At 40.8% G+C, this 72,089-nt stretch overlaps 2 protein-coding genes across 3 annotated transcripts; both read right to left on the reverse strand.

Moving 5' to 3' along the window:
* Window positions 1–18,963: 18,963 nt before the first annotated feature.
* LOC124117153 (soluble guanylate cyclase gcy-33-like) lies at window positions 18,964–49,313 on the reverse strand. Of its 2 annotated transcripts, none has more exons than XM_046478899.2 (7): window positions 49,215–49,313; window positions 48,036–48,213; window positions 45,315–46,643; window positions 40,164–40,301; window positions 39,165–39,263; window positions 22,255–22,346; window positions 18,964–21,482 (listed from the first exon to the last, which is right to left on the reverse strand). In XM_046478899.2, exons 2-7 carry the CDS (start codon window positions 48,202–48,204, stop codon window positions 21,330–21,332), a joined length of 1,980 nt encoding a protein of 659 aa, XP_046334855.2. In that variant the 5' UTR covers window positions 48,205–48,213; window positions 49,215–49,313; the 3' UTR covers window positions 18,964–21,329. The 2 variants fall into 2 exon arrangements, with proteins under 2 accessions (XP_046334855.2, XP_046334854.2); XM_046478898.2 differs by having other exon boundaries at window positions 48,036–48,251; window positions 49,215–49,312.
* A 1,031-nt stretch (window positions 49,314–50,344) lies between these two features.
* LOC124117156 (myogenesis-regulating glycosidase-like) lies at window positions 50,345–54,037 on the reverse strand. Its single transcript, XM_046478901.2, has 2 exons — window positions 53,982–54,037; window positions 50,345–52,368 (listed from the first exon to the last, which is right to left on the reverse strand). Exon 2 carries the CDS (start codon window positions 52,358–52,360, stop codon window positions 50,402–50,404), a length of 1,959 nt encoding a protein of 652 aa, XP_046334857.2. The 5' UTR covers window positions 52,361–52,368; window positions 53,982–54,037; the 3' UTR covers window positions 50,345–50,401.
* Between the last annotated feature and the right edge of the window lie 18,052 nt (window positions 54,038–72,089).

Below are 72,089 nucleotides of genomic sequence, written 5' to 3' on the forward strand. Positions count from 1 at the left end.
AATTCCTGCCTAGTTCGGCAAGGGCGGAAACTGGACTTTTACAGTCAGTTAACTCTTTTACCTTGCATTGAAAAGGAATGGGCAGCATACAATGTATGTACTTGTTCCACTGATGATATGCGCGGTCTCGCCTCGTTTGTCGGATATCCCATTCGAAAGAAAACTTCAACGCATTCAGAATACGGCAGCCCGTAAAGTCAGTTGCAGTCCTATGAGCTGCTACATCACACCTCTGCGCTGGTTGCCCGTTCCAGCACGGATAGAGTTAAAGGTTCTTGTCATTACCTACCAGTGTATCCCCGGCACAGCACCAAGATACCTATGTGACCTCATTCAAGTGTGCCAGCCTACCAGATCACGGCGATCACAATCCCAGCTTTTGTGTAGTGTTCCAAGATGGAGATTTAAGGGACATGGCTTCAGATCATTCTCCTGTCATGAACATATGCTGTGGAATACCCTCCCAGAAACCCTAAAAACTGCAGAGATCCTATCTGTCTTTAAGGCTAGACTAAAATTATTTTTAAGATACCCTAAAATCACAAATGCCACGGTTGAGTAATGGCTAAATGGATTAGTCCCGAACATACTCAATTTGTCAGACGCTTCATAAGATGACAAATAATAATTGACACTGACTAAACATGCTATTCTCTTGTTTTTATGGAAAGAATTTCCACTATCAATAACGTATATTAAACCATAAAAATGTATTTATTTCATATGAGTTATTCTTTTCATTTTAGGTGTTATTAGTTCAAAGTTCATTTTGCTTTAAACAAATTTAAAAAAATATTTTATACAAACAAAACACTTAAAAAAATCTGTACATTGTGAAAATTGTTACGTATTCACCTTTGCGTGCCCTTTATTTTGGTATGGAGTATATGATTAAGCTTTATTTTAGCAAAACTTTAAATAACCAGACCAGAACTAGTTTTGAGATTTATTCTAACTAATGAAGATTTATGCGGTAATGACATTTGATGTTGATTTCTTGTGTTCTTCCCTTTTGATGTGAATTAATATCGTGCAAACTTTGCTGCTGAATATTTTCTTTATAAACCTTAATTAACATTGGTAACCCAATGTGTGATGAAAGCATGTGTCAATATTGCCACTTTTTGCCACTCAATCTCGTTCATCCTGTAGAGGTGATGTTGGAAGTATACCTGGGGCAAACCGTTCTCCGATGTAGTGAGTGAGTGAGTGAGTATGGTTTTAGCAAACTTCCAACAATATCACGGCTGGGGACACCAGAAATGGGCTTCACACATTGTACCCATGTCGGGAATAGAACCCGGGTCTTCGGCGTGACGAGCGAACGCTTAAACCACAAGGCTACCCGACCGCCCCTCTCCGATGTAACCAATTCAACATTCTGCAAACCCGCCATGTTTGTGACAAATTCAGATATCTCTGACAATATATTCACAATGAGTAAAAATATGTAAATTGAGAAACTCTAGAATTCTCGTAAGAAGCTGAGGTGAGAACTTACACTTTAAAGTTGTTTCATGATCAAAATGTTTAATTAGTTAAACTATTCGTGTAGAAAATATAACAATATATAATTCATTCGTATCTGAGTAGATCCATTATTTTACCCATTAACTTCAAACTTCTTTATTAATTTGATCTTAATTATGCAGAGCAGTTAGTCTATAAAGACTAGTTCATTACCACAACAGGGAAATCTCATATGCTTTGACAATCTCTACTTAACTATCTGACAACTGGGATATCTGACAAATGGGGTATCTGACAAATGGGGTGTCTGACAAATAGGGTATGACCATACGCGCAGTACCATATCTGTGTAAAGGGCGCACATGCGTTGCGTTCTTAATTGCGAATATAATTAAACTTGGGTACCGCTGTTTTGCCGCTGTTTCCGATCAGCGGATAATCGAGACGTTTCCACTGATGGTACTCGCAGCACGCTCAGCGTTTTTAGCCAGGCTGCGGCCAAAACATGTGGTTCAAATCTTCACCACAGCGCAAAGCGACGTATCTTTATCGCGAACTTCACAAACAAACTTCGCGTAATTTGTTTTGATTCTATACCGAGGACCAATGACTGTTATGATAAGTGTCGTCCCATCGCATCCAATGACAAATCGCCCAACGCCTACTCGTTAAGGTAGACAGGAACCCGGTCATTTCCTCCTATCAAAATAGAGCAGATGGTATAGGGATATACATCATTGTGTTGTGTAACACTCATTATGGGTGGACGTGTGTTGGGTGATTCTTCATGGTATGTCATTGTGTAACAAGCTAAGAGTCCCCTGCACCTGACGGTTTGGATAAAAATGTATTTGATTCATGTAGTTGTGACATCGTCTAGACATCTATGTATTGTCCTGAAGGCTCTGCGCTGGTTGCCCGTTCCAGCAGAGTTTAAGGTTCTTGTCATTACCTACCAGTGTATCCACGGCACAGCACCGAGATACCTATGTGACCTCATTCAAGTGTGCCAGCCTACCAGATCACGGTGATCACAATCATCTGTTGATGCAGACTGCAAATATATATATCATTCAAACAAATAGGTTCAGCATTCTACATTCTTACTTGATTATAATTGTAACATTGGCATTTCTTAAAGGAGACATTTCAAATTTGAATTAATAATACGATTCATTTACAAAGATAATTATGTAAATAAACGAGTTACCACATACATGTGACTTACTTACACGAATTCACACATGGTAATAGTTGTAAGATCAGTATAAAATTTATTTATTGAAATCCTACGAAACTTAATTAGAAAATAACGGAATTTCGCCAAAACGCCCTTTGCGTTGACGCTTTATATTTATCAGAATTATATCTAGCCATGTAACGGTTGGGATAACGACAACATGGTTATGTTACAATTGTCATAGGGGTACGACTGGCAGATTTTTATGTGGCATTAGTTAAAGGGCTACGACTGCCACACGTTTATGTTGCAATAAAGTCTTATTTAGAGGTGTAAGGGATTTCCGGTGATGTGATTTGTTTATTTGCTGCTCACATGTCCCTTTCGTTTTTTAACAAAACTCAACAAGAGACGTTTACAAAGTATAAACTTCACCTTTTGACGTCAACACGATTTATGATGGTAACTACTTTTCATAGGGAATCCCCGAGTTGAACATTTCTCTGTTGCCTGCCCTGCTTACCACGATCTTGAGGATCGCCAATAGAGGACAATAAATTAACATTTCTTTTTCACACAAGATTTCATAAAAACACTTATTTACATTTTCGCATCAACCCTCTGGCTGCCACAGGGACATATATGTCCCTCCTCTTTAACCCTCCCTTTTAAGTCCAATATAATTCAAAATACATCACGCACACAATACACTTCAGGGTTTCCAATTCTATGGGAAATTCCCTGTTCTGTGATATCATCCTCTATCATTTTAGGCAACATCGTATATCTCTTTTGAAACATTACTAAATCACCATCCACGGTGACATACGTTTATGTTACAATAGTTATAGAGCTACGACTGGTACCCGTCTGTCTTACAAAAGTCATCGCGCTACGACTGATACACGTTTATCTTACAATAGTCATCGCGCTACGACTAGTACACGTTTGTCTTACAAAAGTCATCGCGCTACGACTAGTACACGTTTGTCTTACAATAGTCATCGCGCTACGACTGATACACGTTTGTCTTACAATAGTCATCGCGCTTCGATTAGTAAACGTTTGCCTTACAATAGTCATCGCGCTACGACTAGTACACGTTTGTCTTACAATAGTCATCGTGCTACGACTAGTACACGTTTGTCTTATAATAGTCATCGCGCTACGACTAGTACACGTTTGTCTTACAATAGTCATCGCGCTACGACAAGTACACGTTTGTCTAACAATAGTCATCGCCCTACGACTGGTACACGTTTGTCTTACAATAGTCATCGCGCTACGACTAGTACACGTTTGTCTTACAATAGTCATCGCGCTACGACTAGTACACGTTTGTCTTACAATAGTCATCACGCTGCGACTAGTACACGTTTGTCTTACAATAGTCATCGCGCTACGACTAGTACACGTTTGTCTTACAATAGTCATCGCGCTACGACTAGTACACGTTTGTCTTACAATAGGCATCACGCTACGACTAGTACACGTTTGTCTTATAATAGTCATCGCGCTACGACTGATACACGTTTGTCTTACAATAGTCATCGCGCTACGACTGGTACACGTTTGTCTTACAATAGTCATCACGCTACGACTAGTACACGTTTGTCTTACAATAGTCATCACGCTACGACTAGTACACGTTTGTCTTATAATAGTCATCGCGCTACGACTAGTACACGTTTGTCTTACAATAGTCATCGTGCTACGACTAGTACACGTTTGTCTTACAATAGTCATTACGCTACGACTAGTACACGTTTGTCTTACAATAGTCATCGCGCTACGACTAGTACACGTTTGTCTTACAATAGTCATCACGCTACGACTAGTACACGTTTGTCTTACAATAGTCATCACGCTACGACTAGTACACGTTTGTCTTACAATAGTCATCACGCTACGACTAGTACACGTTTGTCTTATAATAGTCATCGCGCTACGACTAGTACACGTTTGTCTTACAATAGTCATCGCGCTACGACTAGTACACGTTTGTCTTACAATAGTCATCGCGCTACGACTAGTACACGTTTGTCTTACAATAGTCATCGCGCTACGACTAGTACACGTTTGTCTTACAATAGTCATCACGCTACGACTAGTACACGTTTGTCTTACAATAGTCATCGCGCTACGACTAGTACACGTTTGTCTTACAATAGTCATCACGCTACGACTAGTACACGTTTGTCTTATAATAGTCATCGCGCTACGACTGATACACGTTTGTCTTATAAAAGTCATCGCGCTACGACTGATACACGTTTGTCTTACAATAGTCATCGCGCTACGACTGATACACGTTTGTCTTACAATAGTCATCACGCTACGACTAGTAAACGTTTGTCTTACAATAGTCATCACGCTACGACTAGTACACGTTTGTCTTACAATAGTCATCGCGCTACGACTAGTACACGTTTGTCTTACAATAGTCATCGCGCTACGACTAGTACACGTTTGTCTTACAATAGGCATCACGCTACGACTAGTACACGTTTGTCTTATAATAGTCATCGCGCTACGACTGATACACGTTTGTCTTACAATAGTCATCGCGCTACGACTGATACACGTTTGTCTTACAATAGTCATCACGCTACGACTAGTACACGTTTGTCTTACAATAGTCATCACGCTACGACTAGTACACGTTTGTCTTACAATAGTCATCGCGCTACGACTAGTACACGTTTGTCTTATAATAGTCATCGCGCTACGACTAGTACACGTTTGTCTTACAATAGTCATCGTGCTACGACTAGTACACGTTTGTCTTACAATAGTCATTACGCTACGACTAGTACACGTTTGTCTTACAATAGTCATCGCGCTACGACTAGTACACGTTTGTCTTACAATAGTCATCACGCTACGACTAGTACACGTTTGTCTTACAATAGTCATCACGCTACGACTAGTACACGTTTGTCTTACAATAGTCATCACGCTACGACTAGTACACGTTTGTCTTATAATAGTCATCGCGCTACGACTAGTACACGTTTGTCTTACAATAGTCATCGCGCTACGACTAGTACACGTTTGTCTTACAATAGTCATCGCGCTACGACTAGTACACGTTTGTCTTACAATAGTCATCGCGCTACGACTAGTACACGTTTGTCTTACAATAGTCATCACGCTACGACTAGTACACGTTTGTCTTACAATAGTCATCGCGCTACGACTAGTACACGTTTGTCTTATAATAGTCATCGCGCTACGACTAGTACACGTTTGTCTTACAATAGTCATCGCGCTACGACTGATACACGTTTGTCTTATAAAAGTCATCGCGCTACGACTGATACACGTTTGTCTTACAATAGTCATCGCGCTACGACTGATACACGTTTGTCTTACAATAGTCATCACGCTACGACTAGTAAACGTTTGTCTTACAATAGTCATCACGCTACGACTAGTACACGTTTGTCTTACAATAGTCTTCACGCTACGACTAGTACACGTTTGTCTTATAATAGTCATCGCGCTACGACTAGTACACGTTTGTCTTACAATAGTCATCGCGCTACGACTAGTACACGTTTGTCTTACAATAGTCATCACGCTACGACTAGTACACGTTTGTCTTACAATAGTCATCGCGCTACGACTAGTACACGTTTGTCTTACAATAGTCATCACGCTACGACTAGTACACGTTTGTCTCACAATAGTCATCGCGCTACGACTAGTACACGTTTGTCTTACAATAGTCATCACGCTACGACTGGTACACGTTTGTCTTATAATAGTCATCGCGCTACGACTGATACACGTTTGTCTTACAATAGTCATCGCGCTACGACTGATACACGTTTGTCTTATAAAAGTCATCGCGCTACGACTGATACACGTTTGTCTTACAAAAGTCATCGTGCTACGACTGATACACGTTTGTCTTACAATAGTCATCACGCTACGACTAGTACACGTTTGTCTTACAATAGTCATCGCGCTACGACTAGTACACGTTTGTCTTACAATAGTCATCGCGCTACGACTAGTACACGTTTGTCTTATAAAAGTCATCGCGCTACGACTAGTACACGTTTGTCTTACAATAGTCATCGCGCTACGACTAGTACACGTTTGTCTTATAAAAGTCATCGCGCTACGACTGGTACACGTTTTTCTTATAAAAGTCATCGCGCTACGACTGATACACGTTGTCTTACAAAAGTCATCGTGCTACGACTAGTACACGTTTGTCTTACAAAAGTCATCGTGCTACGACTAGTACACGTTTGTCTTACAATAGTCATCGTGCTACGACTAGTACACGTTTGTCTTACAAAAGTCATCGTGCTACGACTAGTACACATTTGTCTTACAAAAGTCATCGTGCTACGACTAGTACACGTTTGTCTTACAATAGTCATCGTGCTACGACTAGTACACGTTTGTCTTACAATAGTCATCGCGCTACGACTGGTACCCGTCTGTCTTACAATAGTCATCACGCTACGACTAGTACACGTTTGTCTTACAAAAGTCATCGTGCTACGACTAGTACACGTTTGTCTTACAATAGTCATCGTGCTACGACTCGTACACGTTTGTCTTACAATAGTCATCGCGCTACGACTAGTACCCGTCTGTCTTACAATAGTCATCGCGATTAAATGGCCTTGTTGACCGTGCCAACCTTCCATTGTCACTGTTATTTTAGTGATCCATTCATTATAATTTTTCACCATGATGACGCACAGTGTAAACTGTTTCGGCGTTTCTGGTTTCGACGTTTTATTTTTTCAAAGTACCTTTCGCAACCTGGGTAACGCCAAACGTGGCCATGTTTTTATGTATTCTGGGGATACTCTGATTTTAACAAGACTAAATCCTTGACATGGCTGCGTGTTGGGAGAACAGGCCCCTCGCTGATAAATCTGAAGTGTCGTTCTGGCTTCACCCTAATGCAGACGGCCTGTCGTCGTCTAATGGCTGATTGCGGGACGATAAAGAGACGGATGAAGTTCAACCCTTAATGTTGCCTGCCTCTTACATGAACTTCTATCACCTATGATAATAGCAACAAGGGGCACTTTGGGGCGTTGCCACCTACCAGACAAGACGTACGTGTAGAAGTGGAATGTACTTGAACCTCTTCACTAAGTTGGTGCACAATGGCCTCAGTAGTTACCGCTGAGTATATGAATAGAACATGACAACCGTGATCATGTTTTCTTTTTTCTGAAATCCCTTTCCGTGTACATGAGGATGAATCACGTGTCCTCATTCTTGTTAATCTAAATCCTGCATGTGCCTATCTATGGAATCTTAGAAGGGACATGTTCGTTGTCGCATTGTCGCGATGTCGTCCTCACAAAAACAAAGAAAACGTGTCAAAATTAACCGAAGCACGACAATGCGACATTTTGACCATCTGTCACATTGTCGCATTGTAGCGCTTTGAATAATATTAATTTTTTAATTTTTACCAATGGGCGACAATGCGAAAACGCCACAATTTCCATGGTCTAAACATGTCGCGTTGCCGCATTTTCGCGCTTTGGTTAATTTCGAAAAGTTTTGCCTTCTTTTGTAAGGGCGACAACGCAAAAGTGTTCCTTCTAGGGCTCCATACATGTCACAAGTTTTATTTGAGACTTTTTTAGATTCAAATGTGAAGATTATAGTTCACGTTCTTGTTCTTCTCTGGATTGGATTATGTCATTTCGGGCGGCCTAATATTGCGCTTACATAGGCACATCTGTCGAAACGTATCGTTTTGATTTTGATAAATATAATAAAACACCTTTTCTGTTACGTATCAATATTTATCATCACAGATTATAACTCAATTGTTTTTGCGATTATTTAAAAAAATCGAAATTTGGTTTTAAATTAAAACGAGGAATTACGGGTCATATGTACCGCGTCCTGATTATTAGTCCGGATAATTGTGCTAGCCTATTGAGATACCATGCCGAAGTTTAACATGGATGCAACACTCAGACACATTATTCTGACTCAGAGCCGACCAGTCCTTGTTTTATCCCCAAAATGCCAAGCGGTGGCAGCGAAACAACAAGTATCATCTAAAACGTCTTTTGGAATGGAGAAGCCTGTGATACCTTCCGACCTTCCCGCTCTTCGGGCAGACGCTCTGTCCACTACACCACGGAGCTAACAATAATAGATTTGATACTTGTTGGTTACAGCAAACATGCATGGACACTAACTGTTCTGCTTGGAAATCCATGAACAGTACCACCAGGCTACACCTCAAGTACAAAGCATGTTAGACTAGCATGTCCCTTCTACTTTACTTTGGAACCTCTTATCTGAAGTGATGTGAGAACCTTTATAGTTAACGTTGTCAGCCATCGACGTCGTCTCTCGTTCCTGATGAAGAGTCTCGTCTATGATGTCAGTAGTAATTATGAAAAACCGTCTGAGATGAATACTGCACCAAACCTAATATTCCACAGTCCAATTTCAGTCTACATGTTTGTTTGCTTAAAGGTACCTTTATCGCACGATGAAGATCGAACTTGATCATCCAAAACTGGATCCCACTGCAGATATCGCTTGGGAGAAATTGAGACAATACTTTGCAAAGGAGTGTGACGTGATAGGTTACTATGACGTCAAAATCAATGACATCACCGAAATTCAAAACTTCGAGGCTTGCTTGAGTGTAAAAGGTCAATAAATTTTTTAAACTCCCTGGCCTGATGGGGACTTTTAAACTATATCGACTGGTGTTATATGTATTTAATGTCAAAAGTGGAGATTCTCTTTGCACGATTTTAGGCGCGAAATGGACCTATATTTAATCTCTGACATTATTGTCGCACGAGATCCGAGATTAGGTCACGTGTGATGACCATTCGCGAATAGGTGAGCGTATCCTGCTCCACCAGTGGCACCCAAAACAAACACACGCAAGGGCGAGACAAATGTTCAGCTGGAAAAATCACGAGACAGGTGGTCAAAATAGGAAATTGCATCGGACACCATTTTTGTCACTGATGCGTCAAATTTTAAAATTTAAACCTGACTCACTTACTGACTCACTCAACATTACAGTCACCCTGCAGTGACTGCAGTACCTTTCTCCCAATACCGATTGTCATATCTCGCCCAATTGGGGATGCGATCGTTCGACCATTGCGTTTATGTACGTTGAACAGTAATATCTATGGGGAACACTGTCCCCTCAAATCTAACGTTGTCCAGTTAACGACGTCATCACGTTGCGAGAGCATCATCGAATCTCCAGAAATGACGTCATAATCATGAGATAAAACACGCTTCGTTCTTGGTTGTTCTTTGCGATTTATCGCTTAGCTCTTTCTTACATGAATAAATAAAAAACACCACAGACTGACTATATTACGATATCAAAATTTGTTTGTTTTTACTGCTTGAGTCCCTTCAGGGGCGGTCGGGTAGCCTTGTGGTTAAAGCGTTCGCTCGTCACGCCGAAGACCCAGGTTCGATTACAGACATGGGTACAATGTGTGAAGCCAATTTCTTGTTTCCCCCGCCGTGATATTGCTGGAATATTGCTAAAAGCGGCGTAAAACAACACTCACTCACTCACTCACTCACACACTCACTCACAAGTAGACTTTAAACTCGATTACATTTCCACTGTCCTGATCGCAAAAACAACTTTTTTAAACGTACGTAACATATGCAAGTCACAATAAAAAGACAGTTCTCTATATCGTTTTTTATATAAAAAATTAAACTTTTTTCTTCTTTAAATGTGAACAAAACGTTTTAACATGAATGACTCACTTCATCAAAAGCGCCTACGTTCGTGGAAAAGGTCATTTCGAAAGCAAAGCAACAATTTCTATTTCAAAAACACGCAAGAGTCGACTTTCAAATAATCTTTGCAAAAGAAAATGTTAACATAAGGGCCCCCTGTGGGTTGTGTAGCCCATCACGAAAGTAAGGCACCGAGCGCTGACGGTAATTGTTGAGGTGCTTTTAGGTAAACATGCGTACACTGTTGACTACTGGGGGTATGTCTTTATGCTGTTTTAGCAATATATACTCAAAAGAAGTTAAAGAACAACCGATGTTTTCATACAACTATAATTATCTGTCTTAGTCATAAAAAACGTGTGTCCTTTAATTTCGTTTTAGTAGTATACAATATATGACAACTCGGGAGCGGCTTCACACGTTGTAATTGTACTGTATGTCAACAGAAGTCTCGGTGTGACACACATTCATATAACCTCTAGGCTTCAGTACAACCCAATAACCATAGATAGCGATATATTTCTTTTAAATGAAAGACTTAGTTAACCTTGCGCGCCTTAACAAAGTCCCGTTTATCGTTTTATATGAGGTTAATTGTTTTTGATACGTTCAATTGCTTCATGGCTATGGTTTGCGAAATAATTTACACGTTGCTTTTGAAGACTGACTTTATGCCAGTGAAACGACAGATTTCCCACCAGAAATATGTTGGTTAAATCGGAGAATGTCATGAGCTGCTCATATCTCTGTACACTACTGCTCACAATATCCTACCACTTTATTGTCGCACAGTTTCATGGACGGGCCGTTATTGTCACACAAAACTGCCACAATCTGGTACTAACATGGTAATATTACGGTACTATGACCGTAATAATACGGTACTGTTAGGGTTACATTGTGGTACTATCACGGTTTCACATTAAGAGTCAATGAAGGTAACTTTGCGGTACTATCACGGAAACATTGCGGAGCTATCACTGAAACAGTATGGTACTGTCGACCGCCGTGGTCAAGTGGTAGAGCGTCCGCCCGGAGAGCTGAAGGTTAGGGGTAAGATCCCCGGCCATGTCATACTAGATGGACGTTAAAAGATGGTACTTGTTGTTACCCTACATGGAGCTCGGCATTAAGGGCTAAAACAAGGACTGGTCGGCTCGGAGTCTGAGTGGGGTATTCATGTTAAACTGCGGCATGGTATCTCAGTTGACTAGCACTATAACATCGGCATTAGTCTGAACTAGTACAAGAAAACACACACACACACACACACACACACACACACACACACACACACACACACACACACACACACACACACACACACACACACACACACACACACACGTACATTCTTGGACGCGACGTTAAACCCCATTTCACCTCGCCTTGTGGCACTATCACGCTGATGTGGAGTTATCACGGAGACATTGTAGTACTATCATGGTAATATTGTGATTTAATCACGATACTATTGCGGTAATAGTTCAGTAACATTTGGGGACCATCACGGTGAAATTGCGTTACTAGTGTGGTACTATCACAGTCATATTGCTGTATTATCACGGTAACATTTAGGCAATATCAAGATAATATAGTTGTACTGTCACGGAAATATGGTGGTACTGTCAAGGTAATATTGCGGTACTATAACAGTAACATAAGGGTACAATCACAGTAACATTGCGGTACTGTTACGGTTACAGTGTGGGACTATCGCAATAATATTCCGGTACTAGCACGGTAACATTTAGATACTAGCAGGGTAACATTGTGGTACTATCAGGGTAATATTGCGGTATTATCACTGTCGGATTGAGGTACTAGCACGGTTAGATTGCGGTTCTAGCACAGTATATTGTGATACTTTCACTTTTACATTCAATCACAGTAATAATCCAATTGAATAATATTTCAAACACGTCCAAAGTTGACACCTATAAATGTAATACCATACAACAGCCCACCTTTCGAATTGAGGGGTCCGTTCCACAAAGGTCATCGTAGTGCTGAGGTCATTGTATCTCCCATACTACTCACTGCACTAGTGTGACAACCTCGATGTGAACTGTGATGTGAACTGTGATATTAACTTTAACTGAACTCTAAGTGGCGAATATGTTAAAACAATGGATTTAAGGGATGGATGAATTAAAATATTGAATGAAATAAGGTAAAAGAGGGTATCAAGCATCTTGAGTAATTTCTTTTGTCTATAATAAGACAAGTCCATTTTCATGATAGGGGTTAATTACCTGATTAACATGTGCAACCAGGTATGACATTGTTGTTTTAAGGTGTCTCACAACTGGGCTGTGGGTTTCACCGAAGTGGTAAACGAAGTGGTAAACGTCTGAGACCTGCATCACTTCGGGCTTTCCTCCCACAGTAAGCTGACACGCCGTGATATAACTGGAATACTGTTAAAAGCGGCGTTAAACCCAACTCACTCACTCACTCACTGCACTACGATCGGGGGTGTTGGGATTTTTCAATATTTGCTAGTGACACCAGTTCCCTCATTACATAAGCACGCCCTTTGGTATAAAACACTGTGTAATACCAGCTTATTGTTATTAAACATGTGATTTCTTCACGGGCGAGTAATATTATAAATTATATCGCAAGAAGATAACACATATTACCAAGACTACAGTCGTAAGCATGTTAGCCTATAACATATTTATACTCAGTGTACAAACAAACCACAATTTTCTTTGAAGTATGTTCTGGCTGACATCTCTTGATAAATCAATCTCTTGATATAAACCGCACTGACATGAAATATGTCTTTCAACTCACTCACTCACTCACTCACTCACTCACTGCGTGACCTGTTGTTCAGAAACATAACGCACCCAGAGACTTACCGTAAACTTAAAGCAGAAGAGAGCATGAAATGTTCTTCAGAAACATACTTAGTGATGTCAAAGGAGATTGCAATGAAAAATACAGTGCGAACAATCTTGAACGAACCTTTCGATTCTCTTTAAACACGATTTTACCTTATGACCTGCACAAAGCTCTTTAAGTGGAAACATTTCATGATTTCGTAAAAGCTATAAGAAATTAAATGAATCATTTTGCTGGCGAGTAATTACTTTTATTTCCTTTACATGATTAATATTATTCAGATGGATGCATAGTTTAACAAAACACGAATGAGCATTGAGTTGAAAGATCCCATTAGCGAAGTCGTGTTCTAATACTCGAAAAAAAACCACCGATCTGTAGTTCCAAGTGAAGACCTCATGACATGATACGTGCAGATAGTGATGTTTGTTGAACTGAAGGGGAATTTTAATCTCAATCTTAAAATAAGGCAGTACTTGGTGAAACTGATCGCTGTAGTATATATGTTCACAGCCAATCGCGTATTGTTAAATATTGGAAGAAATTATTACAAATGGAAGCTCATTTCAATGTTACAAAATACTAAAAGCAATTAGATGATGATGGGAAAACGAATTGGATGTCTGGTGTAAAAAGCATATTATTTGCTATTGGATTTTTCTTTGTATGGATCTCATAAGACACCAGTAATGTAAAACTGTTTTTAAATTCATTTAAACAAAGATTATTACATATATTACAGCAAAACTGACACCAACAAGTTTTCTCTTAACACTTTCTCAAGTATCATGCTAGTATCAAATCATTGTTAAAACCAGAAACATAATTATTTAACTGTATTACAAGAATCTCTTTGTAAATTGAGAATATTTCTCCATAACTTTCATGTCAATATATGTCTAGGAACCATGGATATTCATTTTGTAAATTGTATATGTACTAACTGTACCAACCAGGAGATTGAAGACGAGTTTCATGTTCATACAAAATAAGACGTTCCTAAAACGTTGAGATCAAAGTTTTATCTAATTTAGATATTACACAAGAAGACAATAAATTATTGATCAATTTGTTGAATTCCAACTTTAGCAATGTATTCAAAACAAGTATTTAGACGAATGTGAAGATATATTATGCTGTGTTCAAGATCACGTTGATTTTCATGTATCTGTTAAAACTGATGGGCCGTTTGACCTTATATACGGAATAAACTGTATGTGTGTATGTCTGTCTGTCTGTCTGGAATCGTAATGATGGTGGATTTGAGGTGAGATGAAAAGTGATTTTACGTCGCGTTAAAGATTATTCAACTTATATAGCAACAGGCATGCACACGTGCGTACGTGCCTGCCTGATTGCTTTCCCGCGTATGTACTTGTCCGGACTAATGCCGGCTTTATGGTGCTAGCAAAATGAGAGACCATACTCACTCCGACTTCCTTACTTCCTCCAAGCCGACCAGTCCTTGCCAAACGCCAGGCAGCATAACAACAAGTATAATCTTTGAACGTATATTAGTGTGTGGATCAACCACCGACTTTCCGCTCTCCAGGCAAGGCAGCTGATGATGGAACCACCGAAGCTTAATCACTGACACCTGTAAGTAATTGATTCTGGACAAGAAAAATCAGTGAGGGACGCTAGTGTGAACAAACATGGCTACAACGACGTCGTCAGACAATCAAAGAGGACACCGCGGTGCCGGACACCCCGAGACATAACTGAAATACTTCAATTAGGAGATAAACACCATGTATTTTCAGATTTGCGGGTTTTATTGAGTATTCGATACCAGGAAATGTCATTTTGAACTGACGACGTTCATAGATATTGTGAAACACAAAAGTTGTCAGTATTTTTCTGAATGCGATGTTTCATGATATAATGGATGGCGTCACTGCTTTCGTGATTACTGACCTCAAGATCTCGTGACCAGCAGAATGGGCAGAATCATGAACTTTTGACAAATATTCATCGATTAGTTCATGTGGTATTCATATCGCCGCAATATAAAAAAAAATCACAGTGGCTTAATGATAGGCTTAGACTAATACCTGACTCGCCTACGTCTTTTGAGAATGGGAGACTTGTAATAATATATTACACAAAGGGTTAGTTCAAAAATGTAATTATATTTAAATGACTGACTCTTTGTCAGTAACAGACAGAATTTTATTACTTCATTACCCCAGGCTTGTAATTGAATCTTCAATCAAGATGAGAAATAGTTATAGTTTAAAGAGATCCATGGCATTCTGCAAGGGGAAATTTGCTCTTGTAATTACTTCTAATCTAACATTATATTGCTGATGGGAAATCAATGACAAAATGTTGATTATAACCAAATGCCATATTACATATTAAGGCCCAGATGTTCATTTCACGCCATACTGTTGCAGTTGTTGTCTTGGAAACGTGTTTGTACTTTCATAGAAACATGACTAATTTTAAAATTCTTGTAAAATGTACGTGTTCTCCTTGTGTTTGGACCAAGGGCAGAATGTAATACGATCAAATGTGTATCAGGACCATCACACATTTCGTTTTGAAAGCAATTACATTTTATGTGGGAAAGATCAAAACTTCGCGGAGGCGTGGGTTGCCACGTTGTCTAAGGCGTCGCAACTCGCTGTGGTGCCGAGCCCCATCATCAGGCACTCCATAAAGCTGTGGTCGTGGGTTCGAAACCAAGATTCTCCCTGATCATGTTGCTTCTCTTGTCAGTAACATTGTTTAACGTCTTTTGGTGTGACGCGGCCAGGGATCTTACCCCGGACTTTCCGCTCTCCGTGCGGACGCTCAACCGCTAAACCACGGAGGCGGTCTTCTCCAACATGAAGCTGACAGGCCATGATGTAACTGGAATACTTGGCAAAGTGGCGTAAAACCAAACTCACTCACTCACACTTGATTTGTCAGCACCTTCCCCTGCTCGTGGGTTTTTTCCAAAGGGAAAACGTCTAAGATATGCATCACCTAATGTCGATCTGGATGTGTGTTAAATGATGTTGTTCCGAATGTCCTGCCGCTGGCTCCGCCACACGTTGTATAGACGTCATGCCAGCCGTGTCAGACTGCTGATTGCAGCATGAAGCACCATTCACCTTCTCATCGCGCAGTTACACCTTGTAGCTGGTATACGTCGTGTCGGTGTGGTTACCGTGTACTTGGCCTGAAAGAACGACCGCGTGAGCAGAAACCGATCAACACGTATGTGCACAAACAGGCATCCATTTTGCCATATAAAATAGGGAACCTTATATTTCTGTCAACATGCCCCTGGTGCAAGTAAGAACAAGCTCCTCATATCGAGCCCTGCAAAATGATGGAAGAGTAAGAGGTACATCTTCATTATCCGATCAAGTCATGATTGATTTACAGTAAATGTGGTGATATTTGTTTTAATAACAGATCAAGAACAAATCACCCTCTGTCCTCAACACATCATGTTTATGATGATTTCCATTGGGGTTCCATAAACACCCACTCGTCGTTGATTCATTCCTCATGTTGAACTAATCTGTTTTGTGTTGCGTGTCGCATCTCTCTTTCTCGTGTATCTGACATCAGCTATCAGTCAAAGTTGGACTACGAATGATGCACATAAATGAACTATTTTACAGATTCGTTTGTATATAAAGTACCATTTGGGAGTCGAATGACCAATGACGTAACTCCCTTTGATTCAACCGCTTTATTCGCCCCAATCACATTTCTGGATTTGTCAGCACTATATTAGTGCCCGTTGGTTTCGCCGAAGTGGTAAACGTCTGAGACCTGCATCACTTAGGGCTTTCCTCCCACATTAAGCTGACAGGCCGAGATTTAACTGGAATACTGTTCAACGCGGCTTTGAACCCAGTTTGATTTATATGGCAATGGCAAAACTATCCTTCAATTTTAATCCTTATCAAGGAAACACACGAAATAAGATGGCGGCTAACTGACATTAACCAACGATGCTTTTCGTCCCCCTGGACAATTTGATTCACATGATGTTGCCGAGACGTCATTCCTGGGCAGACGAATTATAGTCCGTAATTCCAAACTGACATAAACTTTTACTAATGTGTCTATGATACCCAATAGTCAAACTCTTTCCCTCTCTCTGTGTTGGGGTTCCAAATTAAAATAAGAGGTATCTACTCTACAGTGGGACTACATGAAATTTCAAAACACATTAGGTTAACGAGAGGCGTCCATAAGTTTTGCAACTTCAATATAGAACCTAGTCGCAGAATATCTTTTGCACTTTTATTTTTCAATATAATCTCCATTCACCTCAACGCACTTATTTCATTTGTCATTCAAACTTTTAATACCACATTTATAGAAATCCACAGATTGGCCCTCCAACCACGCCTCTGTGGCAGCCTTTATGTCCTCGTCATTCTGTAAGCGTCTTCCACATATGGCAGATTTCATTTGCCGGAACAGGAAATAGTCACTGGGGGCTAAGTCTGGGCTGTAGGGTGGGTGATTTAACTCTACAGCCCAGACTTAGTCCCCGGTGACTTTTGGAGATTATATTGAAAAATAAAAGTGCAAAAGATATTCTGCGACTTGGTCTTATACTGAAGTTGCAAAACTTATTGAACGCCCCTCATATCTCCTAAATGACACATTGTCAGGCATACACGTTAACGGAAGATGCTTTCTTTTGCCTTGCCATAATGATTTTAGGCGTGCAGGGTTAGCAGACCATTTTTCAAAAATTAAATTTCCCACAAATAAATTAACGATTGGTCGATATTTTTAGTTTAACAATCAGAGAGCTACTTTCCGATACGCCCCCATTCTGTGAGGATCTGATGTCGGCCATTTGTGCCCAGATGATTTCAAAGTGGCGAGTCGACCGCTATGGGTCGATATTATTTCACAGCAATAAAGATTGGGAGATATGCACAAACAGGGATCGATTTTGCCATATAAAATAGGGAACCTTATATTTCTGTCAACATGCCCCTGGTGCAAGTAAGAACAAGCTCCTCATATCGAGCCCTGCAAAATGATGGAAGAGTAAGAGGTACATCTTCATTATCCGATCAAGTCATGATTGATTTACAGTCATTGTGGTGATATTTGTTTTAATAACAGATCAAGAACAAATCACCCTCTGTCCCCAACACATCATGTTTATGATGATTTCCATTGGGGTTCCATAAACACCCACTCGTCGTTGATTCATTCCTCATGTTGAACTAATCTGTTTTGTGTTGCGTGTCGCATCTCTCTTTCTCGTGTATCTGACATTAGCTATCAGTCAAAGTTGGACTACGAAGGATGCACATAAATGAACTATTTTACAGATCAGTTATAGATATCAATTGAGATCGATAGAATAATCACCCATGACAAGGTATTTGTGCATGATTTGCGTAAAGTAATAACAGGATAGCACACATATGACACTCGTGACATTAACTGAAACAGAACAGAACAGAACAGAGCTTTATTTACACTTAAGCCGGAATATTACTGAGTGCGGCCTAAAACAACAAACCAACCAACTCAGGCCGGGATACTCGGCATATGAGGTACATTTTTACAATCAGTATATACATAAGATGGCGGGTGATTCACATGGAAGATTTTACAGTTTTCATAATGGCATTTTAGAATGTACAAAGTTTTAACACTTTTTTTTTTACAATTAAAGGTTCCTTAAATTTAAACATATTTAGGTTCTTAGCATATGAAATTTGGACATATTGTTTCGGGTTGGTGTTTAAAAAAAGGACAACGAAAAATATAATGGAATTTATCATCAACATTGCTCATGTCGCAGAGTTAAAACGTTCTTTCATTGACAGGGATTTTGTGCCAACTGACTAATTTAATAGGAAAATGATGGCACGAGGCTCTTCACAAGAGTAATGTTACAGCCAAAGAGAAAGAGATAAATAATAAATACTTTTCAAGGACGAGTTCAGTTTTAAATATGCGATATGTGATACCTTTAGGGGTATTTGTAATAACACTATTCCATGTTTGAGTTGCTATATCAGATAATCTTATCGAAATGATAGATTTAAGGACATTAGGAAGAACTGCTTGTTTGCTTAACAAATAAAAAATATAGCCGTTTCATTGAAAATACTTTCCAAATATTTTATCGATTTATGACAGCTATTGTTTGTACAGAATTCATTACACAACATTTGAAAACTTTTGTTCTTTGCCAGATAAGAGCTCAGCCCAAAAACATACCATTCGACATTTGAGTTAATTAAAGGTACTCTTCCAAGTTCTCCATACTACATATATAAAGGTGTACTTTTCTAAATGAGAAGTATGTACGTAAAAAATAACGTACACAGATTCCATTTGTTTACAGTTTTTAAAACCCCAGATTTCACAACCACATAATAAAATTAGCATCGAAGTGATATAATTGACATTTCATGGCTCGATTAAATGTTCTACTTTTACATAATACAAAGTACACGGCCTTGGTGTCAGATTCACAATTGATTTTTTAGAGGTTTTGAAAGAGTTTTTATTTGTAAAGTGAATGCCAAGATATGTATTATCGTTAACTTGTTCGATTGGTGAACCATTAAATAATATGTTTACTCGTGTCTCTTTTTGTACCACCAAAAACTATAAGCTAGTATTGATATGCAATCTCCATGTTTTGCAGTAAAGTGAAAGGATATCAAACATATTTGTTCATTTTGAAAGCTAATAAAACAGCATCATCTGCATGTGGTAATGCAACAGAACAACGGAGAGATCAAAGAGTCCATTAAGTGACCATTTTGAGAATATAAAAATGGTTCCAGATCATTTAAAAACAATGAAAACAAGATTGGAGACAAATTGTCTCCTTGACGGACACCAATACGACAAGGGAATTGTTCTGAATTTTCACCTTTGGTACACACACATGATTTATTGCCATCGTACATATTAACAATATTACGAATAAGTTTCCCATCAATACCTTGTGCTGATCATTTTTTCCATATGCCAAACATTGTCAAAAGCTTTTTGGAAATAAATAAAACCACAATCCATTATTATTATGTTTAATAATTCAATAATTATAACAGGGTAAAAAATATCATCATTTATGGAGGAATCATGTCTAACACCCGCTTGTGATTCTGACAGAATGTTATTACTGTCAACACAATCGTTTAATCTTGTATTAAGAACTGAGGTAACAATTTTCCGAGGCAACTTATACGACATATGGGCCGAAAGTTTCTAGGGTCATCTGTACCTCCTTCAACTTTGTAGATCGGACGAATAATTCCGTTGAACCATTGACTGGGAAACTTCCCAGCAGCAAATATAAGATTAAATAGTCACACATGTCAATATAAATCAACGTTGTCTTTGATAAAACTTTGACAGAAACTTTAAAGTGAAGTTTCTTTGTATTCTACAACCCTAAGGGTGACGTTGTGCAGACAGATATAGACGTCATCATTTGTGACGTCATCATTGGCATCCGATATACAGTTACACCTGTAGACTTGAAAACATATATAAAGAAATTATTAGGTAAGTGTGTTTCCGTATCGTAACTATATAGTAGTTATACAAATTGTATCATGCGAGCCTTTGTCGTAATGCAGATTTTGTTTATTCCTAATATTATACATTTATGACACGGAACCACACAAGAGTAATAGTTTATCAAAAACGTCTGAAAATAATCGATGTTTAATTAATTTTTCTTAATTCCGTCTGATTTCAGTTGGACAGGGACGGAAATGGTGGTCATATAAGGCAACGACTATCCGATATTCCACGGGCCTGGCCGGGATTTTGATATTTAATGTTTGTTCTTGAAAATACTGACAGAAGGAGGATAAAATGTAACTAATCGCTGGAGCTGCTGATTGTAATGAACTAAATGTGTTGTGTAATGACTAAACGTGTTCGGCTCCCGGTTTCAGAGAAAGCATTGTTTTGAAACAGAGACCGAACAAATAACCCATCTCTAATCTGCCCCCGCAGGATACAAGGACATATGAAATGACCGGTTCTGGATCGTGTATACATTGCATCTTGTCGATGTCCCTGGGTAGAGTCATGGCGGAACACTGCTGTGACCCTGACAATGTTCGCTGGGTCAGTCACCGACGTAGCTACACGGGGGTTGCACATACTCGCTGATGCGTCTCTTATGGGCTTCAGTATACTTCTTACACCCAGGCATGCATGGCAGCTGATTGTCAAACCCGTCCTTGTTGAGAAGCCAGTATGTGGTGATGAGACCTTTACCCTATAGAATAAAACCACGTCATGTATAAGCATTATTGTCAAATGTTGTTGTTTTTTAAAATCCTGAATTATGAAACACTTTCACATATACTCAATTGCTATTTGTCAAAAGTACGAATTTACCCAGAGGCATGACAAGCCATATTCCATTATATATTACTAACCGACGCCTTCTCGGTACGTAGTTCAAATGTGTTCGAAATACATTAATACCGTGCAACACCGGCAGCGTCGATAACCAATCAACTAAGAAAACGAGACTGATCGCCTCTGATGACCAGCATAGGTTGCTGGGGGCTTATTCTAACCTGGAGTCCCCTAGGGGACCATGAAAAGGAGACAGATGACTATACTTCTATGCATACGGAACCTTCTGCCCGCAAGGTTCGAGTTCTTCCTCCTAAATCGTGATAAGGTGGGGTGAGGTAAAAAGGGGTTTAACGCTACGTTCAAGATTGTTTCATTGTGTAATGAAGCCCCATGTGTGTGTGTGGCTGTTTGATATAATGTACTATTCCAGACTAATGCCGGTTTTAAATCTGGGATACCATGCCGCAGTTGAACACGGAAACCCTGCTCAGACACATTGCTGACTGCCAGCTGAGCAGTCCTTGTGTTATCCCTTTAATGCCGCGAGCGTGCAGGGTAACAACAAGTATCATCTCTCAACGTATATTTAGTTTGACGCAGCCAAGGGATCGAACAACACTTGCGCTCTCCGGGAAGACGCTCTATCCATGACAGCCATTAATTTTATGATGTTTTATGCCTACCTTGACCTCGATCTCGCCTCTCCTCTCAAACGAGTAGCCCCCGATTCCCTTGAGGCAGTAGTAAGTGTTGTTGCTCAGTTGAACTCGGTCAGCTGGAATGAGTGAGTGGGTTGTTTTTAACGCCAATGTGAACAGTACATCAGTTATATTGATATAAAACGAAAACGCCAGAAATCACCAGTCTCGATTTTCTGACGAAACAGCTCCCATTGGCGTGAAAAGCAAAATAGTGGTGAAAATGACATGAATGGATCACTGAATACCAGTGATGATACGAGCTGTTCAGGGCGTGACAGTTTTTTAATGTGGGAGCAAATCCCATATCGAGGTTAACAAATGTCGGACATTTGAGCCCGGTTACAGTTTTAGGGTGTCTTCATGGTCACTGTGGAGACATAAATCAGCCACAAACTGCAACGAATTCGTGCTTCGCAGCCATGCTTTATTGGATGTAGAAGCGCTGCCAAAAATACTTCTCTTGCCAGCTGGCACGTTTTCGCTCTGTTACATTATGATCTAGTATGACTGGATAGTATTCCCCGAAGTATTGGTTAGTGTTTGGATTATAAACAATGAGTTTTACATACAGCATGTTACGACGTAAATTATAATAAAAAGGTAAATTGTAATACTTGCGGCAAATTGTAATAATTTTGACGTAAATTGTAATAACAACGTAAATTGTAATACAATTTGACGTAAATTGTAATTCGCAAATTGTAATAAAAATAGACGTAAATTGTAATAATCTCAACTTGCGGTAAAATGTAATAACGTTTTACGTAAATTGTAATAACCTTATAAGTTTAGTGTCAAAGGCGTTAAATGACTTGAACCTATCCTTGTCAGGGTTGGTACAGGGTTTATCGTACAATCGTCATTAAAGTATGGGTGTGGGGGAGGATTGAGGTTGTTATCGTACATTGTTGTATGATTATATGTATATATAAACGCATTGGAATTTCATTTCTGTGGTTGTCCAGAAGTGGATTAACTACTAGAATGAACTTTTTTTATTTATTTGAGAAATACTCTTTGTGTTTTGTACTTAATTGTAATATATCCTATTGACGATTTTCATCATAATTGTTCATATTTAACTTAATGGAATCATAATTAAATTGGTAAAGTAGGTGGTAATATACACAATGGAATAATTATAACGTAACAAACTTACACAAATATATTGATGAGTAAATGTGGAAAGTGGAATTATGATTTTGTGCCGTTATCATGATGGATTCTGTTTTTGTTGTTAGGGCAAGGAGTTATTATCCCAGCAAAAGTTGTCAGTAAGTTGTTGTTAGTTCTTCATGACATATGAAAGGATCCAGACAGTTACATTTATTCATTTATTTCATGAAATATACTTATTCTTATGAAAGAAAATATTTTATGTTATATTAATGATCCATATGTTAATCACACATTGCTACAAATATGGTTTGCATTTATTTATTATAATTTCTTTATCTGTGAGAAGTTCACAGAGATCGAGAATACACAATATATAATAGTATATGCAATGTAGGTAAAGAATATCCACGCCCTTCTTTTGATCTTAATAACAACATTGTATATAATGTTATGTATTAAGTATTTTCCTTTGCCATGCATGGGAAATCTATGCTGCATTTGCTGACGACTGTTGTTTTGCCTTTGACATTGCACAGGAGATCTGTCACTCATTTGTTGTATTTGAATTCTTTGTCAAAATATAATGTATAAATACGATTGAATTGTCTCGTTTGTTTCAAGGAAACGGTCATGTGCTCCAAACTTCCATTGCAAATCGACATAATTTCAGGATCCGGTTGCACAGAGCTCCCTTCGGTAACTCGTAACTCAATGTTATTGCAATGGACTCCTAGCTAAGCTACTATTAGATGATAAATCAATTAACCTATTTGTCGAATAGACGTACCTAATGTAAGCCATCATTTTTAACCCGAGGATGGATCTTTCAGTCATAGATTTCGACGTGTACAGTTGCTAGAGTATCATTCTAACAATACAGACATGAAACAAGCTGCACGTAAAATAATTGATAAAGGTAGTCCTTGCGGGTTCACATACCTATATGTACATCGCCCAGGACATTGTCATTATTTGCTTTACATCCTCCGAGCAACGTGAAAAAAAATTAAATTTGAATAATAATAAATGGTTAATATATATATGAACATGTATAAATCAGCTTGCACACAAGACTACTGCAGAAAGACATGTCATCCATTTGCTAGTTTAGTTAAGTTTAAACATATTTTATTCACAGAACAATTTGAGACAAGTTCTTGCAACTTAGTAAACCCCTCCCCGCATAAAATATGTACAAATATACAGTTGCAAAATAAATAAATTTGCTTTAGTCAGTAAAAGTAAGACACATCTACTCATCAATATATTTGTGTAAGTTTGTTACGTTATAATTATTCCATTGTGTATATTACTACCTACTTTACCAATTTAAATATGATTCCATTAGGTTAAATATGAACAATTATGATGAAAATCGTCAATAGGATATATTACAATTAAGTACAAAACACAAAGAGTATTTCTCAAATAAATAAAAAAGTTCATTCTAGTAGTTAATCCTCTTCTGGACAACCACAGAAATGAAATTCCAATGCGTTTATATATACATATAATTATACAACAATGTACGATAACGACCTCAATCCTCCCCCACACCCATACTTTAATGACGATTGTACGATAAACCCTGTACCAACCCTGACAAGGATAGGTTCTAGTCATTTAACGCCTTTGACACTAAACTTATAAGGTTATTACAATTTACGTAAAAAGTTATTACATTTTACCGCAAGTTGAGATTATTACAATTTACGTCAATTTTTATTACAATTTGCGTATTACAATTTACGTCAAATTGTATTACAATTTACGTTGTTATTACAATTTACGTCAAAATTATTACAATTGCTGCAAGTATTACAATTTACCTTTTTATTACAATTTACGTCGTAACACAGCACATGTTTTGAGTATTCTGTAAATGTTTATATATTTGTTGGTGATAAATCAACCTATGCATGGATTTCTCAAAACTTGGCAAGTTCCACAGCGCTAGAATAGGACCACTGCCATGGGCATCGATGCCCGGATGTCATTAGCTACAAAAAGGAGTCTATCCTGGGTCATGCCGACAGCTAATATTTCATACCTGCCAAAGACTTCGAATCTAAACAAAGGCATCACAACGATTTGAGATCATGAAACATCTAGCCCTTGGACGCCCTAAACGTGGGGCAGGATAAGCTCACGCTTTTTGATAGTGATTCATAGGCACATGTTTATGACTTAGTCGGAATCGTACAATGAAAATGTCCAACGGAAATGTTTTTTGTCCCTTTTTATTTTCAGTTTCCTGATTTGAATGTTTCTGATGCCATGTTCAGGCTGTCTCACGTTGAAGTTCGAAATGCGTACTTACCTGGACATGCAGGGGTACTCTGTCAATAGTCATAGTATCATCAATAGTCTTAGGAATATATTTTGTCATGAAGACGGAGCAGACAATTTCTTAAACATATCGCTGAACTATTCATGATCGCTAACTATTTTTCGTCCAGTGTATATCAAAACATGCCAATGATTCATCTCGATATCGTAATGAGTATTCAAATATCTTCTCTGGGATGGGTTTTACCTTTTTAACAAATGAGTGGTATGTCAGTGCGGACGTAAGCAACGTCTTGTGTGGGTGCATGTTTGTCAGTGATAAAGAGATAGGAAAGTGAACACACATAGATCTTGTCACGTATGTCATTTGGATCCTTTGTTCTGCACCCAGTTGCGTGATGCAGTCGATGATTCAGTTCTGTCTGGCACTGAATTCATTTTATCTTTCAAAACCACTACTGTTCTAACTCGCCAGGAGTGCACAATCGTTCTGCAGTCACTAAACGTCAAACAGAAGGGGACGCATTTCTGATGAAGGGAATCCGAAGATTGGGTGACTTAAAGGCATCGTATTTCTGCAAGTAATGAGTAAAGGAACTTAAATTAAAAGGGGGACAAATACGGGCTGCAGGAGATGAGAAAGGGTTGAGTATAGGCTGCTTGACATGAGAAGGGGAGGTTAAATATTGTTATGGGGTCCGCAAGCGATACTCGTGGCAGTAAATGGGTGAGTGAATGTGTATGCGTAGATTTGTGAGAGCAGGTTGTGTGTGTGGGTTTCAATGAGTGCTTGAGTGTGGTTTATGCTAGTGAGAGCGTCTGTGCTAGTGCATGAGTGTGTGCAGGGATTAGTGAGTGCGATAACGTACCTAATGTTTCTAAAGTTTGTGGCCACAATTTATGTGCAGGTCTATATTCTAATGGAATCATAGCGAAATTGTGAGAATGTTTACTGTTGGTTCTCGGTGATGATTCCAGTGCAAAACAATGTCATTGAGTGACCATCAGGGTACATCGACTCCTTTCAAACACATTCCCGGTTTTAGACAGTCCAAACTCCAAATATATAGATCATAATTCCACAATGTATTGGATCCATACTTCGTGTACACCAATTGTTACAAGTTAGTCTCTTGTAACAAATGCTTATCGAGTTGACAAAACCGGGTCAGTTGGAGAGGCGTGTGATTTTGCTGATAATATCAACTGCTGGGTTCATGCCTTGACTCGATTATCCGGCCGCGATACAGTTGACAAAACAACCATTTCCAGTCTCAGTAAAATCCGATCATAGCGCTTGTTGTTGCCATCTGAAGTGGTAGCCAGCTCTAAGATCTGATCTGAATGAGATTGGACCATTTCTGAGTGCTCGGCTGTGAACAGCTCCATAATTGCTGATGCAGCAACACTCACTCACCCAATAGATGCTTGTGACACGTTTTCCCCTGCCCCCACAAGTTAACACTAATTATATGTACTAGTCTGTCACATCTGAGTTGTGATATATCCGTGACAATCTGTCTCTATCTGCAGCATTACCTACAAAATCATCACCCCCATCACAATCACTGACATTTACAAGGCTCCAGGTGACGGAAACGCGAGGAGCCGCGAGACTGTTGACTGTGAAGGCGGGGGTGAGGGAAAGTGTGAGAAGGCTATATCAGTCGATAAGAGGCATATTACTGTCAGATCCTACGTATCCTACTGGCATTACGAGACAACATCAAACGTAACCCTATGTTCCCCCGTACCTCATGTGTAGCAGGAGAAGCATGATATGGATGTCAATCAGTGGGTCATTGACGAGGGTCCTTCATCAACGTCGTACAAGAGGCCATTTAGCGTCAGCTGACGATATCTGACGGTTGGGGCAGCGAGTAAACAGACGTTATCAACTGTTTTTCACACTACGTGACACGAGTTATGTGTATATATATATGACCTATATTTTACCTTGAGGCCGACACAAGTATCTGTATAGTTTAAAATCTTTGCGATTGGAAACTATGTCTTAATTGCTCGCATTGCAAACGCTGATGTCTTCCACACACGGACGTTATTCGTCGTTTGTTGTCATGGATATAAGATGTTTGGAGTAAACAGATCGGAGTTGTTGGGGGTTTTTTTAAAAAGACCATGTATATTAAGCTAAAGTGCGTGCAGTGAAACTTACATATATATGCATATATATGCAGGTACGCTGTTCCTTAAAAACGCAGCACGGTGTAGGTGCACGAACAGTGTTCCTTTATACCTCAGTTTTAATGTGTGAACAGTGTGTTACTTTATTTATAATCCAAAACTGGCACCCACAGGAGATATCGCTTGGGTGAGATCAAGCGATATCTTCAGTGTAAATATCGCTTCAATGAAATTGCATCACAATGCTTTGCGGACGTCACAATCAAATGACATCACTAATGGCTATGCTACTGAAGCTGTTAGCAGTACTTTTTACACTCATAGCGGTATCCGCGGTGACTACCGCACTGTAGTGGGCAGAGGTTATAGGAGTGATCTGACAGGTCAATATGACGTCATGATAACACACAAATTTCATTGGTTAGTGCGTAAACGGGTGACGTAATCCTGTGTTGTGCGGTATATCTACAGTTTACTAATAGCATTTCTCACAATATATACGGCAATCGGTGATTTCAAAAGTGCTTTCTTTCGTTGTGTTCGTCTTGCTTTCATCTGGAATCTGGATGACAACGTTCGGGTAAATAAACCCTGGTTATGGTCACAAATATTTCCAAGCGATGAAAGTAATTTTTTGTCGTTTCCGTCACATGTTTTCATTGCTCAGTTGCAATGTGTTTTGGAAAAGTCACACTTGCCCGAAAGCTCCTCATGCCGAAGTCACTCGATCCGTGAAACTTGGCGGGTCCCAGGTGACCCAGATTCCCCGTTGATTGGCATGCCAAGTGACATTTGCATAAGGCCATCCATATTTTGTGTATGTGTTTCTCCCCTCAAGACACAACTAACAAGAGAGCAGGCGGACGAAATAAAATATATTATATATTAAAAATGTCTTTCAATAATTGTGTCCGTTATTTTATGAAATTCTAAAAAAAATTATAAACATTTGGCACTAGAATTTAGTCTTTAAATTTATTTATGATGTAGATCGAGTCGCTTTGCTTCGGAAACGATTTTTTAATTAACTTAAGAAAGATAAAGTTGACCTGGTTCTTTTATGACGGTGCAATGGTGTATCTAGTAGTATTTCTTTTATTAGATCTGTGCGCAATTTTCCACAGCGGCAGGAAATACTGAGACACGAATTTAAATTTTATATTATTTAACGTAGGAATGGAAATAAGATACGGACAGACTCACATACTTCGAAACGATGTTCAGATGAATATTTGTTCACATTAATTTTGTCATGTGCGTGAACATTGATTTCAACATTATTCTCATCAAGCTTATTCCGGTCGCTGGCTACACAGCTCATCCTCCCTTGTAAACAATTTCGGCATGAACACACATGTTTGGTCTCGAAGCTCAAAGCAACAATGTTTCTCTCAGATGCATGTTTCTCCATCCATGACGAGCATCTGTCATAATGCCAATGCCTCGACAATCTTCCTCCTTCAAAATACCCACGTGATCAGGGTTACGACCTTTGGGTGAATTTATAAATTAATTTGCATTTTTAGAAAAGAAATGTTTTCGTGAATACTATTATTAAAAAACATCCTGTACATGGTACTTTGAGATTGCACTTTTATTACTTTCAAAAAGGTTTTTGTTTCCCCCCAGTGAGCACATCCAAGTTGATTGCTGCTAACAACTGTCAAGAACTTTGCAAGTTCGCTTGTCTTCTATATGAGCAACAAAACATTTTCATGTGACGCTTGATTTGACGGAGAGTTGTTCGAGATGATCAGGGATTCGTCGATTCGAGAACAGTGTTGCCAAAACTTCTGGACTGAGCTAAATAAATGAAGTGCTTGGAGAGATCGTAGATACTCGGACTTGACGAAACAGATACTAAACGTTGCGTGGACAAAACGGGAAAGGGATCCCAGATTGTATTTTAAAACGCGATGTGTATCCAAATCCCCCGATCTAATGATCAAACTCAGTTTTGTATGTGAAAATTCTGTGAAAGAAAAGGAATCCATAATTAAAGTTGTCTTGGAATATGTTTGTATTGGAGTTTTCGTTTATCGTAAGTACAATTTTGTTTAGATACGCCTAATGTAGGTCAAAACATCTAGTATGTTTCGTTAAATATTTATCTGTTGCTTGTGTGCAATGTTATGTTGATACACGTGACATATTCATATTTTGTAGTCAAGCTAAGAAATATTGAAAACTCCTGATGCTTCACATTAGGCTCCGTCCTAAACAGTAGTTGAAAAATCTGTGTAATAATTTAGGTTTTATAAATATAGTCTTATTATTGTGTGGTATAGATCTAGAATCTAACTGTTGAATGCAAATGACCAAAACGAAACAAATATCTCAGTATAAATGGACAAACAGTGTTCCTTTACACCTCAGTATAAATGCACAAACAGTGTTCTTAAAACCTCAGTATAAATGCACAAACAGTGTTCCTTAAAACCTCAGTATAAATGCACGAACAGTGTTCTTAAAACCTCAGTATAAAGGCACGAACAGTGTTCTTAAAAACTCAGTATAAATGCACGAACAGTGTTCTTAAAAACTCAGTATAAATGTACAAACAATGTTCTTTTATACTTCGATATTAATGCCAGCACAGTGATCCACTACAGGAAAGCTTCCTGCGTGTGTACTCGTGGTCCTGTACAGTCAATATCACCTTTCCCCCGTCAAGATATGAGAGAACCCTAATATTTCACGAGAACGTGGAATGTCCTATTTATTATACACTTTGTTTGAATGACGAGTTAAATGTGAAATTTACAGACGCAGTAAACATAATAGGCGAGGAAATTGGTTGAATTTTTTGGAAGTAGTTGGTATACAGAAGAGATATATCTTTTAATGTATACCACCGGAAAGCTCAGAGTATGCTGAATAAGGGTATTCCTGATGTTGAAGTGTTGGACAGCTGTTCATAAAGACGCCAAAAATCTGTACCCTCTTGATGAAATGTTCCCGAACAATATATTTTCGGAAGCTCACCAGCATCGCCTTAGTTGCATGGTCTTGCTTCTTGTTATGTAATGTACAGCTCTACATATTCATATTTTGTTTCCGTACATGCCTGTACAGAACAAAGACTCTAAAATCTGATAGCATTCAGATCAGTTGAAACACAGTACATCACTTCCATCCTAGAATGGCTGGTATTGCCAAACGCACAAAATACAGATTGCTGATCTTTCATACTCCACTGTCATTGACGTGCCCCTCATTACTTCTGTTCGTAGACCCGTGAAGATCCGCTTGCCGTAAAAGGCGACGATGCTTGTCGTAAGAGGCGACTAACGGGAACGAGTGGTCGGGCTCGCTGACTTGGTTGATGCATCTCATCGTTATATTCCAGCTATATGACGGCTTTCTGTAAATAATCGAGTCTGAACCAGACAATCAAGTGATTGAAATCATGAGCATTGATACACGCAGTTGGGATACGATGACAAACATCCACCAAGTCAGCGAGCCTGACCACCCGATCCCGTCAGTCGCCTCTTACGACATGAGTGTATTACAATCCACAGAGCGATATTGTACAATGAAAATGTGAATCCGGGCGGTTCCAAACAAGGAACGACTTTATTAAGCAATGTACAGTCACAAGTGGGTATTCGACCACAAAGCCTTATTTGGACCTTGCTTCTCCCAGGTGACCGAAAACAGTTTTTTTAGAATTAGATCAACTAAAACTGGACCATGTTATTGGGGGTTTCTAGGTTTCGATGCTGCCCCACACTGAAGCACATCTATCACATGGGTGTCTCCTAAGTCAAGTGCCATTGTTCGAAATATGCCTGTTCACCCAGTAGTGAATGGGTATCCGGGAGTATGAGATGGTAATTAACGTAAACGTTAACCTTCGAAAGCATCAAAGCAGCTTGGGTTGTATACTCCTCAGGGAGTTGAGAATGAAATATCTAGTGCACACTGATCCATTGCGCGGGGTAAACATAATGCAGTGCTTCGATCATACATTGCGAATGGAGTTATGCACTTTACAAACGGACTATTATCATTATCATCATCACCATCATCATCGTCTTTTGTAGTAGTAGCTGTAGCAGTAGTAGTGGTTGTAGTAGCGGTAGCAGTAGTAGTAGTAGAAGTAGTAGTAGTAGTAGTAGGTGCGGTAGAAGTGGTGGCAGTGGTTGTAGCAGTTGTGGTGGTTGTAGTAATAGAAGTATTAGTTGTGGTGCTAGTGGTGTTGGTGGTACTTATAGTAGTAGTGGTGGTGGTTGTAGTAGTTGTAGTAGTGGGGGTGGTGATAGTAGTAGTAGTAGTAGTAGTAGTAGTAGTAGTAGTAGTAGTAGAAGTGGTGATAATAGTAGCTGTAGTAGAAGTAGTATTAATGGTAGTCGTCGCAGTGGTAATAGTAGTGGTAGCTGTTGTTGTAGTAGTAGTTGTAGTAGTAGTGGTGGTAGTAGCAGAAGTAGTGGAAGTCGTAGTGGTGGGAGTGGTGGTGGTGGTGATAGAAGTTTTGGTGGTGGTGGTGGTGGTAGTGGTGGTAGTGGGAGTAATAGTGGTGGTGGTTGTAGTAATAGAAGTAGTAGTTGTGGTGCTAATGGTGTTGGTGGTACTCATAGTAGTAGTGGTGGTGGTTGTAGTAGTAGTAGTAGTGGTAGTAGTAGTAGTAGTAGTAGTAGTAGTAGTAGTAGTAGAGGTAATAGTAGTAGTAGTAGTAGTAGTAGTAGTAGTAGTAGTAGTAGTAGTAGTAGAAGTAGTAATAGTAGTAGTAGTAGTAGTAGTGGTGGTGGTGGTGGTGGAAGTGGAAGTGGTAGTGGTGGTGGTGCTGGTAGTAGTAGTAGTAGTAGTAGTAGAAGTAGTAGAAGTAGTAGTAGTAGTAGTAGTGGTAGTAGTAGTAGTAGTAGTAGTAGTGGTAGTAGTAAAAGAAGTAGTGGTGGTGGTGTTAGTGGTAGTGGTGGTGCACGTGGTGGTGGTAGTGGTCGTGGTGGTGGTGGTAGTAGGTTTCGTTTATGGTTTGTTTATCAGGAATATTCCAGCTATGTGGCGGCGGCCTGTAAATAATCAGGACCAGACAATCCGGTGATTGACATCGTGAACATCGATCCACGCAAATGGGATACGATGACATGCATCAACCAAGTCACCGAGCAGGATCTGTACCATGACTTCGGCCACCAAGGGCAGTGTATATCTTACTGCTAGCCAACAGTAAAACTAACTCAAAATAATCTAACCCTTTAAACACAAGCTGATATAGATCGGACTCAGTGCCATTCTCATACCACAGAGTTAGTTGTGTTTCAAAAAAGGCGTTTGCAGTCGACTCTTACGACAAACATGATGAAGACGAATTCTACCCCGGAATCTCCACGGGACATACAAACAGGTGAGTACACTCGCGCGGTGATTAAAACATCATTTATTGACATAAACCTGTCGTTGATAGACTGGCTGAAATAGCAAACACCATAGCAGACTTGTTAACTTCTCTGTAAACACCTTTCAGTTCGCATATGGTACAATACTTAAAAACATTACGATTGAAATGTTTGTACAATATCACATTTCTTTGCGCGATCATTATTTTTCTTAGATTTAGATCTTAGATCCAATTCATTACCCGCACGCGATAAATTCGTTTCTTTGAAATCCTAACTCACAGCCAATATCTGACTGTCTGGTGTTAGTTGAGAAAACATATTAGAATAGAAGAAATTGTTTACAACTCATTTCACGCTATGCAGCATTTCGATATGTTTTCATCAATATCATCTTACTTATTTAAGTCTTGAAGCACTGTATGAACCTTCTATATTCACCAATATGCACAACATGATGAAGGGGCGGTCGGGGAGCCTAATGGTTAAAGCGTTCGCGTGTCACGCCGAAGACCCAGGTTCTATTCCCGACATGGGTACAATGTGTGAAGCCCATTTCTGGTGTCCCCCGCCGTGATATTGCTGGAATATTGCAAACAGTGGCGTAAAACCATACTCAATCACTCACTCACTCACTCACTCACTCACTCACTCACTCACTACATGATGTTATAAATTACAACTGAAATATGACCAATGACGAACAGTATTAATATAACCTTTAATGCGAAGGTGGTGTTATTACATGCCTTGGGAGGGTTCTCTACATCAGGGTGTTGACAAGGGCTCAATACAGGGACAGCCGCTAGACTGGTTTTACATATTTGACGCGCAAATCTTTAATGAAGAATAATCTTCCCTCAATGGAAATCCTCAGCTGCCATGCAATTCTTTAATGAGATATTTCCCCCGAAATATTACTCCACATTTATCGCCTGACCTTGTGTCACTCGTCACAGCCAACAGCCAAGATGAAGATTTGGGTTCGGTATTTTTAATATACATGCACCCACAGCACTGGGTTTTTAATATTTTATCCAACAATGTAGAACTTATATGAGAGCAGGGATGTTTTATGCTTTGTTGTCGGTGGGATATCTTAACGGTTTAACCGTACCCGAAAGTACTGGGTTCGATTCCCCAAATCGATACAATGTATGAAGACCATATTCTTTGTCCCCCGCCATGACAATGCTGGAATATTTCTAAAAGCGGCGTAAACCCAAACACATTCACTTAAATAAATTAATAAAGTCTGGATATTCCAGACGGCGTTTATGTCCACACAAGTTTGCTGAGTAGTCCATTAAGGGGCGGTCTCTGGTTAAAGCGGTCGTTCGTCGCACCGAAGACCAGGGCTCGATTCCCGACATGGGTACAATGTGTGAAGCCCATTTCTGGTGTCATCAGCCGTGATATTGCTGGTATACTGCTAAAAGATGCGTAAAACCATACTCACTCACTCACTGGTAAGTCCATTAATTTACTCGTCAGCTCTTCCATTTCATTGACGTAGTGAACGTTTTATTAGCAACATTATTATCATAAACATTCTTTTCACAAAATAGGGTGGATAGTTATCCTTAATGAGATCCGAAGTATTTCCTTATGTCATCTCATTATTACTAGGTGGCTCTGGAGCACATGCATTGGTAGCATCATTTGTGACACTTGTCACTGGGCATCTTCCCGAGGCAAGAGAGTTAACTGACTTTAAAAGTCCGGTTTCCACCCTTGCCGAACTAGGCTGGAATTCCTGGGCTCGATCGTAGCGCCGCCAGTGGCTATTACGAGTTATGTCCTTTCTATGCCTCTCCTATTGACCAATCAGATTCAACCTCTCGTATCACTTGCATTTGTTTCAAACAAAACGGTGGCGCCCAGTCAAGACCATCTGATCGATATTCAAGATCTATATTGTGATAAAACGAGTCTTACATCGCGAAGTGCATCAAATCACGTGAGCACCTTCATTAAAAACATGAAAAGATTGAGAAAATATCTGTTGACAACGAGTTAGCGGTCCACATGCTTTGCAAATCCTGCAGTCGACTGAAATCTGCATGACACTCTGCGAACCGGATTTCGATTTCGGTGCGCAATTTTGATTGGACTATGCATAGACTCGTTAGTCCAGCCAAAATGTAACTCCATAATACGAGCCAGGTTCGGCAAGGGTGGAAACTGGACTTTTATAGTCAGTTAACTCTCTTGCCTCGGGAAGATGGTCACTGGGTTGTGCTTTGGTAAAGTAGGGGCACACACACACACACACACACACACACACACACACACACACACACACACACACACACACACACACACACACAAACTCTCTCTCTCTCTCTCTCTCTCTCTCACACACACACACACACACATACTCTCACATACACACGCAAATTCACATTCACACACACTCACAATCATAAACTCTCTTACACACTCACACACACACACACTAAAACTCTTACACACTCACACACACAGACAAACATACTCTCCCACTCACACACACACACACACATGCAGATAAACACACTCACACATACACACACTCTCTCACATACTCACACACTCTCTCACACACACATACACACTCGCACACAGACAAACACACACACACACTAACTCCTTCAAAGATCGCTTACTTACAATCTGTAAGTTACTGAAGATCCTTTTTCATGGCCAGTTTCAAATAACCTGTTTTCGTGACTGCACACAATACTTACCACCAGTTTTTGATAATTTCCACATTTCAACGATGTTGTACATTGCACACTGGCGGAACAAGAGACCCCCACCCTACCCTACCCCACCCCTACGCTCCCGGTCCGTTAACACAATGTACATAATCCTTATGTTTAATATTAATGTTAATATATGAGTGAGTGAGTATGGTTTAACGCCATTTTCAACAGTATTTCTGTTATATTTTGGTATGGCAGCTTGACGGTGGTGAAACCCACGAGCACAGGTATATAGCCGACAGACTTGGAAACATGATCAGGGCGAACCGGGATTCAAACCTACTATCACGGTTTCTGGTACGCCTAAGGGACGCAACTCTGCATAACGAATTCCGGCGCCTGAGACGATTGGGCACCTGTGCCTCGTTAATTTATGTAATGACAAATCAGATGCAGATCTGCGGTTTACCATTACCCAACTGAAGCGAACCATGGCGAGATACAATTTTTCTCGTATAAGTTTGTTGCAGCACTAATTCGGTAACATTTGGACGTGACTAAAATTGTGACAGGTTGTTGTTTTACCAGAATATCCTTTTGGAATGTAGGCTGCGATGTAACATTGTGACTATTGAACATGAATTCCACGTTGGTAGGTACTCTGTGTGTTCTAGTGGAGAGTGCGTCCACCCGGAGAGCGGAAGGTCGCCGGTCCGATGCCCGGTCGCGTCATACCAAAAGGCGTTGAATGATGGAACTTGTTGTTACCCTGCCTCGGGCAAATACTTAAGGACTATGAAATAGCATGTTGACAAGTTTTCATGAGGGTATCAACTGATCACTCACAAATGGCCAGTAATGAACCAACCATCCTCGTTTCAACTAATAGCAATATCTGCCCCAAATTATGTGAGTATTTTTTTATGAAAAGTAATCTGTTTTCGATAAATCTCCATGAGTGATTGCATTGATGTTTGCAAATATTTTCCACTCATCACATACGTGCTGTTTTTTATCTGCATAATCTGGTGTATTATTTTGGTGTATTGCTTTCGCGTCAGCTGTCAGGGAGCAGCTCATGTGACAAATCACAGTGCCGTATCTCCTCCGGCACCGCTATTACGGAGATGAGAAATGGTAGCACTACTCAAAACTCATGTACATTACGATCAATCAATCAGCTCTTAATGACAAGCGATGGCGTGCGATATCACTTGTGAAACAAACACTGGGTTATAAAATGAAATCAACAAACCATTCGGGCGAAATGAAAAGATATTAATCATAATCGAAATATGGTAAATTTCCATTGCTGTGTCATTTGGAGTTCGTTGTTAAGATGAGTGGCAACGGATATCTCCCTCGTTTATTGAATCACAGACTTTACAAATGTTAATCGGTCTCCTCGGCCTCGGCCTCGTCATCATCATTGTCATTGTCGTCGTCTACCGTATACCACTTTGGTGAAACCAACAAGCACGGGTAGGGTGCTGACAAGCATAAAAACATAATCAGGGCTAACCGGGATTCCAACGCACGATCATAGGTTCCTGGTATAGATAAGGGACGCAACTCTGCATACCTAATTACGACGCCTTGACCACCGGGCCTCCGCGCAGTTGCGCCCCAGCTGTGTGGTGGACAAGCATGTGCCGTGACAGATGACGAAGGTTTGATAATTCTTAAAACAAACTGCAGGAACCACCAAGCTTACTGCAAAACATCGTTCACAAACTCTGTATACCAGCGGATGAAATGGCATTAGTTATATTCCAAAAGGGAACAAAATGTCACACGTATGGTCAACATCTAGATGACCTTGTATTTGTGTGTTGTAAAAAAATATTTTTTTCAAATTGAATGTATGCGTTATTATGGTTGATAGACCCTTATAATCTTTGTAAACGATCTCCAGGGGTCCGTTCCACGTAGGCATCTTAGCGCTCAGGTAATCAGAATCCCCATACTTCAATATACTTAGGCTTACGATCATCGTCGCACAAAGATTACTTTGTGGAACCAGACCCTGTGCTGTTCAAGACTAAGTACTGTTAGGCCATTAATACTTCAAACTTTATCCCATCTGGAGACTGAAATAGCAATCGTTATTGAACAGTTAACGCGACAAGGTCCAAGTCGGATCACGATAACCCGGGCCCCGTTCCACAAAGCGATCTTAGGGCTAAGTTGATTGTAACTCACTAAGTATGCGATCTTAAATTTTTGTTACGATCAGCCGCCCGTTCAACAAAGCAATCTTAACTAAGAGAGTTGTAAGTTAAGATCAAAATGCTAAGTTGCTCCGGACCAACTTAGGATTGCTAAAATCGATCTTAAATATTGTACCATAACAACAAAGATGGCAACTTTTATTATGATGTGCAATGAAATGCGTCGTCTGCTAAACATGACCAAGGGAGGCCACTCTAAGGGAAACTTGTGTAGCTTCGTGGCTGAAGATTCCAATCTTTGTTAAGATCGGCTACTCAAGAACTTGTAAAGTTACAATCACCCTACGATCGTTTTGTGGAACGGGTGTAAACCTTAGCTAAGACGATTTTAAAATCGACGTAAGTCTCTAAGATTGATTGAAGTTACGATCGCTTTCTGGAACGGGGCCCTGGTTCGATTACAATCAGTAGCGCCTCATTGTTGCAACAGTCTCAACGCCGAAGTCAGTAATATCTATCTATATAACGTCGGCACCCGATCCAGTTTAGCCGCGACATGCAAAAGAGTCCATTGGCCCGAGCCACAAAGTGTTCTATGACTCTGTGTTTCGACAGTTGTAAGTCTACGTTACCCGTTACGACAGTCGTAAGTCTCCGTGACACGTAACGGCAGGCGTCAGTCTACGTTACCCTTTTCGACAGACGTAAGTCTCCGTTTCATGTTACGACAGTCGTTAGTCTACGTTACACGTTACGACAGACGTAGCGCTTTGTGGATAGACACATTGGGAACAAATTCTGCGGGGTCAATCTTGGTGGTAAATGCCATAGATACCCGTGTGTGTTGTAAAACATAGACATAGTAGGAAAGTTCCGTTTGCATAGCGCTTTCTCCACTTGGTACACCAAACTGTGACCTGGTTGATTTGGTGTGAGGTCGACTCTGGGTAACGTGTATCAACTCTCATGTTATCCACCGCTGGTTCGCTTGTGCTTGATATCACTTTGGCCGTGCTTAGCTCGAATAATACTGTCTACGGTGTAGTTTACCAAAATAACCCACTCACTCAGTTAATGAGTGAGTGAGTGAGTGTGGTTTTAGGCCGCTTTTAGCTACAGTCCAGCAGTTAATTACTTACCCATGCCCGTGGACTCCATCCTGGATGCAGTGTTGACGGTATCCCCGAACAGACAGTATCGTGGCATCTTGGACCCGACTACCCCTGCCACAACTGGTCCTGGGAGGTAATAATAATAATAATAATCATAATCATCATCATCATCAATAATAATAATAATAATAATATAATTTTTTTTATAAAAAACAAAGATTCAGGAAAATCATGGCAAATATGCGGACCTTGCCTTCGAAATGTCACGCTTGCATCCCAAATACTAAGTTGTCCGACAGCTCGTTATTGTTATTGAGTCGTTTGTGTGTGTGTGAATCAACGATTGGAGTGGTGTCTTTCTGTCGAGATACGGTCGAGGTATTCCATCTTGTGTCCTTTGCCCTTTGGTGTGATACCCCTAATTACCACCGGGGATATAACCAAGATGGATGTCACATTTAATCCAACAGAATATGTTTTAACAAATCGTTTGTTGTTGAAGGAAGCAGTGACATTAGCTTCCTTATACGACTGCTTTACTTAATAAACCGAACTTACGAACCTCCAGTGACGTCACCAATTGCTCTGGCAATGTCTCAACTCTCAAATCCTCAACTTGTTAAAAACGATTTTACACACAAAATACCACCGATTTCATACTCAAGATACAGTTTATATTTTAGTCGACCGACCTTGCAACCTCCGTAAGGGCGCTGATAAATAACAATGTTTTAAAGAATATCTTTACACGTGCGCCGTCAAGATATATTTTACGTCCGTTTCATAAGATTCATGGAAAGTGCTTCTGAAACTTAAAACTGTTGTTGATAAATGTTCTTTTAGGTTTTTCTTTCGATTCATAAGTGAGGCAAAACACTTTCCCACGGGTTTATTGTTTTACATTTCAAACCTTCGAATGGGGGTTTTTAAACCATAAAATCCCTCGGACGTATTTATCCTACACATTGAACCTGCACGAAAGGATGCAACACATATGTATGTACTGACATTAAACTTACTCCTCACCTGTGTGGACCCCAGCTCTGAGACGGAATGGGGTGTTGGGGGAGTGGGGGATCTCTAGGTGAGTCACGTGATGTGCGAGGTCAAGCGCCATAGTCGCCACCTCCACAGCGTGCTTGTTGCCATTTTTCCTCGGAACACCTGTAATGAACACAAGTATAGACAACGGGAACACCTGTAGTGAACACTAACATAGATACCTGGAACACCTGTAATGAACACTAGTATAGACAACGGGAACACCTGTAATGGACACTAGGATAGACATCTGGAACACCTGTAATGGACACTAGTATAGACAACGGGAACACCTGTAATGGACACTAGTGTAGACACCTGGAACACCTGTAATGAACACTAGTATAGACACCTGGAACACCTGTAATGAACACTAGTATAGACATCTGGAACACCTGTAATGGACACTAGTATAGACATCTGGAACACCTGTAATGAACACTAACATAGATACCCGGAACACCTGTAATGAACACTAGTATAGACACCTGGAACACCTAAAATGGACACTAGTATAGACTTCTGGAACACCTGTAATGAACACTAGTATAGACACCTGGAACACCTGAAATGGACACTAGGATAGACACCTGGAACACCTAAAATGGACACTAGTATAGACTTCTGGAACACCTGTAATGAACACTAGTATAGACACCTGGAACACCTGAAATGGACACTAGGATAGACACCTGGAACACCTGTAATGAACACAAGTATAGACAACGGAAACACCTGTAATGGACACTAGTATCGACACCTTTAATGTACAGTAGTATAGACACCTGGAAAACCTGTAATGAATACTAGTATATACATCTGGAACACCTGTAATGAACACTAGTATAGACACCTGGAACACCTGTAATGAACACTAGTATAGACATCTGGTACACCGGTAATGGACACTAGTATAGACATCTGGAACACCTGTAATGAACACTAGTATAAACATCTGGAACACCTGTAATGAACACTAGTATAGACATCTGGAACACCTGTAATGGACACTAGTATAGACATCTGGAACACCTGTAGTGGACACTAGTATAGACAACGGGAACACCTGTAATGAACACTAGTATAGACAACGGGAACACCTGTAATGAACACTAGGATAGACACCTGGAACACCTGTAATGAACACTAGCATAGACATCTGGAACACCTGTAATGGACACTAGTATAGACACCTGGAGCACATGTAATGAACACTAGTATAGACAACGGGAACACCTGTAATGAACACTCGGATAGACACCTGGAACACCTGTAATGAACACTAGTATAGACATCTGGAACACCTGTAATGGACACTAGTATAAACACCTTTAATGTACAGTGGTATAGACAACGGGAAAACCTGTAATGAACACTAGTATATACATCTGGAACACCTGTAATGAACACTAGGATAGACACCTGGAACACCTGTAATGAACACTAGTATAGACAACGGGAACACCTGTAATGGACACTAGTATAGACATCTGGAACACCTGTAATGAACACTAGTATATACGTCTGGAACACCTGTAATGAACACAAGTATAGACATCTGGAACACCTGTAATGGACACTAGTATAGACAACGGGAACACCTGTAATGGACACTAGTATAGACACCTGGAGCACATGTAATGAACACTAGTATAGACAACGGGAACACCTGTAATGGACACTAGGATAGACACCTGGAACACCTGTAATGAACACTAGTATAGACATCTGGAACACCTGTAATGAACACTAGTATAGACATCTGGAACACCTGTAATGGACACTAGTATAGACACCTGGAACACCTGTAATGAACACAAGTATAGACATCTGGAACACCTGTAATGGACACTAGGATAGACACCTGGAACACCTAAAATGGACACTAGTATAGACTTCTGGAACACCTGTAATGAACACTAGTATAGACACCTGGAACACCTGAAATGGACACTAGGATAGACACCTGGAACACCTGTAATTAACACAAGTATAGACAACGGAAACACCTGTAATGGACACTAGTATATACATCTGGAACACCTGTCATGAACACTAATATAGACATCTGGAACACCTGTAATGGACACTAGTACAGACATCTTTAATGTACAGTAGTATAGACAACGGGAAAACCTGTAATGAACACTATTTTATACATCTGGAACACCTGTAATGAACACTAGTATAGACACCTGGAACACCTGTATTGAACACTAGTATAGACAACGGGAACACCTGTAATCGACACTAGTATAGACATCTGGAACGCCTGAATGAACACTAGTATATACATCCGGAACACCTGTAATGAACACTAATATAGACATCTGGAACACCTGTAATGGACACTAGTATAGACATCTGGAACACCTGTAATGGACACTAGTATAGACACCTGGAACACCTGTAATGAACACTAGTATAGACAACGGGAACACCTGTAATGAACACTAGGATAGACACCTGGAACACCTGTAATGAACACTAGTATAGACATCTGGAACACCTGTAATTGAATCTAGTATAGACATCTTGAACACCTGTAATGAACACTAGGATAGACACCTGGAACACCTGTAATGAAGACTAGTATAGACAACGGGAACACCTGTAATGAACACTAGGATAGACACCTGGAACACCTGTAATGAACACTAGTATAGACATCTGGAACACCTGTTATGGACACTAGTATAGACAACGGGAACACCTGTAATGGACACTAGTATAGACACCTGGAACACCTGTAATCGACACTAGTATAGACATCTGGAACACCTGTAATGAACACTAGTATATACATCTGGAACACCTGTAATGAACACTAGTATAGACACCTGGAACATCTGTAATGAACACTAGTAAAGACACCTGGAACACCTGTAATGAACAATAGTATAAACACCTGGAACGTCTTTAATGAACACTTATATAGACACCTGTAATGAACACAAGTATAGACATCTGGAACACCTGTAATGGACACTAGTATAGACACCTGGAACGCCTTTAATGAACACTTATATAGACACCTGTAATGAACACTAATATAGACACCTGGAACACCTGTAATGAACACTAATATAGACACCTGGTTTTAGTTTGGTCATTCAATCATACTAACGGTCGTTCAGGTTAGGCCCAACTGTAGGATCCTATACTGAAGAAGTGATAATCAACAAACTCGAGTCCGATTGCATACTGTGTCAGTGGGAGCTTCAAACGAAGGGACCGCCTCCGTGGTCTAGTGGTAGAGCGTCCGCCCGGAGAGCGGAAGGTCCGGGGTTCGATCCCCGCCCGCGTCATACCAAAAGACGTTAAAAGATGGTACTTGTTGTTACCCTGTCTGGCGCTCGGCATTAAGGGGCTAAAACAAGGACAGGTCGGCTCGGAGTCAGTATACTGTGTCTGAGTGGGGTATTCATGTTAAACTGCGGCATGGTATCTCAGTGAGGTAGCACTATAAATCGGCATCAGTCCGGACTAGTACAAGCAGCCACACACACACATGCATGCGCGTCGCTATTTAAGTCCATATCCATAATCTTGGACGCGACGTTGAACCCCATTTCACCTCACCACCTCAAACGAAGGGCAAGGTTACCAGAAAAGGAAAAGACAACGGTCTGCACACAGTATTACGCTAGAGATCAATAAGGAATTTATTGTTCACATTTTTGGATATTTGGGCCACATAATCAGATGTCAGGTACACTTCCATGGAGTTTTCGAATGATTTGTGTCGGGACTGTTCACTTTGAGTGATCTGATCGTGCAGTCGTGTGTACGTTCATCCGCAAACAAGCGCGTTCGGAAACAGTGCCACAAACTACGGTGGAATAGAACACTGATGGCACAGGATCATCCAACGTAAGTCTAGATATTGGTTCAAATAGTGTAAACTAATTTCATTTCGCCACGTCTCTTTACACGAAATCAATTTGAAAGTCGCGAAAGTGGTCTGGTGCATCTCGCTCATGGGGACCACGATCTCTCTTTAGTCGTACATGAACACTGGATATCCACGTAGTTCGATTACATAACGTCTGCAGTATATTTATGCATAACTTATATAGATTCCAGGTCAAAACAAGGTCAACCTTGTACGACAAAAGTGTGACGTATGACGTCTTCAACCCGGGGGTAATAAATAGAGATTATTGGCGGAATGTGTCTGGAATACATATTATATCATGCGCGCCGTTCGGTCGGATGGGTCTTCGCATTGGTTTATGACATCGATAGCACCATCCATTATATGACAAACACTAGTATATACTCCCGGGGACACCTGCAGTGAACAATGGTCTATACTCGGTGACTGAAGGAACATCAGTATGAATACTGGTCTATACTTTGTGACTGAGGGAACACCTGTATGGTAACTAGTATATACTCGGTGACTGAAGGAACATCAGTATGAACACTGGTCTATACTTTGTGACTGAGGGAACACCTGTATGATAACTAGTATATACTTGTCACTGAGGATACATCGGTATGAAACCTGGTCTATTCTTTGTGACTGAGGGAACACCTGTATGGTAACTAGTATATACTCGTTCACTGAGAGAACACCTGTATGATAACTAGTATATACTTTGTGACTGAGGGAACACCTGTATGACATCCAGGACATACTCTAGGAGACTGCAGGTAACATCTACAGGGACACTAGGATATTCTCGGCGACCTCTGGCAACACATGTTTGAACACTTATATATACTCGGCGACTGCAAGGAACATCTGCAGTAAACACAAGTTTTAAAGTCGTGAATAACTAAACCGAAAATGTATTTAACCGTTAGTTTCTCTTAAATTATGTGTATACGACTTACCAGAAGTATCGGAGCATGTTATGCGAATCACCGGAAGCGGCAACCCTTTACCGGAAGCGGCAACACCACTTTACTGGAAGCGGTCACATGACTCACCGGAAGCATCCACACGTCTTATCGGAAGCGGCCATACGACTTTACTGGAAGCGGACGCGACTCAACAGAAGCGGCCACATGTCTTACCGGAATTGGCCACGCGACTGTACTGGAAGCGGTAACAAGACTCACCAGAAGCAGCCACACGTCTTATAGGGAGCGACACCACGATATACTGAAAGCGTCCAAACGACTTACCGGAAGCGACCATGTAGGCATCCCCAATTGTTTCGACCTTATAGACATCGTAGATCTCGAGACGGGCGTCAAAACACGTGTACAAAGTGTTCAACAGCGCCACCACCTCCATCGGTGTGCACATCGACGAAATGCTCGTAAATCCGACAATATCCGAGAAGAAAATAGTGACTGCTTCATAACTCTCGGCCTCCACCTCTGTGTTTGTCTTCAACTGGTCAGCGACAGCCTTTGGAATCATTTGGTACAGCAACGATTCCGTCCTTTGTCTTTCACGAGTCAATTCTTTAGTTTGGTCTGCGAGCGTGAAAGCGTAACGCTGAATGTCCGACACTAACGCGCGCACAGATATGACTATCAAAGGGCAGATAATTAAAATGGCGCAGAGCAGAGCTATGCTCAACGAAATGTTTCGTATATCTTCTGTAAATTCGTGGTTCAATGATTCCAGGATGACGTCAGCAAGCATCAGCTGTGTGTCGAACAGGACGTCGAGATACACTGTCATGTTGTCGAACCACCATTTACTTTTTTCGGCCGATGGTAATATAGTCCCATTGCTCGAGCTTATTTCCACACGCATATTTTCAATGTTTTGGGTGATATTGGGTTCCTTTTGTTTGTCCAGATCTTGTTTAAAATAGCTCTCAACAAGAGGTGAAAAGAGCTTTGACGCTTCAAAGTTTCCATTCCCGACATTCTTCTTACGTAGATACCACAGGTAGTCTCTTTGATTGAACTCACCCGTCAGGTAATAAACACTCCCGAGCGTTCTCTCCACGCCTATGTCATTTTTACTTGTTAAAAGTAGTTGATAGGCAACCATCATTCTCCAGTTATCTCCTTCTTGCGAGAACTGTATAGCCTTGTACAACCAGGTTATAAACGTTCTAATGACGTTATTGTAGAACTTTACCTCTTTGTAAAGCGTGGTCGATCCAGGGGAGGTAAGCAACGAATCTCTGTGATCTTCAAGATACAGCAAAAAGTTTTCTTTCGTAGGAAATCGTTCCATCGGTGTCTGTGTCTCGCCAGGCCATCGACCGAGCGTCTCCAGGGCCTCGTTCGTTTCCCGAAAGCTGTTTCTCAAGAGGACCTCTGACCCTGTGCTGGCGGTTGCGGAGATGTGCAGTGAGGTGTACCCTCGTTCCCGCTGAATGTAATGGATAAACTTGCCGACGTCGGTGCTGAGTCGGATCATGTCCTGCACGTTATGACCGACCTGGTTGCGCGCTGACACCTTCACAACGTCGAGGATGGAGAGAACGACGAGCATGACGGTGGGTATGATAGTCAGCGTTAACATCTTCGCCATCTGGATACGTTTACCTGTAAAACACATTGATTTGTTGGTACATGTGTTAAATGGCTTTGCGAGTGAGTGAGTTTTGTTTAACCCTTTAAAGTTAAGCTTTGAACACTATTTCAGTTGTATCACGGGGACACGGGTGGCCCAGTCATTCTAAGGCGCCGCGATAGGTTGTGCAGAGTTGCGTCCCTTGGGCCCACCAGAAACCTATGATTGTGGGTTCGAATCCCAGTTCGCCCCGATTATGTTTCTAGGTTTGTCAGCACCATACTCGGGCTCGTGGGTCTCACCGAAGTGATAAATGTCTGAGACCTGCATCACCTGAGCTTGACTCCCACATTAAGCTGACACGCCGTGATATAACTGGTATACTGTTAAAATCGGCATTAAACCCAACTCACTCGCTCACTCTGTTGTATCTCAGCGTGTCAGCTTAATGTTAAAGGGAAACCCGGACTGAAGCAGTATTAGACGTTTACAACTTTACTACTTTACGACAAGCACGGCTGTTGTGCTGGCAAACGTTGAAACATAGCCATGGAGAATCTTTGGTTCGAACACCATCATAGGTTTCTGGCACTTCTAAGGTACCAACTGTTGACGGCGAATTGTGGGGCATTTGAGAAAGTATAAGGATGACGGCAGGATTGTCAGAACCGAAACAGCCCACAACAGGCAGTCCCGAAACAACCTACAAAGTGTATCAAGCGTATCGTGCTACTGCCTTCAAGTTACGACACTTATGATGAAATACAGTCACGTGGAAGAAGTACAGTTGCATTGTAAACAAAAGTGTAGTAGGGTAGTGCCGTTGTTGCGTGATACGTGGCGTGGACAGCTCAACGTGTACAAAGAATGAGTGAATATGTACCCTGTGGGAAGAACTGTGTGTGTCCCCCTCGTGATTCGGGTGGACTGTTGCAAAACGCGAAGTAGAACCATAGTCTGCAATATTCCAGCATACAGCGGCTTATAAATAGTGGACTCCAGGATAGCCAGTGAGTGAATGAGCAATGATCAAAATACGGTGCAAGAAGTCATAAACTGACCACCTGATCCACATTTTAGCGTAGTAGTAGTTGTAGTAGTCGGTGTAGTAGTCGGAATAGAAGTAGAAGTATTAGAGTCGGACTAGAAGTAGCAGTGGGTGTAGTAGGAGTAGTAGTAGTAGTAGTAGTAGTAGTAGTAGTAGTAGTAGTAGTAGTCTGAGTAGAAGTAGCAGGAGTCGGTTGTAGTAGTTGTAGAGCTAATAGTAGTAGAAGCAGTATCAGTAGCAGTATTAGTAGTCGGGGTGGTAGTAGTAGTAGTAGCAGTAGTAGTCGGGGTGGTTGTAGTAGTAGTAGTAGTAGTAGTAGTAGTAGTAGTAGTAGTAGTAGTAGTCGCTGTTGTAGGCGTCATGGCAGTAGCCTCACCTGAATTCGTCACTGGGTTTCCTTTACATATTTCTACCACTCGACTCCTGTGGCCACCCAACACCTTCCTGACAGCATCGTCCAGCTCGGCCCTTGACCGCACAGACGCCTGGGAGAAGCTTGACATGTTCACCTGGCTGGACTCCGCGTGGACCCGCGTCGGACGCATTGTGAACACCTGACACAGATAACACGTTGTGTTATGACTGAGACGAACTGTAAACACCAGAAAGAGAATAACCATATAATTCCTTTCGGTAAAACGTCTTCAACAGTATTATATTCCGTATAACTACACTCCTGGAAAACGCCAGGCATCACTCGTTCCTTATTTTCATATATCCTGAACTGCTTAACGTGTGCTACCAGGACATGCTCACCCTGGTTATCTGGTGTCCTCACTGATTTTCAGTGATCCATTTCAGTGATATAATTTCAACAGGCTCGTGGTATAAAACCTAACGTGGGACGCATAAACCCACATATACCCCTCGATACTGCTATAGCTGATAGTGTGAGTGTGAGTGAGTTGGGTTTTAACGCCGCTTTTAACAGTATTCCAGTTATATCACGGCGTGTCAGCTTGATGTGGGAGGAAAGCCCGAAGTGATGCAGGTCTCAAACGTTTACCACTTCGGTGAAACCCACGAGCCCGAGTATGGTGCTGACAAACCTAGAAACATAATTGGGGCGAACCGGGATTCGAACCCACAATCATAGGTGTCTGGCGTGCCCAAGGGACGCAACTCTGCACAGCGAATCGCGGCGCCTTAGACGACTGGGCCACCCGTGCCCCCATAGCTGATAGTATTGCCTGTGGATTATGGTATCTGTAATTTATTATGAATGTGCCACACTTCAACAAAATCAAATGTGTTTCATCACAAACCTGATACTGGGTACCTAATACTACTTTATCTAGACATACATAGTAAGCAATGCTCATATTTGTCCAGGTATATACATGTATATGTTACTTCATTGATGTCTGTGTATCATGGTGTTGGGTTTCCTTTGTTCCTATTTTTGCAGGACTAGCGATGACCATCATAAATCCTTATCGAAAGCATAGCAAAACGTTTATCCACTTTGTATAGTTACATAATAACAGTTTCAAATATATATTATTCCAAATCAATTAGAAACGTCCTTAAAAAATAGTAATAGACTTATACTCACAACTCACAGCTATCAATGCCCGGGAATGTTATAGACCAGTGTCAACCATGTGCTGAAGCTTGTACGAATGTTCCAACAGGCGACTGTTTCACCCTGAGGACATTCAGCTGAATGAACAATCTAGCGGAACAACAAGCCCCTGATTAAACACGCAGACCACGACCAATCAATTAGACTGAAAGTTGTGTATGTAGAGGTTGGGGCAGAATTATTGAATTTATGAAACACAATTTATCAAAATATTATTGATGACAGCGTGTAATTGGCTTAGACTGGATATGTTTACATAGATATTTTATTGTTTACTTTACGTGCAGGATGCTCATTGAAAAGGGAGAAATGATAAAAACATCGGGAAATATCATTGTTATACTTCATGCTGATGCCAATGGTAGAAGCCTTGATACAATAACAGAACTAATGTGTTGTTCGGGTTATATAATCATTTATCACTCACTAGTTATGTACATGTACGTGTCAGCTTCATGTGGGAGGAAAGCCCTAAGTGATGCAGGTCTCAGACGTTTACTGCTATGGTGAAGTGTACGAGCACGGGTATGGTGTTCACAAAGCTAGTTCATCATCGGGGCGAACCGGGATTCAAGCCCACAATCCTTTGGTTCTGGCGTGGCCAAGGGAGGCAGCTCTACACATCGAATTGCAGCGCCTCAGACGACTGGGCCAACAGTGCCAGCGACAATTATGAGAGACCCACTGTAGATACGAGATTCAAAGAGCGAACGGTTTGTCTTTGTAGGTGTTTTTACAGTTGTTCTGAGTACTGGCGACCAACGCGCTTGAATACACAAACCCTCCGTTTTCTTATGAATCACTATTAAACAGTGATGATACACGGTGTTTGCGAAAGTAATTATCAAATAAAGATGTTGAATGTTGCTTGTGTCATGTTTGCATGGAAATGATAATGCACATATAATGCCAACATACATGTTAACATGGGTAATACCTCATTTGATACCATTTTCGTTCGGTCATATACCCCAGAATGTTCACAAAAGGGTATAGTGATGTTCTCCTCTGTAATCCTTCTGGTGGTCGCGTGGTTTAAGGCGCCTCATGTCCAGATCAGCGCCCCCTATCAACGCCAATTATCGTATTAACCACACAAATTAGCTGCGAGCTCTTTAATTAAAACGAATTCATTATGTACTATAACAATTCACATATTACGAGAGCTTCGTGAAATGGGGGAGGTCTTCAAGTCGTACTGGATAGTCTATCCACTGTCCCCCTGACACAGTTGTGCCGTGGATCTCGTCTCTCCATTGTCCGACAGGCAAATATATTTTCCTAGATTTGACCCCTGGATTTAGTACTGGGGCCACTAAAAGGTCATTACCAAGCAGGAACTCATCATCCACAGTGAGGGCCGACTCATCTGTAGGTGCAATCCACCATAGGGGCCGCATGATTGGAGCACCAGTTGTGACTGATTCTCTGGCAAGGCCGACAATGGTGTCGGCATACTTTCCCCTCAAAGTCAGCATCTGTTGGATGATAGACATTAGTGTTGAATTGTTATACGTCCAGGGAGTGATGGCAAATTGGATAGTTGGCATCAGTGCGTTGGCCTGTGTCCATCTGATGAAGAGTTCTGCATCCGGCCAAATACCACCGTAACCATTACCGCCAACCATATCAGGGAGGATAAAGGAATAGCCAATGGAACTGAAAACAAGGCCTGACGTAACGATTGTCTTCAAACCCTGTTCATAGGTCCAGTCAGAATTTTTATCAATCATTCTTGTCATCGCAGGTAGCGACTGTGTCTTCCTTCCGGTTCGAACTTCATGCCGACGACTAGAGTTGTCTACCCTTGCAACAGCTTCGGCATAGGATCGGGCAAAAACATCAGGGTTACGGAACTCTTTAGCTGGTTTGTAATCAGAAGGTAGATAATTTGCATCTCCAGCATCAAACTTGTAAGAATCAATACCATAAGTTGTCCTAAGGTTCGCTAAATTGCCTAGAAACCATTCCGTGGCTTCGGAGTTTGTGAAGTCGATAATACCAGCCCATTTGGCCTCCCACCAAGACACCAGGGCCGGACGACCTCCTGACATGTCATTCATCAGGTACCCTTTTGAGGCAGCATAGTCGAAGTTACTGGATTCAAGATTAACAAAAGGAGGAACCCATGTTGTAACTGCCATTCCCTTTCTGTGAATTTCATCAACCATACCTTTAGCGTCAGGAAATTTCATGGTATCAAATACAAGATCTCCAAAATTGGGCATCCACTTTTCATCAATTTCTAGGTTAGATATTGTGAGATTATTCTTAAGGATATTGTCAACAAATTCCAGGACTAACGATTGGTTGATGTTCTTCTTATACTGTGCCCATGTTGACCAAATAGGTTTTCTCAGGACGTCCTCGTTTGGTGTCCCAGTTGGCTTGCTGATGTACCGCTCTGACATGAACGTATGGATGCTCATGACATCCTTCTCAACACACATGGTGTAGTTCAGAACTGGTAGAGAGTTGTCAAAGTTTCTGTAAATACTGTTGTCATACTTAGATTGCAGACAGAGCATGTGGTCTCCAGTTGCATTTATACTAACATACAAAGGAATATCCTCCTCAATCCAGATACCAATACCTGAAGATGTATAGAAGTATCTCTCCTGAACAGCTCCGTAAGGAAAAGCAGAATTGTCACTGGCAACATAAGGCCCCATAGCCATGCTCAGTTTCTCCAAAGGCCAAAGCTGTTGATGCATCTCCGCCCCACCATACCAGTGTGTTCCGTTCATGAATATGCAATCGGTGATGACCTGGGTCACACATTCCAAGGCTTCGATGGAGATATCTAAACATTCCACATCATCAAATAGGTAGCTTCTTAAGTGCCGTCTAGCAATGTTCGGGTTGGTTAATTCCACCTCAGTCTCATTGCTCCTACTTGGGCCAGTGCGTGTTTTGTGAGTAAGCTTGGCTGTCGGAGCATCTGTTGATCTGTCAAGGAGGGCCATAGTAGATCCACGTCCGGAAGTCAGATGAAGTGTGGTTGGTGAGCCGAGCTGGAGGACATGGGAGCCAATCTGGATATATTCATCATTGTTTGGGTGAGCCTGACTCCAGCTGAGGACAGACACCAGGACACACAGGATGAGGCGTGTCATGTTGTCTGCTGAAAAAATAACATACGGTAAAAGGGGAGATATCGCAACCCTTCAGTGACATGAGTGGAATGAAAAATAATAAACGGATATCGTGACTATGGTGACTATCGTCACTTTTCATAAACAACATTCCCGAAAACAAGTAGGTCAAAACAAATATCTATTTTTAGCAAGCCATTAATTCTTCAAAACCACACAAAAAATGGTAGGTTACAAAAGGCAAATAGAGATGTCCGAATAAATTCCGAAACTTTTGTTACAGGTGGATGAGTGAACACTTTAAACGTTGGTTCAGTTATATCAGGGCATGATGTTAACTTAATATGTGAGGATATGATGCTGGCAAATCAAGGATCATGATTAGGGTCAATCTGGGATTTAAATCCCACGGTCATAGGATCCTGTCACGCCAAGGGACGAAACTCTGAACAGCGTATTTCGTTTTTTAGACAACTGGGCCACCAAGGGATGAAATATGTTCTTTTCAATATTCAAAACAAAATCATTTTATGATATACTGTTTATTATTGCAGCACGGTCCTCAAATGTTTCTCGATTGCAGTCTTTGCACATGGACCAACGTTACATAAAAAGTAATTGATTCTTATTAATGTTACAAAACCACTTGTGACTCGTTGCATTATTTTACAGAAATAGGCGTTCAATTTTAGCCGAATTCATTTTTGATGTTTTACGCCGCAGTTAGCTATGTTCAAGCAATATCTCGATGACCTGTAAGTAACCGAATTTTGGCCAGACAAACAAGTGGTCGATATTATGAGCAGATACGAAGGCATGCAATTCACTTAATCATCGAGCTGAATGATGGGATAAATTCTTACCCGAGACTACCGAGTATCCAGCTTCTGAATCATTAGTTAATTGACAAAATTCTATGATGTTCGTTTTATCTCGATATTAGTTTCAGGAAAGCGCCATTATTCACATCAGAATGATTTTCAATGCATCGAAGTTCATAGAAAATGTGTGTCAGAAAGAAAATGTTTTATTATTACATTTACAGTTAAATAACCCAAACTTAATCACACAATTTAGGCTTTGTTTGATGATCAGTGCTTATTAATCAATGATCCGGTTTTGTAAAAAGGCAGAGAACAGCGTGCGTCGAGATTTCTTTGACCCACGTGTTCACACCATTGAATGGAATTTGTGGGACTGTTTTATAATGTCCAGATAACATAGACATTGCCTTGACCTGAACAGGAGACCTCTGACACACTTAGATTCAGCAAACAAAAAGTAACAAGTTAACACCATAGTCTAAGACATATTGGGATGCTGATTCAATTCAATGCGTAGTGAATTCGGTGAAAAAGATTCAGTGAGTGAATTGCATTTCTCGAGATTTCATATCTTGACAGCCTGGTTGAGACGAGAAATGTTTGCGATTGATGGTATCGGCTATTATGATACACTATAAAACGTATAATATAAGTTCATATGAGACGACAAGCAATGGATTAAGAGGTGATCTGTGCACTTGTTTAATTGTTTCAGTGGATTGTATCAAGACTTATTTTTTACGTAAATCCTTTACTTTGTACCCAGTTTTAACAATGGTTATTTTTAGAACGGTATTAGGCATATGACTGTGGCCTACCTTATTATCAGCATCAGACGTACTGACTTATGCCTCTCGTCGTCCTTATCGTAATCTCGTTTCCACGTGACGTGTACGTATTTCCGAGATCTTGTTTATGCAGGTACTTGTTATTCGGTAAGTATCGGTGGTTACAGCGTTCGCTCGTCACGCCGAAGACCCGGGTTCGATTCCCAACATGGGTAAATTGTGTGAAGCCCATTTCTGGTATCACCCGCCGTGATGTTGCTGGAATATTGCTAAAAGCGGCGTAAAACCTTACTCACTCACTCTACTTTGTGTTGCTTATCGATATGCGTTTGTAGGATAAACTGATACCATCTTTATCAAATGTGGCCGATTTAATCATTACTTTACCGTGCTGATGTTGACACAACCTATCATATGACAACGTACTATAATTTATAGTATTATTGTCGTGCTCGACAATAGAAAGTTGTATTGTTGTATTAGATATTTGTATAATCTAAAACAATACCTATTTATATATTGTTCTTCTTCCATATTTTAATGGGCTTGTCGCAAAGGGACCTAGGGTAGCCTAGTTATTAAAGCATTTGTTCGTCCACTTTGAAGAAGTCCGGGTTCTGTTCCTCTCATGAGTACAGTGTCTGAAGTCCATTTATGGTGTTACCTCGTCGTGATATGGCTCGACGATTTCTAGCGGACGTAATCCTGCTCACTCATTCAACCTCGATAAGTAAACCTTTCCCGGTATTTTGTATGTTGAAGGTACGAGCTGTCAGCAGAAAGATGATGATCATAATACATACCCTAATTCTGTTGGTTTTCTGCCTGTCGATTATTGGGGGCATCCTACTGGAACCTGCGTCCCCACAATACATCAACCAGCATCAAGGGGACGTTGCTCTTGGTCGTGCAGTCATTGATTTTCCAAAACAGACGGGTCGCCTTTCTAGACGACAATGGCCGGACCAAAATACATGGAAAGCTGGGCATGACCTTTTCTCCAGGCACTCCCATACCTGTAATAACGTTAGAAGGTAAATCCAAACTCCACGTAACTTGGCCTGGTGTTGCTGACCTTGACGCCAATAGCTTTACAAGAGACGGGGTAGAGTGCACCCAGATCACAATGGAAGCAAGGTCCTGTGTTAGTCAAATACTGGAGGACTGCTACAACATGGAAGGGGCCCACTGGTATGGTGGTGCTGAGATGATGTATCAGCTGTGGCCACTCGAGAGGGTTAGCATGGACTTTGGACCTTACGTTACCAATGACAACAATATATTTCCATACGGTAGTGTACAGGAACGTTACTTCTTCTCGTCATCGGGAATGGCATATTACATTGAGGATGATGTTCCGTTGTTTGTTGCTATCAACTCGTCAGGAAACCATCAGCTCTGCTTCCAGGCTAAATATTTTGGTTTGACGTACAGGAACTACGATATGTCTCTGCCTCTGCTCAACTATACTGTTTGTCAAGCCAGAAATGCTCTGTCTATTCATCAAGCCATGTCCAGCTGGTACTTCAAAAAGCCAGGTGGAATTCCGAACGAAAATATTTTCAGAAAACCAATTTGGTCAACATGGCCAGAGTATAAGAAGAGTATCAACCAGTCCTTAGCGCTTCAGTTTGCTTCGGAACTTCAGAAATATAACATGGATGTCTCCAATTTCGTAATTGATAAGAAATGGATGCCGAACTTCGGAGATATAGAGTTTGATTTAGAAAAGTTTCCAGACCCTAAAGGCATGATAGCGGAATTTCACAGAAAGGGCTGGTCTGCGACATTTTGGATTCCCCCATTTGTAAATCTTGACTCTGCTAACTTTGAATTACTGGCGGCAAGGAGGCACTTGCTGAGGGAAATGTCAGGACAGAGGCCTGCCCTGGCAAAGTGGTGGGAGGCAAACTACACAGGAGTTTTGGCCTTTACTAACCCCAATGCTTCAAAGTGGTACTTTGAAAGCCTTGCTGCCCTCAGGACTAAATATGGTGTGGATTCGTTTAAGTTTGATGGAGGCGATGCAAACTACATGCCGGCAGTGTATAAGCCTTACACAGAGTTCAGAAACCCAAAGGTGTTTTCCAGAGCGTATGTCGAGGGTGCTTGGGCATTTGACGACATCAGCAGGCGCCATGAAGTGCGACCTGGTAGCAAGAATGGTGGACAGGTATTCCAACTGGTCCGATAACCAAGGCTTTAAAATCATCCTGACTGCATCCCTCGTGTTTGGAATCCTCGGATATCCTTTTGTTCTTCCTGATATGATTGGTGGCAATCTCCGAGATGGTGTTCTCCCTGAAGCTGAGCTCTTTGTACGCTGGGTCCAGGCAACAACTCTTTTGCCATCAATGCAGTTCGGAATCAAGCCTTGGAGATACAATTCCACAGTTGTCCAAATAACACAAAACATGCTGAAACTGAGAGCTAGTTATGCTGACAAGATCGTTTACCTTGCAAAGCAATGCGTAATTACTGGCTTCCCAATCATGCGGCCCCTGTGGTGGATTGCTCCGACGGATGAGTCCGCCCTGACCGTGGATGACGAATTCCTTGTCGGGGACGACCTGTTGGTGGCTCCAGTCATGGATCCTGGCGTCTCCCAGAGAAACATCTACCTGCCAGAGGGGACATGGAGGGATGAGATCACAGGAACTCGTTATTGGTCAGTAAATAAAAATATATACCCCCTATATGTAAGTAGAGAAAAGGAGCGTCACTCGCCATCTTGCCGGTTTGTTTACATTCGATATCCACGGCGATTTTTTTATTATAAGCTTATTGACAAGCGCATTTCTGGCCGTAGATTGATCGATAATACATTTCTACACATGTACAAGTCATCTACATTCGAACAATGTCCCTTACTTACCGAAATATCGACAGTTTTTTTCGCGACCTGGGAAATTGTTACCAACCCCGAGCGGAAGTAGATTTCAAACGCGGGCAGAATCGAGCGAGCCACCTGATTGGCTGAAAATACGCAGCCCTCTAATTATAGAAATTAGTGCGAAATATGAAGACAGTTATCTGGAGTGACAGCAGAATCTAAAAAATGACATCAGATAATTTCTTCAAATGGTAAATATTTATTATGAATATGTTTTTCATTTTATATTATACTTGTCATCTAAAGCTTATCTATTATTAGCTGGTGAATTTTAAACTATACATCACTATTTTAATATAATAGGCACATTGTCATGTATATTGCCTGTGCCTGATGACATTATGAATACTGGTCATGCAGATTAAAATGAATAAAGGGAACATTTCAAGTTAATATTTATCATGAATGCAAAAGTAATAAATCTATTTGAGAAAAATGAGTAAATTACAACATTACATGATAATATGAATATCACAAACACACCCAAATCTCATGATGTGCCATTATAACATATGAAATTCTGAATCTTACCAATGGCAGTTATTTTGCGATGTTACAATAATTCAATTTTCATTTATGTAAAGTTCTTGAAACATTCTCATAGGTTACATGAAAAGTATGTTGAAGATAGCAAAAGTACTATACAAGTTGAAGAGATTTTCCAGAAATTTTGTGACAACTTTGGTCACAGATCAAAGGTGTTTGTCGGAAAATATTTAAAAAAATGATTTTCCAAATATCACCACAACCAGGCACCGATAACCTGGTGATTGGACAAAAACATCACGGTTTACCGTGGCATCAATGTGAGATCTGAACAGACTCAAAACATTGAATTTGCTGCAATATCTGATAACATCCCAAAAGACTATTTTATACTGCAGCAAACTAAAGACTCTATAACTGTTGGAAGGTAGACAGGATTATCCTGTAATGGGAACATGATATATTTACAAGTGAGATTTTCTACTGATGGGCATGTACATCTTTCCGTCAGTGGTACAGTAATAAATGACACTTTTGGTATTCAGTCTATACATTACGACTCAAAAAACCGTAACTCATTCTTTTCGACACTGAATATGACAAGATACTGTCAGGGCATATCTCCTAACAGAATATCAGATGAGAAAGAAAATATTGCTCCTCAGCAAAATTTTGAGAAGGAACCCATTGCATACTCTGCTAACTGTTTGAAAGTATTATCTTTGAATTGTTTAAAGTCAACAGTAACATGTCAGAACTATAGATTCCATTTCTCCTCAGTCTCTCCGTAATTTCCTTGATAAGAACCGTTTTTCCTGTGCCGGCCTCGCCAGATTAGTGTGTTGTGTCCATCTGTGATCAAATTCCATGCAAACTTGACATAAGAAGGTCAGCCAATCAGGTGGCTCGCTCGATTCTGCCCGCGTTTGAAATTTACTTCCGCTCGGGGTTGGTAACATTTTCCCAGGTCCGAAATAAACTGTCGATATTTCGGTAAGTAAGGGACATTGTTCGAATGTAGATGACTTGTAGATGTGTAGAAATGTATTATCGATCAATCTACGGCCAGAAATGCGCTTGTCAATAAGCTTATAATAAAAAAATCGCCGTGGATATCGAATGTAAACAAACCGGCAAGATGGCGAGTGACGCTCCTTTTCTCTACTTACATATAGGGGGTATATATTTTTATTTACTGACCAATAACAGGTTCCTGTGTGTTTTGCTCACTTATTGTAGTTGTCAGTCACGATTTATTGCATTTTGAAAGGGCGTTGCTAGGTAATTATCCCCACATCATTATCATTGTCATAGTGATGCAGCTGGTCACCGATTTTGTTATATCGCTACGATAGGGAATCAAAACAGTGGAAACAGAACTTCCCCGCCGACTTTCTGTGTCAGTTATCGCCGTCGTGTTAACAGCACGTGCCATGCACGCTGTCACGCGCACGGCTTCAGTTATACAAATTATTTTTTTAAGTATCTCAGGTATAGCACTCAAATTTTTTTATTTATGAAAATGAACAGGAATTGCTATTAAGCGATATATACAGGTTATGCATTTTGGAAATATAGCTCAAATAGGTTTCAGAATTGCAATTTCGGGAAGTAATGACAGACAGATAGCGAGCAGTGAGAGAACTGTATATCGTTTTGTTTGATTAATGTTTTCACGTAGGTGACATCGCCCGTGGTTTTTTTCTAAAATTGTATTTGGGCATGGTGATTACGGCGTTTTAAAAAAAAGAAATTTCCTCACAAGAGTCCGTTTTGTTTATCATTTTCGGTGGTGGAGTCCTCGGATCATGTAGATTGGTGACCGCGTTTCGGCAGCTTAATGGTTCCTGTGAGTTTCTGTGAGTTCCTGTGAGTTTCCAGGGATTCAGACCAGCCCCACACTGAAGCACATGGGCAAGTGACTTTGTTCTAAATGTGCCTCTGTTCACCCAGCAGTGAATGGGTACCCGTTAGGATGAGATGGCAATGCGGTTGTTAGCCTTCCAGCACCTAACAGGCAGCTTGGGTTGTATACTCCCCAGGGAGCTGATCCACTGAGCAGGGACATAGCGCTTTGAGTATGCCCCTGAATGATGTGGAAATATGCGCAATATAAATGGCCTATTATTACTATTATTAATATTATTATTACTATTACTATTTACTATGTTTCATCACAAAAAGAACATGTGAGAAAACATACAACTGGCATTTAACAATGTTTCGATGTAGATTCTTACACCGTTATCAAGCTGGAGTGACTAAACAGCAATCTCATGAAAGTAACCTTTCGATTTTTTAAAACAACGCACCAAGTCTCACTAGAGCGAACTCCGGCATCTGTTCTGATAAGAGAAGGGGTTGCCTTGTTAATTCAGCAAGTGAACGTTAACTCCTATAGCATATATGGCTCCTTCAAATATAGAAGTAATGCTATCTAGAAAAGAATATGGTATACTCAGGTATTTAGTGAGGGGTCACACTGATAATAAGAGACAAAAGTATGAAGGCCTACACTTTAAACCTGAGTGTTCCACTTCTGAACACGAGACAGAACACATGGATGTAACACTTTTAGAACGCTATCTTAGCGCTAAGGTGATCGTAAGTCCATATTTTAACATAGGCTTACGATCATCGTAGGGCTAAGATCGCTTTTAGGACGATATAAGCGATCTTAGCGCTACGATTGTCGTAAGTCAGTGTTAAAGAATGGGAGTTACGAATGACTTAGCGCTAAGATCACTTTGTGGAACGGGGCCCAGATGTTCTCGACCCAGAACAGTAGTGTTCTGCATACATATTTAGAACGCTTCTACGTGTTCTGACGATGTAACACTTTTATAACGCCTGTAAAGTGTTCTAGACCGAGATTGAGAACACTATACGTTCTCAGACACTTGCTTCTTCAACTGAAAAGACAAATCATCGCACGTGTCTGTTACATTTTACCCGGTGGTTTTTCAAGGCGTAAGAATTCAAAACATAGCTACACACCCATGCATATTCTCGGGTATAAATGACACAGACGAAATTCTGAACTGTAACAATTAATTATTTATTATCTTTATTTTTCATGTTCATGCGGATATTCAAGTAACATAAATATGTGAGTCAGACTAGATGTGAGTTAAAAAAACAAACAAACATGTCCACAACATCATCAAAGTTAGATATGAGCATCTTTTTGTTGAATTTTGACACTTTTCTGGCTCACCTGATTGGGGGCAGAAATCTCCACCAACCTATGCTTGTTCTAAGAGACGTCTCCTGTGTGTGGAATGGTTGATCTTATGATTCTTATGTCAGATTGTTTTGTACCAGAGTACGGATTTACGCCGCTTTTAGCAATATTCCAGCAATATCACGGCGGAGTCTTCGAACCCGGGTGTTCGGCGTGACGAGCGAATACTTAAACCACTAGGCTACCCCACCTCCCCTTCAGTTAATGGGAAATCGAACAGATTGGCAATTTGAATGATAAGGTATGACCGCTACGTCCTGTAGTGCCTTAACCTTTTATGGCTATATATATCTTCACTTATACTATTCAACATCTAATTGTCCCTTATACACAGGACTGCCTTTGTGGTCTAGTGGATGGAGCGTCTGCTCGGAGAGCGGAATGACGGTGGTTCGATGCTCGGCTGCATCATAGAAAAAATGTTAAAAGAAGGTAACTTGTTGTTACCCTGCCTGGTACTCGGCATTAAGGGGTAAAACAAGAACGGCACTGTGTCTGAGTGGGGTATCTGTGATAAACAGACTCGTTGTATCTCACTCCCACACAGGTATGCGCATTGATGTTTAGTGCAATAATATTAAACGAGCTTTAATGGTCTTATGATACGCCCGTGGTGAATCCGGATAAGAATAGAGATCTCCACCAACCAATGAAAGTTGTAAGAGGCGACTAAGTGGATCGGACGGTCAGACTCGGTGACTTGGTTGCAGGGATCAATGTTCACAATATCAATAACTGGTTTGTCTGGTCCAGACACATTTATCTACAGTGAGTGGGTGAGTGAGTTGGGTTTAACGCCGTTGGGTTTAACAGTATTCCAGTTATATCACGGCGTGGCAGCTTAATGTGGGAGGAAAGCCCGAAGTGATGCAGGTCTCAGACGTTTACCACTTCGGTGAAACCCACGAGCACGGGTATGGTGCTGACAAACCTAGAAACATAATCGGGGTGAACCGGGATTCGAACCCACAATCATAGGTTTCTGGCATGCTCAAGGGACGCAACTCTGCACAGCGAATCACGGCGCCTCGGACGACTGGGCCACCCGTGCTCCCGATTAAAATTGCTGAGTGCGGCGTTAAACAACAAACGCATCTTATAAGACAAGTTACTCGTCTTTTATATGAGTGTTCGCTCCAGATGGATTTCATCCTCAACTGGTGTCGTGAATTTGAGGAAAAAGTATGATTGGTGATTGGATAATCCCAACAAGATTATTGGTTTGTGTCATTTTGCTGTTTTACAATGTTGAGTCTCAAAACTTTATCATACCAAACAAAAACAAACACAAATAGTAACTTCAACACTTTGGTTTTCCCAAAAGACACTGGCCTATCTCTTTTTTCGTTAGTACTAAGTTGGGGTTGGGACGGGTAACTCGGGTACTCGGGTCGGGTGGGTACTGAGTAGGACCCGGGTACCCACAGGACTACCCGGACCCGTGGTAAGCACGTGATATATTGTTTAATGACAAAAACTCAGCTCAGTGGTTACACCACAAGTCCAGTCAACTTCAGTAACCACAGTGAACGCATGATCTGATCGTTTGATAAATGTATCTGAATAATTTGGGCCAGGGCGGCGGTACAGCAATTCCCAATCAGACATTTTGTTCCCAACTCTTGAGACCTACAGTGGGTACGGGTAGGGTCAGGTAATAGGGGGTCGTGTACCCGGGGGAAAATTTGGACTCTTCCCAGCCTTATACAAAGTAGTGAGTAGTCAATAAGCCTAAGGAAATTATTAGCTATCTCAGGTCAAGTCAGAGAGGGGGGCAAAATTGTTTATGTTCGATTATGAAAGATTACGTGACACTGCTTGGTCATTTCGACCTTCCGATCGTCCTATTATGTCAATGTCCTCAGGTTGTGAAAGGAAGATCACATTATATATACCCTGGCTTCAGCGGGAGATATACATTGTGTGTGATCAAACAATATCACGATATATTCATTTGCAAATCGCCCATTGGTCGTTTGACGTTAGCGTAACATTTAAATGAACCCTTATGTACAATATTTTGGTTGTGATGTCTCATTGATCCTCAGAATAGTCAGGCTGCAGAGTTTCACTTCAATTAAAGTAGCGCCATTGGATTTGTTAGTGGCAGATAATGTCCCCAAATGGTTAATTGTAATAGTTTAAGTGGTCATCAATTTAATATATTTTGGTTGTACTCAGTGATTGAGAATAATATTGAATAATGAATGTAATTCCACCAGTGTCTTTTGATATATCACATCCTATCTTTTATATTTGAAAATCATATTTGACTATGATTTATATGATCTATGCTCAATGTGGTAATAAATATGTTATGTTTGTATGTTTGTGATTGTTTGTATTTTAGCAGTAACTTATTGATTTGAGTGAGTGAGCTGGGTTCAATGCCACTTTTAACAGCATTTCAGTTTATTTAAGAATTGACTTTCACTTTGTGTGAGTTCATTTTAGTATGAACCTTCATAGGGTGAGGGTCAAACTGCATGACGCCAGTGACTTTCAAGTCTTGTCTTTTCAGTATCAAGTTGGTCAGTCTTCAAACAGTCCATCACGACAAACCACATTTAACGTGGAGGGTGAGGATAGAAGACTAGGTTATGATTAATTAGCTTCTAAATACATGCGCTTCAAACCATGGACCGAGGGTTTATATGAGTGTTTTTGTAGTTAGTGCTAAATATCTCTGTGTGTGCAATTAATGTGATATGATCTGAGAGGTATCTACAAGGTATATAATACAATTAGATGTGCAATTAGTGCTAAAGATCTGTGTGTATGCATACACAATATATATAACACAATTAAGGCATAATACAGTTAATGTTACACAATACTTGAGTTTGTCTTGTTTATTTTTTGTTGTGGCCCTTATGACATTTTTTGTGGCCGTTTTGACTTTGCATGTCGAGGCCGTTCTGATATGGGGCCGTTTTGACCCGCTCCACCACGTGAGTTGGCGTCGTTAACTGATTGGCTGCAGAAGAAACAGGAAGCGTGACACGTAAATATAAATATCAACACAGCACCGGTCGGCTTGGACACTCGCCCCGTGCAGACGTGTCCTTCCTTGCTCGCAACCCAAGCTATCACCATGAGGGATATCGCTCTATCTCTACCTAGGGAGCTAGTCGCCATCCTGGAGCCCTTGCTGGCTTACAGGGTCGGGGACTACTCCCTACGGACTTCGTACAAGTCCAACTCCTCCACCCTCTCCATCTCCTTTGACTTAGGTCAAAGGAAAAGGCCTCTGGTCAAAGCCCCGGCCAAGACCAAGCCTAAGGAGAAAAAGACCCCGGCCCCTGCCCCTGCTGCACCACGCCCGGTACAGAAGGCCAGGCCGCCCACAGTGAAGAAGGCTCCACCAGTCGCCCCCATGGAGATCCAGGAGAGCCTTCCCACCACCCCTCCGCCCCCGACAGCTGCACTGGAACTCGCTCCCCTCGAATCCAGAGTGGAGGAGCCCTTTCGCACAGGACAGGACACGGAAGAAAGAAGAGAAAGAGGAAAAGCATCTTCTCCCCCGACTCTCCCCCTCTTCCATCACCACCAAGCAGGAACTCGGAGACCCAGACCGCCACACCACCAGGCCCGTCCCTCAACTCCATCCAAGTCCAGACTGACCCAGTCCCGGAACAAGAGAGTGAGGTTGACGACCGTCTCCTCCTTGCACAACAGGCACAGCACATCCTGGAACAGCACGAGGTCCTCCCTAAGCCCTGCTACCAGCATGACAACGGCAGTCTGTATCCCAGCAACCGCCCACGCCCTCCCCTGGTGCTGGTGCAGTTCTGGGGACAGGAGCGGTTTGAGCATGAGATTCACAGCTTCCAGGATCTCTCGGACTTCCTGGTCGACTGTGAACTCCCAGTCCCACCGCTCTTCAGCACCAACGCCGCCGCCCGCCTCACCAACTCACTGTTTAGAGCTCTTCCTCCTGGAGAGCTCGACCTAGCCAGGAGGCTCCTGGCTGGGCACAAACAGTAGCTTCCTCGCCACTCCAGCTCGCCAGCCGACGCCGTGCCTTCTCACGCTTGACCCCCCCCCCCCCCCCCCTCCTCTCCCCCCATACCCAACTTTACCACCTTATTATTACTTTTTTTTACATCCCTCGCCCCCCCCCCCCAACCAAACCCACCCCCCTAGTTTAAATTTTACTTCATTTACATTTTTTTGGGTTGCACCTTTATTTATTCATTACAATTTTTTTCCTATCTTAGTACAGGTGCTTCCCCGTGTGCGAGATACGCTATAGTGTAATTTTTATTACATGCGGAAAGCGCACGTAAAATCCCCGAAAACAGAAAAAAAGAAGAAGGTTTTTTAGATATGTACCCCCAACCTAAATAACTAGCACCCGAAGAATAACTTCAAATAGAAACGGCAAAATCTCAAACACACCAATACTCACAAGTATTTGTCACAAACTGACGAAATGTCCCCCGCCTGTATATACACTATAGTACCAAATATGAAGACAATACAGCGATTAGTTCTGGAGATATCGCGGCAACACCGTTTTCCAACTCCAAAAGCAGATTTGCCTGCTGTGACCTTGAAAATAGGGTCAAGGTCACCAAAACCGACTGGTGTCTGTGGTGTCTGTATATACACCATAGTTCCAAATATGAAGACAATCCTGTGATTAGTTCTTGAGATATCGCGGCATCACCGTTTTCCAACTCCAAAAGCAGATTTGCCTGCTGTGACCTTGAAAATGGGGTCAAGGTCACCAAAACCGACTGGTGTCTGCGGAGTCTGTATATACACCATAGTTCCAAATATGAAGACAATCCAGTGTTCAGTTCTTGAGATATCGCGGCAACAAACAGGTGGGACGTACGTACGGACGTACGGACGTACGGGCGTACGGACGGTCGTGAATACTATATCCCCCGCTTCGCGCTTTCGCGCGGCGGGGGACAATAATCAATTTCCAAAAATCAGCGAAATACCCAGAAGCACCTAAATTCATCTCCTTCGGAGCAGCCACTAAATTAGAAATCAAACCATACATAAAACAAGTTAAACAATGCTCTAACTGTCTCCAATACAACCACACAGCCAATCAATGTAAATTCCAAAAAAACTAAATGCAGGAAATGCGCTCAAACTGACTGCCCAGGGACATGCACACCCTGGTGCATACACTGTAAAAGCACACAACATTCCTCACTATCCAACCACTGCCCTCATAGACACACCCTCACACAACAGGCCAACAAACACATCAATATCAACACGGCCAAACTCCAAACCGAAAGACAAACACAGCATACAAAACAACCACTGCTGCCCACACCACAACCAAACAACACCCCCCACTTGAACTCGGCATGGGATGGCATCCTGCAAAGAGTACACCCAGCACCCAAAACACTCATCCACCACACATCCTTCCAACAACCCTCCACCTCCACTAGCACATTCACAACATCCACACCTGCACGCAAAACAAGCAACAATACGCCTGCCACAACCCAACCCGGCACCATACAAACCACAGCCGCTAAGGCAACAACACCCGATCCCAAGCAATCACAACCCGAAAACCCAGACAGCAAGGAAACCACATCCAGACCACTATCACAAACACAAGCACGCACGCAAACCAACCCCATGGAGTGTGAGCAAACTAAACTTAACAACACCGAAGAATACGAATGCTCAACCGCGGAAGACATAAACGAAATTACTCCCCCCCCCCCCCCCCCCCCCCCCCAAAAAAAAAAAAACTTCAAACGCAGGCCTCAGCAAATGTCAAACAAAAAACTAAATAACTTAACCATCCTTCTCGCATACATGCTAAGGGAAATAAATCCAAACGCTAGCACTAAAGCTTTCTACACCGTGGCAAATAAACTTAAACTGACAACCCTTACGTACGAATTCTTCAGCATCGGCCTTAAATCAGTAAGCCCTACCTCAACCAAGTAAAAACTCCAAACCTAAATCAAACCTAACCTCCAACCACTAAAAGCCCAAATAATGGAAGGCCTCAACACATTTCAGTGGAATGCCAACAATTCCCACGGCCACGAACTAAAAGCTAAATTTAAACAAGATAAGGGTCCGCACATTGCCTGCATCCAAGAAACCAAATTCTCAAAAAAATCTAAATTTACTCTGCCAAACTACAACTCAGTTAGAACAGACCGAGCCAAACCTAAAACCTCTGGAGCCGCAGGAGGATTAATAATACTAATCAGAGAAGACATTAACTACGAAGAAATCAAAATAAACACACCAAACCTAGAAGCAAACGGCTTCCAAATAAGTCTCAAAAACCAAAAAATAAACATCATAAACATATACCACTGGGCAGAACAAAGAATTCAAGCTGAGGACCTGATCAAATTACTCCAAATAAGCAATAAATCAACTATATTCCTAGGAGACTTTAACGCTCACCACCCCACCTGGAGCATAGATGAAAAAATAGATAATCATGGCAAACTAATCTCCGAATGGATAGAAACAAATCACCTTGTACTCCTAAACAATAACCAACCAACTAGATACGATAAGAATAACCATAAAATGTCGGCTATCGACCTAACCATATGCACCCCAGATCTGGCCCAAAGTACACAATGGGAAGTTCACGACGCCCCACTAGGTAGTGACCACTTCCCTATAAACATTACCACAGGCAATACAAACTGTCCTACCCAAACAGCAAACCTAGAACCAAAATGCAGCTATAACCAAGCTAACTGGGACAATTTTCAAGCGATCTGCAACCAAGCCAACCTAACCAAACTAGAAAATAAGGATCCAGAAAGCTACTGTAAAAACCTAACAGACTACATAATTAACGCAGCCAAAGCATCAATACCTTATAAAACAAATAAAGTAGGCAAACCCTCGGTACCATGGTGGAACGAGGAAATAGAACAAACTAGACGCAAACGTAAAACAGCCTTCAATAGAGCCAAACGCGACCATAACCATATACCGGTAGCTCACGAACTGAACCACAAGGTCCAAAAACTAGTCAAAATAGCTAAAACCAGAGATTGGAATTTTTTTTTGTGAAGAAGCAAATAACAGCAAAGATGCCAGAACAGTCTGGCGAAAGATCCACGCCATTAGAGGCTTAAAACGTCACAAAAAAACACCCAACATAAACAACTCAACCAACGCAACCGAAAAGGCAAATAACCTAGCAAACCACTTCTCGGCCATTAGCAGCAACAATAACTTCAGCGAAAAATTCCAACAAAAACTTAAAGCAGAAGCCAAACCTACCAAAGAACCAAATAATGATAACCTCGAAATAAACCAACCTTACTCAATGGAAGAACTCCTGTACGTACTCCAAAATAGGAAAAAGGGAACTGCCCCAGGACTAGACCTAACATCCTACCAAATAATCAACACCCCCTCCAAACTACTCCAGGCACTACTTAAATTATATAACCTAATCTATCAAAACGGACAGGTACCAACTCCCTGGAAACAGGCACTAGTCATCCCAATCCCTAAACCCGATAAACCAACTTATCAGGCTAATTCTTATAGACCAATATCCCTAACCTCAAACCTATGTAAAGTAATGGAATCTATGGCCAAAAATAGACTACAACACTACTTAACTCAAAATAACATCATAAACCCAGACCAAAGCGGTTTCACTCCTGGCCGCTCAACCTTAGATAATCTCGCTCGACTAGAACAGGACATTAAGACAGGACAACTCAACAAACAATACACAACAGGCATCTTTCTGGACTTCTCCAAAGCATTCGACATGGTTTGGCACAACGGGCTAATACAAAAACTTAAAAAAATAGGACTAAAAGGACAAATAATAAACTACATCCAGGACTTTTTAAACGATCGTAAAATAACAGTGGGTATAGACCATACACTATCGGACCAGTGTCCCCTAGAAAATGGCACTCCCCAGGGCAGTATCCTCAGCCCCACACTCTTTAATATAATGATAAATGATCTCTTCGAGGGCCTATCCCCTAAAATAAACACATCCAAATTCGCAGATGACGGAGCCCTCTGTATGCGCACTAAAAGTATCAAAATATCCAAAAATCTACTCCAAAAATCCCTAAACAAAATACAGCAATGGGCTGACAAATGGGGCTTCTCCCTAAACTCGGAAAAATCAACAGGAATAGTATTCAAACACAAAAATATGAAACCGGCCACCCCTAATCTTCAGCTAAACAACAAACCAATCAAATTCCAAAAACAAACTAAATTCCTAGGCCTAATTTTCGATGAACATCTCTCATGGGATGCTCACGTAAAATACCTAACTACAAAATGCAGCAAAGACTTAAACACACTAAGATGTCTCATTGGTTCCAACTGGGGGGCCTCTTAAGATACCCTCTTCTCACTATACATTTCACTAATTACATCTAAACTAGACTACGGCTGTGCCATCTACGATACCCTAAACCAAACTCTAACCCAAAAACTAGACTCAATACAATATCAGGCTCTTAGATTAGTCACACGTACCCAACATGGCACCTCTCTTACTTCACTCCAGGCCCTTACAGGAGAAATGCCACTAAATCTACGCAGACAACACTTAACCTTAAACTTCTGGGCCGCGTCCCAATCAAACCCCCTCATCCAAAACCTAATAAACCAAAATATCCGACCTCAAAACCAAGCTCTAACTAGGAAACACCCTCTACTTACACCAATATCCCAACGAATAACCAACTACCTAAACGAACACCAAATAAACAACCTAAAACAAAACTGCAAACAATCAAATATATTTACCCCAAAAGTAAAAATCCCCAAAATAGACATATCTCTAGCCAACTCAATAAATAAACAAACCGACCCAAACATAGCTAAATCCACTTCACTAGCATACATACACGAAAATTGGTGTCACATCTACACAGACAGATCCTCTGATCCGATCTCCAAACACACAGGTTTCGGAGTCCACATTGCACAACCAACCAGAAATACACAATCCTTTCGACTCCCAAACAACCAATCTATCTTTACAGCAGAGCTAATGGGCATGGCCTCAGCCCTCCATAACCAGCAATCTAAAAAACATTAAAAGAATCCGAATACTCACACTCACTAAGTGGACTGCAGGCCCTCCAAAATAAAAACACCAAAAACCGCCCCAAACTCATAAACCAAATACTAAAAAGCGCAAACAACTTAACAGAGGCAGGCAAACAAATAGTATTCATCTGGATCCCCGCCCACGTAGGAATATACGGCAACGAAAACGCCGACAAAGCTGCTAAACAATCCCTCAAAATCCCTGAAATAAGCTTAAAGCTACCCATATCCAAATCAGAGATCAAAAGTATCAACAAACGAAAAATCACCCAAAAATGGCATAACCTCTATCTAAAATCAAATAGCCAAATAAAAAAAAGTTCTCAAAAAACCCTTAACCAAACCAAAAACCCTTCATCCATCCAAAAAAATCGATAGAATAATCACTTAACTCCAAACAGGACACACAAACCTAAATAGCCACCTCAAAAACAAAAAAAAATACGCAACAGGAAAGTGCCCATACTGCAAACACCTAGAAACTCCAGAACACGCACTCATACACTGCATCCACTACCAAACACACCGAGCTACACTACCAACAACCCTCAATCTAAATAAGGCTCTTACTCTAGAACCAATCCTAAACCCACAAAATAAAATAGAAAAATTTAAAGCCCTAGGCGTATACTTAATTAAAACAGACCTAATTAAGCGCATCTAATATCCAACGAACTACCAAAACAAACCACATAAACCAACAATCACACCTTAATCAACACCCTTAGTCCGCTCACCATACCCTCTTGGCATCTATTCCAAATCTCAAAAATTCCAATTTTTTCTATATAAGCAACCACTAAATTCCCCCACTGGGTTGCCAATTTTCTTTTCCCTTTTCGGAAATACACTAAATGGCCCGGCCGGGCCCGTGTGCGAAATACGCTAGAGTCGGAAAGCGCACGTAAAATCTCCAATGTAAGTTAGTAAGGTTTTTTTATCAGTTGCAGTTTGTACCCCAAGCGAAGAACACCTCCCAACACTGCAAACACGAAAACGTCGTTTTATCCGTATATGGTCATTGGACGGGTAAACGACGTTATTTGGACGTTTTCAAACCATCGTTTTTCCGTCCAAATAACGTCGTTATTTGACATCGGAATTTACTGGGAGAGAACGATATCATCAAGCTCCTCCCTTTCTTGATTGACATTGTCTATCAAGCAACAGCGTCTACCGGTATTTCTACTTCTCAGATTTCATTGGTCAGTTCTCGCGTGTTAGATTACAGGCCCGCGTTTGACGCTGCACTCGAAGCGCTTAGCGGAAGTATTGAAATCAATCGTTCTGCACATGCTGATTACTTAATGCCTTGTCCAAATGTTCCGTTCTGTGCATGCGCGATTTCGCGTATTGTTTCCGAGATTTCATGTCACCACTATTTGACAATGATTCATAAACACAGTCTCGTGAAAGTTCGGAATCGTACAATTCCAAACTGGTGATGCCTATTCAGACTAATGCTTAATCTCTAAAACTGTATAGTTTTGAAAGAAACAAGTAACTCAATTTAAATTGAAGAGGAGCCCCAGTGATTTGGGAGATTCCGAGATGAACCTATTCTATGGCTATCAAGGCTGCCACCCAAAACGATCCAAACTGTACCGTGATGTCTTCAGAAATACAAATTTCTTTCAATACTTATACTACGAGATAGTAAGGGTAAGGCTTACTATCCGGTGGAACGTAGACAATATCGCTAATACAGATATAACGTATTTGAATGTTAATACTAAAGACAAACACTCATTATTTTTGCATTGACGATATAACTCTTATACACGTTTATTGGTAACTTTGCCTAAACTAGAATAACCAATAAACGGAATAGCAAGAGAGTAGCCTTTTCGCGATTGTCACGATCATTGCAAAATAATAGATAAAAAGTCCATTAATTTAAAATTTACAAGGAAACATATATATGGGAAACACTTTGTTGGAATAAATTCCTATTATATTACGTTCACGACATTAGTTCTGGAGTTTTCAAAGTAAAATTTAATATAATTGTTTCTGTGATTTCATGTAATGGTGATTCTAAATATAAAATATTGGTTGATATTGTTTGACAAACAGTTGTATACGCCGTCCATTGTGATACTTCTACTTAAGGATGTTTGTTTAGTCAATTGACATGCGTTCATTGTAAACAAGGATCATTAGTGTGAAAAGATTACTAAGTTTGTCATCCAGTATAATAATAATATACCGCAGTATTATAATAATAATAATAATAATAATAATAATAATAATAATAATAATAATAATAATAATATAGTTTATTAATGTGTCCCGTGTACATAATACACCTGGCCATTACTGGCCTAAAAAACACCTAAAATTATAATTATACAATCAATAAAATACATAAATAAAACATTATAACTAATAATATATTCATATGTATACAGCAAACAACCCCCCCCCCCCCCCCCAAGTCAATTTTGTT

The sequence above is a fragment of the Haliotis rufescens genome, unplaced genomic scaffold (genome assembly GCF_023055435.1).
Source record: "Haliotis rufescens isolate VD_foot unplaced genomic scaffold, xgHalRufe1.0.p SCAF_13, whole genome shotgun sequence".
Taxonomy (NCBI): Eukaryota; Metazoa; Mollusca; class Gastropoda; order Lepetellida; family Haliotidae; genus Haliotis; species Haliotis rufescens.

Bases quoted from the DNA above. Each gene is read 5' to 3' on its own strand.
- LOC124117153 (XM_046478899.2), bottom strand. From the start codon at position 48,204: ATGCGTCCGACGCGGGTCCACGCGGAGTCCAGCCAGGTGAACATGTCA. The intron at 22,347-39,164 runs GTAAGTAATTAA...CACTCATTCCAG, and splicing joins GATGGAGTCCACGGGCATGG to CTGACCGAGTTCAACTGAGC. The intron at 21,483-22,254 runs GTAGGCATAAAA...TTTATTCTATAG, and splicing joins GAGGCGAGATCGAGGTCAAG to GGTAAAGGTCTCATCACCAC.
- LOC124117156 (XM_046478901.2), bottom strand. From the start codon at position 52,360: ATGACACGCCTCATCCTGTGTGTCCTGGTGTCTGTCCTCAGCTGGAGT.